We start from the raw sequence: 67,755 nt of genomic DNA, 5'->3' as shown, positions 1-67,755 counted from the left end.
CCGAGCTCCATCTTCTGCCTCGCCGACCTTGAGGTGCTTAATTGGGCACACAACCAGCTTGTCTACGATCTTCCGGAGCTGGTTTGTGGGCTCAGTGCGGAGCTAGGATCTTGGTTTAGTATAGACAATAATATAATTAATAAAATAAAAAATTATAATCATAAACCTCTGTAAAAAAATACTTTACAATTATTATTTTTAGTAAATCTTTGTAAATAATTTTATTACCAACTATTAAGGAATATATGTTTCTCTACATTGAGAATAAAATTATTATTCATCTAAACATCACTCATTTAATTGTTCAACATTTTTCATAATTCTCATGGTAAAAAATTAGGTTGGGATCTCCGCTTGCGATTGTTGTGTTCTCATAGTAGGTCGTGCAAAAGAGGCCAATGAACCTGTTGAGAGAGCCCTAGGTGTCATGAGTGGAGCAACTGTAGGGGCTTGACGACCGGAGGAGGCCAAAGTGGGTTCACTCGACTACGCACACCTTCCTCTTCTTGAACTCTAAGTACGTGAGGAACTCCACCACATAGGCGCCACACTCAACCTTTGTGCTATATAAACTAGATTTTATGCATGGGCCTCTATTCGACCCGTAAATGAAGGCACAATCTAAATTATCATATCTATGTGTTCATTTTAGTTTTTACAGATTTAATTTTAAATAAAATTTATAATTAATTGATTGATATTGAATGATCTTATTCTACTTTGTATTTATTAGTATAGGATTCCATTTACTAGAGCATTTTATTGGTAAAGAAAAGAAATGGTGTCTAAGGGATTAGTAAATATTTAAGGTTTAAATTTTAATTATGGTATATCATATTTTAGGATCGACTCTTTTTTAAATAACTAGAATATAACATAGGACTCTTTTCTAATTTTTACGAGGATGTCCAAATAATATCATATTTTATAAGTCAATTATATTTTTTCTTATTTATTTTTATATTTAATTTTTAAAAATTATTTATTCCAAATTAATGATTAATTATATTTTTAAAATAATATATATCAATTAAACACCTCATATTTATTTTCTAACCAGTCAGCCAGATTCTAACTATTAAGATTTAATAATTTTTTTTCTGAGATGATAAATTTAAAAACGCCCACAGCATATAGACAGTAATTTTCGATTATTTTCATTTTCGGTGTAAATTTTGTATGGAATAAATCGATCGTATTCAAAATTAATCACCGTATACTCGATTAAAAAAATAAACTGATGTGTTTAATATCATCATTTTTAAATAGTTGAAGTCCATCTAAATTAAGAATCTAAAAAATAGATCATGTTTTGATCCATAATTTATAATCTCTCGTGGGCAAAACATTGGAAAATTTAACAATAAAAAATAAAAAATCTGGGCCAGTGGCCATGTAAGCTCCGCCACAGTGTGGGTTCTGCTCGACGTCACGGTGTCGTTGAACTTCTTCTCGTGGCTGCTGAGCATGGAGTGCATCAGGATTATTTTAGATTTCTTCATATATTTTATTTTTTTAATCGTATGAAATTATTTTCGGCAAATTTCATTATTTTCAGAAGACACACCAAATTATAATTTTACCATTTTAAATCTTTCTTTTCGTTTTTTTTCTCATGCAACTTCTGTTTCATCATTTTTCTTTCCTCCTAAATTAAACTTAAATTAATTTAGACATCATTTAAATTTTAATAAATAATCCTCTAAATTTATTTATTTTTATTTTAAATTTTAATTTCAAAACTTTAATAATAAAAAATTAAAAATATAAACAAATTAATAAACCATTAAAAATATTTTTTCCTATTTTTTAATATGAAATTATAAAAATAAATAATAAATAATAAATAATAATAATAATAATAAGAGTTAATTTTATTAATAAAAATAATAAAAAATGTAAAATCATTTTGGTGCTGATTTAACCAATATCATAGTGGTGCTGGTTTTTGAAGACCAGCGCGATAATATTCACCTAATAAAGTTGAATGAGTTCAAGCGAAATTCTCTAATCCATCCATGGATTTCGATCTAAACGTATAGATGACTTGTATTTTTGAAATGTTATAATGAGATTGAAGTGTGGGATCTGAAAAAGTAGATATAGTGAGAAGTCTACATTAACGACCCTCTAGTGTCAGTCTCATGGATATAGAGGGAGGTACATGTAGGTACATAAGCGTCAGGTGCATGGTGGAGTAAACTTCAGGTCGTCAGTTCCTGAGAATCGATCCTTGACCATTATGCCAGAAATGTCATGCGCCTACCGTCTGTACTACGCCTTGGGGGTAGATATAGTGAGAAATCTAGATTCTAAGTCTTGAAGTTATAGGCTCGTGCCAATTTGCACAAAGTTTAAAAATTTCTAAACCTTTTAAACAGTGCTGGAAATCTTTTACGATGATAATAGAGGACACATTTGAACTCCTAGATACTACATAAACCTACATAAGTTGGAATGAATCTTATCAGAGTTCTTTAAATCCATTAATGTATTTTTGACCGAAACCTATTGATAGACCTAGATGACTTAGATTTCTAAAATTATACAATAAGATGGAAGTGTGAAGTGCGTAGAAGTTAGATATGGTGAGAAATCTTGATCCTGAATCTCCTACATGAAGTTGTAAGCATATGTCAATTTACACAGTCTGAAACTTTCTAAACCTTTTGAGCAATGTTGGAAATCCTTTACGAAGATAACGAAGGCACATTTGGACTCCTGGGCACTACAGAAACTTACAAAAGTTGGAATGAGCCCAATCAAATCTCTTTAGTTCATCAATGGGTTTTTACTGAAACCCATCGATGGATCTAGGGCATTTAGATTTTTAAAATTTTGCCATGAGATGAGAGAGGTTAGTGTTAGGACCAAAAGTAGCTAGAGGGGGGGTGAATAGCTCGTCGCTCGCTCGTTGCTCGGCGTTGCTTGTTTCTTCTAAGATGTGCAGCGGAAAATACAGAAACAAATCACACAACGCTAACACGGTTGGTTTACTTGGTATCCACCTCACAAGAGGTGACTAATCCAAGGATCCACACCACGCACGCACCCTCCACTATGAAAACACTCCTTTTCGGTAACTACCGAGGGCGGAGAAGCCCTACAAGACTCTCAGTACAAGAAGAAAGGAAAGGGAAACAAAATACAAGCGCAAAGCTTACAATGAGTACAGAAAACCCTAACCCTAGCTTCTCTTCTTGCCTTTGATCCGCCTCTTGACTTGGAAAGCTTCCAAGATCCTTCAAGAACTGGCGATCTGATCTTTGAGAGCGCTGTGGAGGAGTTGGCGAGAGATCTGGAGTGAATCGGTGAAGTTCTGCTGAAGAAATCGCACGCCAACAGCTATAAACGACGCCAACGGTCGAATCCCAATCGATTGGATTGCTCCCAATCGATTGGGGAGGCTTTGGATCGATCCACGGATCGATCCAGAGTGCCTCTGTGCTCTGGAAAAACTTCTGGATCGATCCACGGATCGATCCAGCACTTATCGCGCGAAGCAGCAGCGTCCCAATCGATCCACTGATCGATTGGGACCTCTGGATCGATCCACGGATCGATCCAGAGAGGTTCTGTTCGTGGGGACTCACCGGATCGATCGGTGGATCGATCCAGATCTTCTGGATCGATCCACGGATCGATCCAAACCTGCTGGATCAATCCACGGATCAATCCAAACCTGCTGGATCAATCCACGGATCAATCCAAACCTGCTGGATCAATCCACGGATCAATCCAAACCTTGGTTTTTGCCCAAAACCAAGCCCAAAGCCCCCTAAACCAACATCTAGTCAACCATGACTTGTTGGTACATAAGACCTAGCATCCGGTCACCCTTGGCCAGCTAGGACTCTCTCACCAAGTGTCTGGTCAATCCCTTTGACCCACTTGGACTTTCTCTTCTTGCCAAGTATCCGGTCACTCCCTAAGACCTACTTGGACTTTTCCTTCTCGTGCCAAGTATCCGATCAATCCCTTTGACCTACTTGGACTCTCACCGGATGTCTGGTCAACCTTGACCCATCTGGATTTCTCTTCTACCTTCACCGGGACTTTCCCAATTGCCTAGATTCACTCACTAGGTCTTTCACCTGGCTTCACTCACCAGGATTTTTCTCTTGCCTAGCTTCACTCACTAGGACTTCCCAATTGCCTAGATTCACTCACTAGGTCTTTCACCTGGCTTCACTCACCAGGATTTTTCTCCTGCCTAGCTTTACTCACTAGGACTTCCCAATTGCCTAGCTTCACTCACTAGGTTTTTCTTCCTGACTTCACTCACCAGGATTTTCTTCCTGCCTAACATCCCAGTTAGGACTTCCCAGTCAAGTATCCGGTCATCCTTGACCTACTTGACTCTTCTTCAATCAATATCTTATTGTCAAACATCTAAACCCAAACCAAGACTCAGCTTGGTCAACCAGGTCAACCTTGACCTGAGGGATGTTGCACCAACAATCTCCCCCTTTTTGATGTTTGACAATACCACAATAACACTTACAATACCACATGTAAGTTAGGCTAATCACATAGCCTCATTCTTCATGCCACTAGGTAATGAAAGCATAAGTTAAGCTCTTCATTCTCCCCCTAAGAGGGCAACCTCCCTCTTAGATAATGAAAGCCTAACTTACTCCCTTTCACACGTCCTTTCATTCTCCCCCTATTGGCACACATCAACCTATGCCCCCCTCTTTGGGCACACTTCAACAAATCCATTTGTTGAAAACTCTCCCCCTGAAGAGTTGCTCATCATTGGTTACAACTTCACTCGTTGAACCAACACGATAATAAAGGTCCCATACCCTTCATTTATCCTTAACTTCTTCCTCAATGTAGACAAATACCCAACCTTGAGCATTTTCTAACCTCTTGAGTTCCCACTTGAAATAATGAGGATATCCACTCCCCATTTCAAGTTCAAAAGCTCATCCATGAGCATTTTCTTTAAAGAAGGTTAACCACCTTCCAAGGTTCATGAAAAATAATTTTCATGCCTTTAAAGAGTCCCTCCCCCTAAAGACATGGTGGTAACTTCTGTCATTGCACCAACAATGACTTGGAATCCCTAAACCTTTAGGAAACCAAAATTTAGAAGTTTTGAGGTTCAAATATTCAAAATTTGAAACAAACCTCAACCTAAACTTCAACTTAGCCTTCCTTAACCAATCCATCCTTGTTTTCCACACGAAAACACCCGTTTTATGTATACAAATGTATTTTTAGGGGTTTGGAATGGTTACCTAGACTAAAATAGGTTTAGAGTGCTGAAATCGGACCTTACCAGCAACATCGATCGATTCGAGTTGGGTTCCAATCGATTCAACCTATTTGAATCGATCCACGGATCGATTCAATGTGTGGATCGATCGGCTGATCGATCCAGAGCTTCTCTGCGCAGAGTTGCCTTCAATCGATCCACGGATCGATTCAGAACTCAATCGATCCATGGATCGATCGGAGCTCGATAGTTGCTGAATTTCAAATTCAGCCAAAGAAAACCCTAGAAAATTCTACAAAAATCCAAAAATCATGAAATTTCGTGTAGACATTATTTAGGCATACTTAATCATGGGAAAATAGTTTTCTATGAAAATACTTCATATTTTCAAAGATTGACACAAACTTGAAAACTTGCAAAAACTTTAGCGTTTTCTTCAAGTTTGTGTCTAACTATTCAATGGTGATTACTATCAAAAGATAGTCTTCACCAAGGTTTTCCAAAAACATTTTAAAAACATTTTCAAAACCAATATCCCATCATGTTCCTTGGGCATAATGCACATGACTTGTACATTAGCTTTCCCAATGATGGGAAAATACATAACTATGTGTTTTGATGAACCTAAAACTCAAAAGAATGCACTAAATCAACATCTTGAGTTTTGTTCATCATCATAACATCTCACTTGTATCTAATGTGTACTAAAAACACATACAAGTCATCTTATAGGTCTTTGTGAGATGTAGAATTTGGTTTTGCCCTAATCTAGGGATCATGCATATCTATCTAGGCATTTTGGAGATATTAGACACCCACCTAGGATGTCACTTGTTAATAAGTGTTGTTAAATGCCTTTTGTCCTTAATTACAAGGAATTAAACTTAATGCATGATAATGTTATGGCATACATCAAAAAGAAATAATTTTCAAAAGAAAATATCCTATAATTACATGATGTATGAATGTCATGACATGGTATTTTTGGATTTTTCATAATAAAACATGAACGCAAAAATAGACACGATGTCATGACATATGATGGGCAAACAATCATGGCAAGATTTAGCATAAATAAAATATACCTAGATTAACTATCTAAGTATCCTTAAAACCTTAGCTAAACTTACAACTTAAACCTAGATTGCCCTAAAGTGCCTCAAGAAAATGCCAAAGCCTAAATTGGCATTTCTAATTCCCTTGATTAATTTATGCCAGTCGAAATTAAGCATATCCTCAAATGTTGGCATATTTCATTTTTCCACAAGAGTAGCACTTCAACATAAGGCTTCAATTTCCTTTAATTTTCTAAGAACATACCAAAATCCCAACTTGGTAGTTCTTATGATTTCTCAATATGTGCCATTTTAAGATAAAATCAATTTTTCAACCATTAGGCACATTTAACTTTTTCCAATTTGTGTCACTTAAAATATCATCCAATTTATCAAATTGTGACACATTTTACTCTTCCCAAGAGTAAACATAAATCCACTTCATTTTCAAAGGTTAAGAATAACCTTGAAAATGCTCCTTGAGTGTCAATTTCTTCAAAGTTGGGTTAACTACCCTTCTTCTTAGAGTTGACACTCTCTAACCCATCTATGGGGTAGAGAAGATGCTCCTAGGAACCCAAAACCTATTGGTGCTCCTTGGATGCTCTAAGTATTCACTAGGGATAACTTCCCTAGATACCTTTCTAGTGACCTCGTTTGGCTTCTTAGAAGCCTTGGTCACTTTTTCTAGGTCAACTCTAGGGATAGCCTCCCTTGTGACCTTGTTAGTGACTTTCTTAGACTTCTTAGAAGTCTTAGTCACATTTGTTGTTGCAAAGATACTTCTAGGGATGACTTCCCTTGTATCCTTGACTTGACTTCTAGACTTAGGGTTGGTTCCATAGCTATATGGAACCCTATGGTAAGTAAGTACATCCTTTTTGATTTTAGGTTTGTATCCCAAACCTCTATGGCCCTTGGATGACCCTTGTTGTCCTAAACCTAGATTTTGCTCATTTTGCCCTTTAAGGATATTCTCCATCCTTTTTAGGGTCTTTTCTAATTTGTCAAGTCTTGACCTCAAGACTTGATTTTCTATCATTAAATCCTTAGATTTTGATTTTTCATTACACCCATGAGCATTTTTGTTTCTAGGCTTGTATCTATTATCCTTAGTGTTCTTGCCCAAATCTCTATCTACCTTTCTAGCCTTAGGGGTAGTAGATTTGGCATGTAGGGCCACATGCTTTTCCTTAATGCCCTCATGCTTCCTATTCTTATGATAAATCGCATTAAAATGATAAAAATTAGAACTATCATGCTTTTTACCATAATGCGAGGGAATAGGCTCAATAAAGGATACCTTCCTTTTTACCTTGGAGGCTCCCCCTTGACTAATGCCTCCTTGAGCCTTGACCATCTTCTTCCCCTTGAGGCATTGACTCCGGTAATGCCCCTTTTGTTTGCAAGAGAAGCATATGATATGCTCCTTGCTCTTCTTTGTTCCGGGAGTGGTCTCGTTTGGCTTAACCTTGCCCTTTTGTGCCACTTGGCCCTTCTTCTTGGCCAATTTAGGGCATTTACTTTTGTAATGCCCATGTTCCCTACATTCAAAGCATATGATATGATTTTTATTATTAATTGAAATGTTTATACCTTCTTGTGTAGGGATGGCACTTGCTCCTCCATTTGATATTTCTTGAATTTCGGAGGTGGCACCATCTTCTTCTTCTTCACTTGGCCCGGATGTAGAAGCTTCTCCTTCTTCTTGATCCGGCGTCACCAAGGATTGCTCCCCCTCAATCCTAGAGGTGGAGGCTTCATCATCTTGAACATGAAACAAGGAGTATGCTCCCTCCTTGTTCCCTTCGTTGCATTCCCTTGAGGATGAAGCTTCTTGGATTTCCTCTTCTTCGGAGGTTGAGCATCTCTCAACCTCGGAGTCCTCCTCTTGGTCTTGCTCCAAAGAGTCACCCTCTCTGGATTCTTCATAATCTTGTACAGTGGAGGGGATCTCTTCATGAAGCTTGGCCAATTTGCTCCATAGCTCCTTTGCATCTTCAAACTCTCCAATTGCAAAGGATGGTGCTTGGCAATAAATTGACCAAAAGCTTGGTCACTTTGTCATTTGCCTCGCACCTTTGGACTTGCTCCGGGCTCCATTTGCTTTTCTTTAGAACTTTTCCCTTTGAATTTCTTGGAGCCTTGAAGCCTTCCATTAGAGCAAACCATTGCTCTATCTCCATCATAAGAAAATTTTCGATTCTTGATTTCCAAGAATCGAAACTCGTAGAAGTGTATGGTGGAGCCACCCTTGTGTCAAATCCAAGCCCATCTTGGAATTGCATCTTGAAGTTGAGCTTGATAAAGTCTTGAACTTGAAAAATTTGCTCCAACTTCTTCACCCTCTAGCTTTTCTTATTTATGCTTGACCCTTCCGGCGATGATTCCGGTGAAGAGCGGCCTCGCTCTGATACCACTTGTTAGGACCAAAAGTAGCTAGAGGGGGGGTGAATAGCTCGTCGCTCGCTCGTTGCTCGGCGTTGCTTGTTTCTTCTAAGATGTGCAGCGGAAAATACAGAAACAAATCACACAACGCTAACACGGTTGGTTTACTTGGTATCCACCTCACAAGAGGTGACTAATCCAAGGATCCACACCACGCACGCACCCTCCACTATGAAAACACTCCTTTTCGGTAACTACCGAGGGCGGAGAAGCCCTACAAGACTCTCAGTACAAGAAGAAAGGAAAGGGAAACAAAATACAAGCGCAAAGCTTACAATGAGTACAGAAAACCCTAACCCTAGCTTCTCTTCTTGCCTTTGATCCGCCTCTTGACTTGGAAAGCTTCCAAGATCCTTCAAGAAGGCGATCTGATCTTTGAGCGCTGAGGAGTTGGCGAGATCCGGAGAATCGGTGAAGTTCTTGAAGAAATCGCACGCCAACAACTATAAACGACGCGGTCGAATCCCAATCGATTGGATTGCTCCCATCGATTGGGGGCTGGATCGATCCACGGATCGATCCAGCGCTCATCGACTCACCGGATCGATCCACGGATCGATCCAAGGCTCTGAGCGTCCCAATCGATCCACCGATCGATTGGGACCTGAATCGATCCACGGATCGATCCCAGACCCGCGAACAGAACCCCTCGGATCGATCGGTGGATCGATCCAGATCTTCGGATCGATCCACCGATCGATCCAGCCGGATCAATCCACGGATCAATCCAAACTGGATCAATCCACGGATCAATCCAAACCTTGATTTTTGCCCAAAACCAAGCCCAAAGCCCCCTAAACCAACATCTAGTCAACCATGACTTGTTGGTACATAAGACCTAGCATCCGGTCACCCTTGACCAGCTAGGACTCTCTCACCAAGTGTCTGGTCAATCCCTTTGACCCACTTGGACTTTTCTCTTCTTGCCAAGTATCCGGTCACTCCCTAAGACCTACTTGGACTTTTCTTCCTCGTGCCAAGTATCCGATCAATCCCTTTGACCTACTTGGACTCTCACCAGATGTCTGGTCAACCTTGACCCATCTGGATTTCTCTTGCCTGGCTTCACTCACCAGGACTTTCCCAATTGCCTAGATTCACTCACTAGGTCTTTCACCTGGCTTCACTCACCAGGATTTTTCTCTTGCCTAGCTTCACTCACTAGGACTTCCCAATTGCCTAGATTCACTCACTAGGTCTTTCACCTGGCTTCACTCACCAGGATTTTTCTCCTGCCTAGCTTTACTCACTAGGACTTCCCAATTGCCTAGCTTCACTCACTAGGTTTTTCTTCCTGACTTCACTCACCAGGATTTTCTTCCTGCCTAACATCCCAGTTAGGACTTCCCAGTCAAGTATCCGGTCATCCTTGACCTACTTGACTCTTCTTCAATCAATATCTTATTGTCAAACATCTAAACCCAAACCAAGACTCAGCTTGGTCAACCAGGTCAACCTTGACCTGAGGGATGTTGCACCAACAGTTAGTGTGTAGAAGGTATATATGACGCCCAATTTTGGTCCTAATACACGTAAGTGAAGTTATGATCACATGACAACTAGCACAAACTTTGGTGCTAGTTTTTGAAGATTAGCACCACAGTGTTGGTTTTGACCACACATTGTGGTGTTGGTTTCCGAAGATCAGCACCACTATGGTGCTAGTTTTCGGAAACCAACACCAAAGTATGTGTTAGTTGGCAAGCGATCATAACTTTGCCTACATGTATCAGGAGTAGGATTGGGCATTATATATACCTTCTGTACAATTCACACTTTCATCTCATTATAAAATTTTAGAAATTCAAGTCGTCTAGGTCCATCAATAGATTTTGGTCAAAACTCATTGATAGACTTAAAGAGTTATGATCGGACTCATTCGAACTCCTACAAATTTCTATAGTTTCCTGGAGTCTAAGGGTGCCCTCTGTTATCATTGTAAAAGATTCTCAGCATTACTCAAAAAGTTTAGAAAGTTTTAGACTTGTGTCAATTGACATAGGCCTATAACTTCATGTAAGAGACTCAAAATCAAGATTTCTCACCATATGTACCTTCTACATACTTCACACTTTTATCTCATTACAAAAATTCAGACATCCAAGTCATCTAGGTCTATCAAGGAGTTTTAGTCAAAACTCATTGATAGACCTAGAGAGCTCTGATCGAATTCATTCCAACTATTGTAAATTTCTACAGTGCCCTAGAGTCCAAGGGTGTCCTTTATTATCATCGTAAAAAATTTCCAGCACTACTAAGAAGGTTTAGAAAATTTCAGACTTTGTACCAATTGGCAAGGATATATAACTTTATGTAGGAGACTTAGGACTAGTATTTTTTTTTACCATATCTTTCTTCTAGACACTCTACACTTTCATCCAATTATAAAATTTTAGAAATGTAAGTCGTCGAGGTCCATCATGAGTTTCGATCAAAACTCATTGATAGACTTAGAGAGCTATAATTAGGAGTATAAATGAACCGAATTGAGCCGAATATGTAGAAAAATCTAAGGCTTGAATTTGGCTCCAAATAGGTATGTTCGAGTTTGAGCTCGATTCGAAGCTCTAAAAATTCTAATTTTTTTGTTCGAGTTCAGTTCGAATTAGGGCTTAGGTTCGAGTTCGGCTCGAAAGGTTTGAACATGTTCGCTAACTATTCGAATTATTGCTTGAAAATAGATACTCAAAAGGCTCAAAATTTATTTATTTAATATATATTTAACTTATATTAATAAAATATTAAGGCTCGCGAGCGGCTCACAAACTATTGAACAATATAATTTGAACTTGAGTTTGGTTCGAAAAAAGTTCGAACATATTCGAGTTCGGCTCAAATTCGATAAATTCGAATATGAGTCAAATATTTTTCGAGTCGGCTCCAAAAGTTCACGTGCCGACTCGATTCGTTTACACCCCTAACTATGATTAGACTCATTCTAACTCATGTATGTTCTATAGTGCCCAGGAGTCCAAATGTCCCATCTGTTGACTGTTATCATCGTAAAAAATTTCTAGAATTTCTCGAAAAGTTTAGAAAATTTTAGATTTTGTGCAAATTAGCATAGGCCTATAACTTCGTGTAAGAGACTCAAAATTAAGATTTTTCATCATATATACCTTCTACAGATTCTACACTTCCACTTCATTATAAAATTTTAGAAATCTAAGTCGTCTAGTTCTATCAATGAGTTTCAATCGAAATTTATTGATGAATCTAAGAGCTTCAATCAAGCTTATTCCAACTTCATTGGATTTATCAGGTGAACATGAGTCCAAATAACCTCTCTTTTATTATTTTAAAGTTTTAAAGTCGTCCCAATATTACTTAAAATGATTTTAAATTTTTAGAACACTATGGTCATGGTCAACAAGGTATTGAATGGCTTACAAAATTATTTAACATGATATTGAAAACGAAAAAAATACCTGATCAATGGAGGATAAGTACTCTAGTTCCCTTATATAAGAATAAGGGAGACGTACAAAATTGTGCAAACTATAGGGGTATTAAACTAATGAGTCATACTATGAAACTTTGGGAAAAAGTAATAGAAAAAAGATTAAGGAAGGAGACCATAGTGACAGAAAATCAATTTGGGTTCATGCCTGGAAGGTCGACAATAGAAGCTATACATCTTCTTAGACAATTAATTGAAAAATATCGGGAGCAAAAACAAGATCTACACATGGTATTCATTGACTTAGAAAAGACATATGATAGAGTCCCAAGAGAAATTATATGGAGAATTTTAGAAAAAAGAGGTGTTATTAAAATAATTAAGGATATGTATGAGGATGTAACGACAATAGTAAAGACTCTGTGGAAGTAACCAAGCATTTCCAATAAAGATAGGGTTACATCAAGGATCTCTAAGTCCCTATCTTTTTAATTATGGATGAACTCACTTAACATCCAAGACACGTTACTAAGGTGCATGTTGTTTGCAGATGATATTATTTTGGTAGATGAGACACGTGAAGGAGTAAATGCTAAGCTAGAATCTTGGAGGGAAACACTAGAAGGAAAGATTTTAAGCTTAGTAGATTAAAGACGGAATATATGGAATTTAAGTTTAGCAATATTAGAAGTAATGAAACAATTGTTAAGATAGGAGAGGACGAGTTCTCGATGAGAGATTTAAATATTTAGGATCATTTTATAAAATGATGGAGGGATTGAGAGAGATGTCTTACATGAATACAAGCAGGATGGGTGAAATGGAGGGAGCGTGTTTTATGTGACCGTAAAGTACCTCTTAAACTTAAAGGTAAGTTCTATAAAACCGCAGTTAGACCTGCTATGTTATATGGAGCTGAATGTTGGACTATGACTCGAGCACATGAGCAGAAGATGAGAGTTGCAGAGATGAGGATGTTAAGGTGGATGTGTGGACATACGAGGATGGACAAAATAAGAAATGAGAGCATTAGAGAGAAAGTAGGAGTTGCATCTATTGAGGAAAAACTCAGAGAGACACGTTTAAGATGGTACGGACATGTACTTAGACGACTAATAAATGCTCCAGTTAGGCGATGTGAAACTATGATAAACATGCATATAAAACGAGGAAGAGGAAGACCAAAAAAGACTTGGTTAGCAACAATAAAACAAGATAAAATTTATTTAAATATAGATGATGATATAATAGGAGATAGAGCTCAATGGCGTAAAAGGATTCATACAGTCGACCCCACCTAGTGGGAAAAGGCTTGGTTGTTGTTGTTGTTGTATGGTCATAGTCAAATTAATACCAAAGTATATTTTTATTATTTATTATTTTTATTAATAAAATCAACTCGTCATTGATTTTATTTTTATTTTTTTTACTCTTTTATAATTACAAATTGAAGATATTTAAAAACATGACAAAATATTTTTAATATTTTATTAACCTTCTTTTTAATATTTTATTAACCTTCTTTTTATATTCTCTTATTTTTTTTAAGATTTAAAAATAAAAATAAATTAATTTAGAGAAGTATTTATTAAAATTTAAATGATGTTTAAATTGATTTAATTTAATTTAGGAGAAAAGAGACGCCGAGAGAAACAAGAAAAATATGTAAAATTATAATTTGGTATGCCTTTTTGAATAATGAAATATTAATGTCTTTTGGAATTCTGAATTTTGATGCGCCTTTTGAAAATTTGTCCAATTATTTTTCATATATATATATATATTTTTTATAGTATATAAACTCAAGCCTTTACTTTCGCCTGATACGGCTGTCAGCTATCAACGCTGCCGGAAGAGTGTTAGGATGCGTTTAGTTCAAGTCATCATGTATAATCTTGGTTATGTGATTACCAGGTAATCACATAACCAAGGTTATAGGGAATAAAACATAACCAAATATTGTTTAGTACAACTTAGGTAATGCAATAAAAACTTGTTTGTTTGAAGGTTTTAATGAATACCCTAGTTTAATATTTTACCGTATTACCCTCAGTTACAAAATCAACTATATATAATAATAATATTATTTATTTATTATTATTATTATTATTTATTTATTTTTTTATTCTTTAATATTTTTTTACTTTTCCTTTTCTGGTATATTTTTTTATTTTTTTATGTGTTTTTTTATTTTTTAATGTTTTTATATTTTTATATTTTTATATTATTTATATTTATATATTTTTTTTACATTTTTTAAATTTTAATTTTTATTTATTTATTTTATTTTTAATTTTATTTTTAAATTTTTTATAATTTTTTTTAATTTTTAGAATTTTTAAAAAAATTTAAATTTTTATAATTTTTTTTAAATTTTTAAATTTTTAAAATTTTTTAACATTTTTAAAATTTTTATTTTATTTTTTATTTTTTTAAATTATTTATTTTAAAAAAAATTAAATTTTTAAATTTTTTAAAACATTTTTATAATTTTTTACATTTTTTAATATTTTTTTACATTTTTTTCTCTTTTTTTCATATTTTTTCTTATCGAAGGGTATTTTTGAGATGTAAGGAATTTCGCTTATTCCCGAGCATACAAGGAGAAACTTTACCTTCTCTCCCCTTCCCCTTCATAGCTCACTCTCGGATAAAATTTTATCCATATTTATCTTTCCCTCCCCTTTACTCACCTCCTCGTTGTGAGGGTTACATGGCGATATCGGATCAGGAGGGGTGGCGCAGCCTTCTGGCCGGCGAAACAATGAGGTGCTACAACCAAGACGAGCCGTTTCGCATCCCGTGTGGCTGCTGACCTAGCGCCGCTCAAATAGGGTAAAAGTTCGTTTTATTTTCCTTCCTTTTTTTTTGGGTTTTTGTTTCGATAAGACTGTTGTTATCTTCTTGTATTTCCAATTATAGGCAATCATGCTGTTTTCTGTTTCGGACAGGATGGAAATGGAGGAAGAAGATGAAGCGGATGAAACATCTTCCGGTCCTCCATTTGCACCCCCTGTTGCTGCTTATTTCGAGTTAGAACGAGGAGGAAGTGGATAGTTGCATCCTTTGGCATTGATTTTGCTCCGTTTGAGGTAAATCTCATGGTTATTTTACTGAGTTTTCCCCCTTCTTTGTTGTGTGATTCAACTTAATAGTACAGTTGCATTGCTTCTGAGATTACAAACTAGCTACATGTTTGTCTAAGTTAACCCGAAAGTCAAAACTTTGGCTTGATCACAGAATTCTTCTCATTTTCCCTGAGCTTCCAAGGTCTATTGCATGTTCCAAATTGGGTTAAAAATAAGCATGAGCCCTATTGTTTGAAGATTTTATGGTAACAAGAAAGTAATATAGCTGAGAAAAGATGATATTGTGTTATTAAATGATAATAACTCCTTCACTTCTGCAAAATTATGCAACTCAGCCATCGGCTCATTTTCCTAAGTGGTTAGGCTCCTAAACAGAATCCGTTGTATCAAGGGATCATTCCCTCATATAAGACCGAAGAAAAACATGGAACTCAGTGATCTCAACTTTATGCAAGGCATTTAACTATGGTAGTTGGTTTTCATTTTTTTTCTGAGTGACTGATGGAATCATAAGAATTTGCTTGAGATTTATAGGCTGATCTTATATTCCATGTACATACTTGTCATGTTCGTATATTCTCTAGTTTTATAATCTTTGCAATTGGAGTATTCTAATTGAAGGGGAGCCTTGGCGCAACGGTAAAGTTGTTATTTTGTGACCAAAAAGTCACGGGTTCGAATCCTGAAAACAACCTCTTGCAAAAAGTAGGATAAGACTGCGTACAATGGATCCTTTCCCGGGACCCCTCATAGCGGGAGCTTCGTGCACCGGGCTGCCCTTTAATTGGAGTATTCTAATTGTACTTGTCATGTCCCGAGGGAGTCCATGCTCGGCAACATCTCTTCCCTTATGACAACATATAGAACCTGGATACATGACCACAAGGCAATACAAGATAATATCTACGACTCACATGGCTGAAAACAAACACAACCGCGTAAAATAAGAAATTAGACTGCGTACCGGTACGACTTACCTCAACAAATACATAACAGACAAAAATGACATCACAAGTCCAGAAATCCACACACAAGTTATATAATACATGAACTAGTCGGAAAGCCAAAATACGAGTAAGAGTAATAGCTGAAATAAAAACTCTCAATGCGACGTGGGATTGACAGCCAAGACCTTTGAGCGACATGATATGTCATCTACCTGCTAACCTAAAAACAAAAGAGAAAGCAAGAGGTAGTGAGTATAATATACTCCGCAGGTACAAGAAGATAGTGCATGATAATAAGGGGATCAAAGGGGGCGGTCTCAGAAAAATACTTACTACAAAAGTAAAAGTATCATTGTAATCGTTTGTTAACTAAAAGCATAACAATAATAATAATACTCCACTAACCTGCTTAACACCAATACATATTGTACCTCTAAACTTGTTTGAACATATGCATAACTAGCATACAAGAAGCATATAACAAGTTCTGTCTAGCTTAAATTGCTACCATGAATGGATCTCGTGGTCAGTCAAGATATATAACTAGTCACTGTCCGTAGGAGAACGCTCTACCACGGATGGTCCCGTGGGCAGATAGGATGAGGTAGCTATCTAACTTCCCAGCCATTGACTGCAGGAGAATGCTTTACCATGGATGGACCCGTGGGCAGTCAGGTATGTAAACATTCACTGTTTGCAAGAGAACACTCTACCATGAATGGTCCCGTGGGCAGACAGGATAAATAAACAACCACTGTTTGCGGGAGAACACTCTACCACGGATGATCTCGTAGGCAAACAGGATATATAAGTATACAAATTAGAAATGATAAGTACTAACAATCACATTTAAAAGTGAATTCTGCTGGTATGGTCACACTAACATATACCAAGTATAACAATGGTTGCTAATGACTCTCTCAATCACGAAGGGGAGACAATGATCGACATCGAGTATAACAATGTATTGATAGAAGGGTCTAACCTCACTAGCATTTAGGCATTAGCCTAAATAACAAGTAAGGCCTCGTAGAATACTTGATATCCTATACTACAGTATGACCTTACTAACGTATAGATCTGAACTGAAATAACGAACAAGGATTAGGTAAGATACTCGATATCCTATACTACGGTGTGGTCCTACTAATACTTAGGCATGAATAAATATCAAGCGGGTATCTTAGTTCAATATTCTACATCAATGCCACGGTATAACATTGCTAGCATGATAGTCCGAGCATAAATGGCCACAAATACCGTGGACAACAATAAGACTGCATGAATCTCAAAATAGACTAAAATATAAGATCAAACAATGAAAGGTCCAACTCAGGAAGTAACATAGGGTGGATATCAAGGTAAAATACTACGCAATGCATACAAATAATAGAATCATGCACTAAGGTCAATGAACTATGAAAGCAAGTACCTGCCTTTAATATGTAGCTCGTGTCAAATAAATCCTACGTCGAAATGCTCGTCCTGAATCAAAGTCTTAAAATCACATGTACAATTTAGTTAATTTCATCATATATCAATTAGCTAACTTAAATCCTCAAATCCAATTAGGAATAACCTAATCGAAACAATCATTGGCTAACCCTAATTATTGGTTAACTACGATTAACCCAATTTAATAACCAATTTTGAGTTAGCTATATCGTTGGCCCTAATAAATCCATTCTATTGATTAGATTAATTTTAGCCAAAACTCATCCCTATTACTCACCAAATGCGATAGTAGCTGTTGGTGGCTCATATTGAAGGTGGCCCACGGCCGGAAGAGATGCTTAGAGTTGTGCATCGTCGGCGAATAGCACTGGCCGAAGCTGTAATGACAAGCCAAAGTAATCTCACAATTTAGCTCTCAAACTAAAGTCAAGAGGAGAACTGGTAAAACCATAACTCATCCCTAACACTCACCCAATTCAGATGTGGTTGTTGGTGGCTCACAACCAGAGCTACAATGAACAGAACAACTATGGTGAAGCGGTGACACTGGGGATCACCGAAATGTATCTTTTCAGCCGGCAAGGGGATGAGAGGTCGAGAGATCAAGCAACAGAAGAAGCACACGACCTCAACCCGCGTGGACTACAGTGGTCGTCAAGATAGAGGATCGGCGCCATCTGATGGATCGGAGCGGCACTGATTGGAATAGGGCATAGGCGGGGCTGTTAGCGCAGCGGGGGCCGACAAGAGGGGGTGAATTGATTGTATAAGATAAAATAGGAAAACCCTTCTCGTTCTTTCAACGTATAATAACAATAAATAAACAACTAATAAAATAAAGAATAGGTAAAAGGCCAGAGGTTTACTTGGTTACAACCTAGGTGGTTGTTAATCCAAGGCGTTGAAAAGCACTAGCAGATCTCCTTCGTTGAAGGCGGAGAAGCTTTTTACACACTTTAAACGCTCAGAAAGTTGTTAGGAAACGAATACAGAAGTTGTTGTCTATTTCTTAGCTCTAGGGATCTTTTTATAGCCCTTGGAAAATCTTATCCGAAGGTGGAAGGCAGCAAGACGCCTCCAGCGAGGCAGGCGAAGATAATGTTTTATCTTCGCCAACGGTCGCTTTTGCCATTATTTTCGCCAACGGTCACTTTTGCCCTGTCTAAGGCGCCTTGAAGTAGTTGAAGGCGTCTTCCATAAAGGCTCGAAGGCGCCTTCCATCAGAAAGGCGCGACAGCGTCTTCAGCAGCGTTGGAGGCGCCTTCAGCAGCTTTAGCAGTTCCGTTTGCTCTTTCGCTGCTCTGATCGTCTGAATGATTTTGTTCATCCGGAATTGGGCTCACCCGGACCCATCTTTCGGCCTTCTCCTCGGGCAGGCTTCCTCCTCGGCTTCTCGTCCCTTGAACGCTATGCACGTTCTTCTCGTCCACCAGTGTACTTTTTCGCAGTATTTCATTCCTCGGATGCACCGAACCTGTCGGCTACTTTCCCGTGCCACCCTTCTCGCTAGCTGCATTTTCCGCTCGACTTCTTATGTTCCTTACCTCCTACGCACTTAGACACAAGAATCAAATACAACAGGACCTAACTGAACTTGGTTGACTACATCAAAACCACCCTGGGGTTATAACAATCTCCCCTTTTTTGATATGTATCAACTAAGTTCAAGTTAAGGTTAAAAAAATGCAATAACATAAGTAAATTGCAAATAACAATTGCAATATAATGAATTAAAGAATTTAGTAAAAGAAACTTACTTATGCAAATATCCAAACTCCCCCTGAACTTGTACTAATTTCTCTCCCTTTGATCACATCAAAAATAAAGTGAGAAAAACAAAGTTGGATAAAGAATTAAATTTTCTAAGGGTTAAGGAAAATTTTTCTTAAGGGTCAACATAATTTAAAATTTTTCAAAAATAAGTTTCAAGATGTTTCAGATTTAGAAATGAAGTTTTCGACAAATAATCCATGGAAAATTCATTATATAATAGTTATAAAATTTTGCACAAAGGAGTTAACTTAAGCATAAAATAAATTAAAAAAATTTAATTTAAAAACTACCTTTTTAACAAATATTTTTTATGATTTGGAAAAATATATAACAGTTAACTATTTAACAGTTAGTCTATTAAATATTTATTTCAATAATTGACTTCCAGGCTGTGACAAGGCACTAGGACTTCTTGGATATTGGAACAATAATCACTTCTAGACAAAGCCTTTTAAAGAAATTAAACATTTAATTTTCTTTCTGTAAATTGTAACTTTAAAAAAAAATTAATTTATTCTAAGCAGGATTTGGGAACCCAATATAGGTTTCTTTCCACTGGATTGATTAAGTATCTTTTAGGAACATATTTTGTGATAACTTTTTAATTTGACCCTTATGGTATCTAAAATACCAATTTAGATTTCTATCAGTTTTCTAGACAGTTTGATTAAGACATGCAGAATTTCTAGAGTTTTCAATTTAGTCCTTCAATTTTTATTTTCTTCTTTTAACTTATCATACATTTCTAAAGGGCAGATTTTTGATAAGATTATTTTTAATTCAGCATTTTCTCTTTCTAGTTTTACTAAATCCTTGGAAAGTACTTTAATAAATTGAAATTACTTTTTAGCAGTTAAGGCACGTACCTTACTTACCTTGTATTCTGATATTTCCTCTTCATCGCAACTTTCTTATGATGATCCTCCTCCATCGATGCTCATTTCTGAGCTGCTTTCATCTTTTCCTTGGTGGTCGGCCAGTAGGGTCTGGTGTAGGTCTCAATCACGGATTCGGAGGATGAAGATTCATCCCATGTTGCCTTTAAATTCTTGAGTTTTGCTCTTGTTCGTCTTTTGCCCTTGTCTTTCTTCAATTTAGGGTAGTCGTCCTTGATGTGCCATTCTTCTTAGCAATTGTAGCATCAAATCTTTCTTTTGCTTCCGAAGTCCTTTTTCGTTTGCAACTTGAATTTGTTAGATTAAATAAATCTATTAAATTTTCTTACCAATACTACTGCTTCATCTGTGTCGATGGATGCTTTGGAGTCTGGGTCTAGTTCGAGACTCGTGTAATTCGAAAGTGGAAAAGAGGCTTTCTAATGTACTTACCTCGAGGTCTTTAGAGATATAATAGGAGTCTACTATAGCTGTCTATTCCGGTGTCCTCGGGAATGCATTTAAAGCATATCTATGCGCGTCCTGATTACTTACCGTTTCTTCGAGGTTTGTTAATCCGATGATTAACTCTTTGATTCTTCCGTGTAGATGAGCAACTGATTCGCCTTCTTCCATCCGAAGGTTACTGATTTGGTTCCGTAGCAAATTCCGTCTCGTGAGTTTGGCTTCAGACATACCTTCATGTAGTTCCAGGAACTTCTTCCAAAGTTCCTTTGTTGATTCGTAGGCGCCGATTCTGTTGACTTCTTGCGGAAGTAGCACGCTCAGTAGATGGAATTCAGCTCGTCCATTTGCCACAAAATCTGCTTGCTCCTTCTTGGTCCATTGATACTCTTCTTTATCTTTCGGTGCTACAAATCCATATTTTAATATTAATAATAAATTAAAATCGATTTTAAAAAATAACTCTATTTTTCTTTTCCATATCACGAATTCCCCCTTGAACTTAGGCGGGAAGATGCCCCGGCCATCGTCTTGGTGCTTCAGTCGGCGGTTAGCCCTTCTGAGGCGTTTTGATACCAATTGTTGGCGCAGCGGGGGCCGGCAAGAGGGGTGGGAGGGAATTGCCTGTATAAGATAAAATAGAAAAACCCTTCTCATTTTTCAACGTAGATTAGCAGCACGATAGCACAATTATAATAACAATAAATAAGCAACTAATAAAATAAAAAATAGGTAAAAGGCTAGAGTTTTATTTGGTTACAACCTAGGTGGTTGTTAATCTAAAGCATTGAAAAGTACTAGCAGATCTCCTTCGTTGAAGGCGGAGAAACCTTTTATATACTTTAAACGCTCAGAAAGTTGCTAGGAAACGAATACAGAAGTTGTTGTCTATTTCTTAGGTCCAGGAGACTTTTTATAACCCCTAGAAAATATTATCCGAAGCTGGAAGGCGGCTCCAACAAGGTGGAAGGCGCCTCCAGCAAGGCAAGTGAAGATAATATTTTATCTTCGCCAACGGTCGCTTTTGCCATATTTTCGCCAATGGTCACTTTTGCCCTGTCTAAGTCGCCTTCACGGGTGATATGAAACTTTACTACATCATCCAGATACCTCGACCAACACGACCGGAACAATATATATAAATATAAGCAATCACCACACAGTTTAATAGTAAAACTAAACAAATGCAACGATAAGGAAAACTAAGTTAAAAATCCTAATCAACTACATCCATAAAGCTCAAAACCGATATTCTACTCCACTACACCCATAAAACACAAATCACAACGATCTCACCTCTTCTGCCATCCAGGCAGGCAAGTGGCAAAAACATATCCAATAAAACACTCATCGACAATAAAGATAACATGATATCTAAGTGTCAAAACTAAAACAAGTCTAAAAAGTACAATAAGAAAACAAAAGATAAAACACATTCTCGCAATCTGCAGGGGACTAGCAACTGGAACTCCTCCGGACAGCCTCAATCTAAAAATAGTAAATATCCCTGGGGTGAGTCAACTCTCAGCGGGTAACTACTGATACGCATAATAAAGAAAATAACAACTAACACTAATCATGCGTACAGTCTCCTGATATAAAAATGATAAATGCAACTGAAATAAACAGGAGAAGACTGTACTAACCAGGACCTGACGTATGGATAATAAAACCGAGAGGTATAGGAATCCTGTATGCATGACAAACAAATGCATCCATCCAATATGCAACATACAAGTACAGCAAACACAAACAATAAATGCATCAATGCGTATGATGCTATTGACATGTCCTGGTCACCCTTACTGTCAGTCAACCATTTCACACACGATGGTGAGACCGAGTGGGTAGGGCTGTGATAACCGTGCATTTTGCCGTCACTGCTCCTGATGAGTGACCGAGTGGACGGGATGCTGTCGGAGTACACCTATCCTCCTACCCCAAATCATAAGTGGGGGAGCGCAATGCTCTCATCTCCCTGAGACAATCCAGAGGAGGGATCCCTGATGTGCTACCACGCTGCGTCACGCTACCCATGAGTGGACCAGCGGAGCACTGACAGAGCAAACTGCCACACACCCTGCCTGATATACCACTAACCCATGAGTGGTTGTGTGTGCAGATCCATGAAACTGGCGATGAGCTCAACAATAATGGAGCTACCAATCGTACAACATGCAATCATGCAAGATGGTGCATGATACTAAGTATGGGAATATCCTGAACTTATCCATCTCTACATAATGTGTACCATAGGACAAAGAATCAAATCAAAGGTGTAGGTACACAGATCAGATAAGGTTTAAAAACCTAGGTCCTGAACATAATGAAGCATGGTTATGTCACTACCCCTATAAGCTTGTATAATCAGGTAGATACTAACATGAAGTGCATAACAAGTAAATAAAACAAGCATGTAACATGTATCGGGTAGTGACCCACCGATGCAGATAAGAAACATAATCATTACTATTTGTTAAAAACATTACTATGTATATCAAATGACAAATCTAAAAAGATAAGTCAAAGTACTCGCCTCTAATTGAAAAGTCCAATCCGATCCAAATCCAACGTCGAGATACTCATCTCGCGTCAAAGTCCTGTGATATCAAACATAATGTATTTAGCTATATAGCTAAATAAAATCTCCAAACTTCACCTTTTCTAAATAACCAAACTACTACATACCAACATGTTCATACACTAATTCCAATACCTTCATTGATCGAATTAAACCCAACTCGCCCACATCAGTAATCCAACCGCCAATGTACCAAAATCAGTTGCTAAAGTTAGTGTTTACCTCTAATTAGCAACAGGGCAGCAAAGCACTCCCCTATGATCTGTGTAGAAAGAGCTCACTGTTCCTTCATCATCTCAACACCAACATCCAGTCTGTTCTTCACGTAAATAGCTTGTTTGATAGAAGCAACCAGCCGGTTTTGAGGATATAGTGAACCTGTGTAAACCGGCCAGTTTTCCTTCCACTATTGAAAGCGGATGGGTGGATTGCTATGTGGAGAACCAGCCTTATCCAGTGTCCTCACATTAGAAAAGGTCAAACCGGACTAACGCCTGGTAATATACTCCGATTCACTATCAACATGGAACGGGCAAGCCGACGATACTTTGCCGGAAGAGAGGAAAAGATGGGGAACAGATGCTTGGCCGAAGGGATAGGATCGGGTGGCAATCAGAGGAGAAGAAACTCCGTGATGCTCGGGACGACCACCGGCTGAACTTCAAGGGGTGTTTCGACCATCGGCGTTGGAGGAATCAGTGCCAAATGTGGGAGGGATTTGGCTAGGGCACACGAGTTCGGCGGCGCTGGGTCGGCACTACTCTGTGCGGCGTTGGCTGTGGTGGTGGCGGCGCGAAGGAAAAGGAGGAGAGGCGAGGGGGAATCGGGTTCGGCGAGGGAGAAGACGAGAAGAGGGGAGAAGAAACCGCTGCGTGCAGTTAGGGCACGACGTCGGGCGCATGGGTTCGCGGGGAAGAAAGAAAAACAAAGAAAAGAAAATAGTAAAAGAAGAAAAAAAAAGAATTAAGAAAATAAATATTTCCTCGTTTAAATGGGTAGCATAAACAGGTTTTCCCGGGGCCCAATTTTTATCCCCATAAACTCGTCCATAAGGTCTCCAAAAAATTCCCAGAAATTTTTTAAAAATTCTGGAAAATTCCCTTATGGTTATTCGCCATTTTTCGGTATTTTACATTCACCCCCACTAATAAAAATTTAGTCCCCAAATTTTATTATCTACCATCAGCAAATACTAACAACAGGTAAAGAATATAAATGTTGTACGGTAAATTGAACCATATACCTCAAGTGAAAAAGTGGGGGTATCGAGCTCGGATCGTATCCTCGAGCTCCCAGGTAGCCTCCTCGTCTGAATGATGCCGCCATTCGACTTTAACCAGTCGGATAGTCTTGTTCCGCAACTGACGCTCTTTTCGGTCCAGGATCCGTACCGGAACCTCCTCGTAGATGACGTCAGGCTGAACGGGAACTGAGATATCTGTCAGCACATGTATCGGGTCGGGTATGTATCTCCTCAGCATAGATACGTGGAATACGTCGTGGACGTGCCAGGGACGGTGGTAGTGCCAGACGATAAGCTACTGCTCCAATCCTCTCCAGGATCTGGAAAGAGCCAATGTACCGTGGAGCTAGCTTACCTCTGAGACCAAATCTTTTCACCCCTTTCTTGGGTGAAACTCGCAGAAATACATGGTCGCCCGTAGAGAACTCCAGGAGTCTGCGTCTCCGATCAGCATAACTCTTCTGGCGGTCCTGCGCCTCTGACATCCTCCATCTGATAGTACAGACCAACTCTGCCTCATGCTGATCTCTATGAGGTCCCAACAGCTGGGTCTCCCCAACCTCATCCCAGAGGATGGGTGTCCGACAAGGCTTACCATACAACGGCCTTGAGCGGTGCCGTCCGGATGGCGAGCGAAAATTGTTGTTGGGCGAACTCTGAATTGAGATGTGAACCGTGGGTCTCTATCAGAAATAATAGTCGAAGGGACACCATGTAATCGATGATCTTCGCGATCAGATCGCGATCGATCCAGGGAATCGGTCTTGGGATCGCCATGAAATCTTGCGATTTGGTTAATTGATCGACGATTACCCAATTGCGTCGTAGCCTCGGCGTGTCTAAGCGAACCCACATGAAAGTCCGTGGTAATGTGTTACCATTTCCACTCGAGAATAGGAATCATGAAGTAATCCGGACGGTCTCTCTTCACCTTCACACATGCGAATATCAGTCTTCGGAATCTTCGTGCTCCACTAGGTCAGGTTACCAATACGGATCTTGTCGATGCGCGGTGGTCTGGCCGGCGTGTTGCGAATTAGATGGCCCAAGTGCGGCCAGGTCTTTACTTCGGGCCTTGTTTACTTGGAAGAGGGGGATAAATAGAAAAACAAAGGACAGAAGAAGAGGAGGGAGAAAGGGAGAAAAAGGGATATCAGATATTTTCACAATTTACACGTCAGATTATGTTTGAAATCCTGTCCAAATTAGTTAGAATGTTTCTGTTTTCATCTTTTATCTAAGTTATAATTTAGATCGAGTCATGTGATTGAAGATCGTCGATGGGCTATCTCCGGTCAATGTCATACAATTCGTCCAATCGTTGACGGCCTCCGGTCAATACCATACAATTCGTCCAACCGGAGAGGTCATCCGGTGAAACATTTGAGACTCTTATGATCCAAATAATAATCTCATCTGAGACGATGCCGCCAAATCTAACAAAGCACCAGCATTGTATACCGTACCCTTGACTCTAAGCGCATAAACTGCCGTGCTACATCAGAACAGCGTCCAAACCCTGAAGAGACGTGTCGGTGTAGAGCACGAATCTGTCCTATCCGGAGGGTAAAACCAAAATCGGAGCCGACACTAATCTCTGCTTCAGCTTCTGGAAGCTGATCTCGCAGTCTTCGGTCCAAGTAAACTTCACGCCTTTCCTGGTCAGGCGTGTCAGCGACATAGCAATCCGGGAGAAACCCTCGACGAACTGTTTGTAATATCCTGCTAGTCGCAGAAAATTACGAATCTCCTGAACTGATTTCGGCTGCTCCCAACTGGTGACAGCTTCGAACTTCTGAGGGTCTACTGAAATACCTCTGCTCGAGATCACGTGTTCCAGAAAATCGACTGAAGATAGCCAGAATGCAGACTTGCTGAACTTCGCATACAACTGATGTTGAAGAGTCTTCAGGACTGTGTGAAGATGCTGTGCATGCTCCTCCTCGGAACACGAATAGATCAATATGTCATCTATGAAAACGATAACAAACTGATCAAGATACTCCAAGAAGACGCTGGAGCATTGGTAATAAACACTGCTGGAGCATTGGTAAGCCCAAATGACATTACCAAAAACTCATAATGGCCGTATCTAGTACGGAATGTAGTCTTCTGAATATCAGATTCTCTGACTCTCAGCTGATGATATCCGGATCGCAGATCAATCTTAGAATACACTGATGTACCTCTGAGCTGGTCTAGGGATGATAATGAGTCGGGTTTGGGTCGGATTCTATATCCTCCGTACCCATACCCATCGGGTATAGGATGTCTAATGGGTATACTCATACCCATTAAAGGATCGGATATCTTTTATACGTATAATTTTTCTTCTTTCTATCGAACTATTATCATTCAACAAAAACATATTAAAATTAACATCCTATTAAAATATATATATATATATATATATATATATATATATATAATTAAAAAATAGATTAAATATCTATATAGTCTCCTACTAATATCCACAAAAAATAGTAAGTTGATTTTAGAAAAAGAAAATTTTCTTTAATATGTATATATATTATTTAATCGGGTATTCGGGTCGGGTATCGGGTATTGATAGTCCCTCCATACCCTCCTCCATTCGGGTCGAATGTCGGATCCTCCATCGGGTTCGGGTGAAATTGTCATATCTAAGCTGATCAAACAAATCCTCGATCCGTGGTAAGGGGTACTTATTTCTGACGGTCGCTGTATTCAGCTGTATGTAGTCAATACACAACCTCAGAGTACCATCCTTTTTCTTGACAAATAATATCGGAGAACCCCATGGAGAAGCACTAGGGCGTATAAATCCCCTGTCTAAAAGCTCCTGGAGTTGAACCTTCAATTCGTTCAACTCTTTTGGTGCCATATGATAAGGAGCTTTTGATGTTGGCGCGGTTCCCGGAATCAACTCAATAGCAAACTCCACTTGTCTTCTGGGAGGCAAACCTGATAGCTCCTCTGGAAATACATCCGGATACTCTCGGACTACTGGAATGTCGGAGAGTTGAGAACTACTGTCATCTTCAGTATGAATCAAAGATAACAAAAAACTCTGACAGCCATGTGACATTAGTTTCTGAGCTTGAATCGCCGAAATGATCGATATGCCATCGTCTCTGATGCCAGTGAAATCTCACGAGGGTTGGGCGGAATGTGACCACCCTCGTTTGGCAATCAACAGTGACATGATATGCTGACAAACAGTCCATGCCAAGAATAATATCAAAGTCGACCATTTCCAGTACTAAAAGATCTACTGTATCATATTGCCAAAGTCTAACGGGCAACCTCTGACCTCCTGGGTGACGTCCAAAATATCACCAGACGGTAGAGAGACGGTCAATCGCTGCAGTCTGAAAGTGGGTAATCTACCAATCTCCCGCATAAAGGTACAGGATATAAAAGAATGCGAGCTACCGGTATATATCAGCATATCAGCAGATAAGGCATAAATAGAAATCGTACCGCGGAAAACAGATTCGTCGGCCCGTTGTTCATCCTCTCTGGTCACCGCATGAATACGTCCAGTCTCTGGCGGTGGAGGAGGTGGTAGTGCTACCAAAGGCTGCTGCGCCTGAGTCTGAGCCTGCCACTGTGACGGTGCCGGGTACTGAGCCAGAGACTGATAGGTAGGCTGAGACTGATACTGGACCGGCGGCTGGGGCGATGACTAGTACTGAACTAGTGGTTGTGGTTGATACTGCCCCTGAGTCAGATACTGTGATCCCAGAATAGAGCTCTGTGGTACTATGAGGACACTGGGGTGTTCCTGTCCATACATGCCATATGCAGCAGCTGCAGGGGGGGGGTAGACATTTGCTGACGACGCGAAGATTAGGCTCTCTGCCCTCCTCGCCGAGTCCCTGACTGACTGTGCTTTCCTCCCTGAACAGTAACTCCTGAGGCAATATGCTGAGCTTTCAGCGGGCAATCTCTGCTCTGGTGCCCAGGCAGTTTGCAATAATAACAAACTGACTGTCCCAGAGAGCATGCTGAGGTGATGTGGTCTTTGGACCCACATTGTAAACAGTGAATGTCGCTGGCGGGTTGTTTCTGATTCTGCTGAGGAGATCGGAAACGTCCTGAGGAAGACTGCTCCTGACTTCTGAGGCCGACCAGATGCCCCAGAAGTACCCTGACCTGGCCGACTGCGACTACTCTGCTGCTGTGTAGCCTGTGTCGGCTGGATCTGTCTTGATGTCCGATCTGTCTGTTTCCTTTTCTTGTCCGGATATGCTCTCTCCTGCGCTGATTCAATTATAAGAGCTCTGTCCAACGTCTCCAGGTATGACAAATTCCCAAAGTTGGCAAGCTTTACTTGCAGATGGACATCCAGTCCCTGAATAAACTGCTGCATACGGGAACTGTCCTCAGCAACCAGTTCTGGACAAAATCTGGCCAACCAATTAAACTTGGCATTGTACTCTGTCACCGAGCGGTTGTTCTGCCGTAGACTCAAAAAATCCTGACGGCGAGTCGTCTGATAGGCCCGTGGAAAGTAACGGCTCTCAAAAGCCTCTCTGACTCTGGCCCAAGTGATGTTCTGCTCGCCTATGATGGAACGCTGCGTAACCCACTAGGTGTCAGCTTCATCCCGTAGATGGAAAGCAACCAACTCTGCTTTCTCCCACTCGGAGTAAGCCATGTAGAAGAAAGTCCACTCCATGGTCTCTATCCAGGATTGGGCCACGCTCGGATCAAGCTCTCCTCGGAAGAGTGTGAATCGACTCTTCATCGACTTTGCCAATGCTGAGATCCGGGCTCGTGCCGCGATAATATCCGTGAGGTGTGTAGGGACGGCTGTAGGAACTGGCGGAACCACTGGAGCTGGTGCTACAGGTAGTACCGCTAGATAGACCGGGGGAGGTACTTCCGGTGCTGCTGCATAAGCTGGAGCATATACCGCTGGTGGTACTGCAAGGTCGATATGGGTGGTCGCAGCTGGAGGTACGGTAGGTAGTGGTACCGGAAATGGAGCAACCGGTACCGCTGGTGCGGGCGCTAGGTACACTGTAGGCAATTGGGGCACGGGTGCCGCTGGTGCCGGGTACACGGTAGGCTCGACCGGAGCAGGTGCTGGGTATGCCGGTGGTACCCCTGGTGGTACCGTAAATATGGTAGGGGTGGGTGTAGTGGGTGCAGCCGAGGTAGGTATCTCTAAAGGAGCCATCGGGATCTGAGAGCCTGACGCACCCGCAGTATCCTGAGTCTGTCCCTGACCAACAGGCTCAACCCTAGTAGGGATCTCTGGCGAGTCTGTGCCAAAGATTCCAAGGTCCTCTTACGTGGTCGTCCAGCACCACGTCTCGCAGCTACTCGTGTAGATCTCCTCATATCTGTTAAGTTATAACACAGATATTACTACATGTATAACAATTATAAAATTACCTTTATACCTATTTGCCGTTTGGAGATGTTCCGTCGCTATCCAGTCCCCATTTTATAACCTTGGAATTTCCGAAACGAGAAAATCGACGGAAACCCGTACAAATTCGAAAATAAATACCCAAGTTAACTAGCAAACTTGGGCTAACCCTAAAAATCCAGAACACCAAAAGTAGGTATCGTAACCCGCTCTGATACCAATAAATTGGTATCAGATTAAATTTCAAAAATCCATAACACGAAAAACAAACAAGTATCGCCAACCTGACTCTGATACCAAATAAATTGGTATCAGATTATTTCGAAAATCCAACACACAAAACTCGACTCGCCACAACAAAATACGAAAAACCAAGCATCAGAAAACTTAGCTCTGATACCAAATAAATTGTCACGCCCCGGGAAAGTCCCTGCTAGAAGAAATTTCGGCAGCATCTCCCCTGTACGGGTGACAATATGAAACTTTACTACATCATCCAGATACCTCGGCCAACACGGCCAGAACAATATATATAAATATAAGCAATCACCACGCAGTTTAATAGTAAAACTAAACAAATGCAACGATAAAAAAAACCAAGTCAAAAATCCTAATCAACTACACCCATAAAGCTCAAAACCGATATCCTACTCCACTACACCCATAAAACACAAATCACAACGATCTCACCTCTTCTGCCATCCAGGCAGGCAAGTAGCAAAAACATATCCAATAAAATACTCATCAACAATAAAGATAACACGATATCCAAGTGTCCAAACTAGAACAAGTCTAAAAAGTACAATAAGAAAACAAAAGATAAAACACATCCTCGCGATCTGCAGGGGACTAGCGACTGGAACTCCTCCGGACAGCCTCAACCTGAAAATAGTAAATATCCACGGGGTGAGTCAACTCCTTAGCGGGTAACTACTGATATGCAAATAAAGAAAATAACAACTGGCACTAATCATACGTACAATCTCCTGATATAAGAATGATAAATGCAACTGAAATAAACAGGAGAAGACTGTACTAACCAGGACCTGGTGTATGGATAATAAAACCGAGAGGTATAGAATCCTGTATGCATGACAAACAAATGCATCCATCCAATATGCAGCATACAAGTGCAGCAAACACAAGCAATAAATGCATCAATGCGTATGATGCCAATGACATGTCCTGGTCACCCATACTGCCAGTCAACTATCTCACACACGATGGTGAGACCGAGTGGGTAGGGCTGTGACAACCGTGCACTCTGCCGTCACTGCTCTTGATGAGTGACTGTGTAAGATATCGAACAATGACCTATAATGATAAGTGAATTTCTCGAAATATTTGGAATCTCCTCGAGAATTCTGTGGAGCTCGTATGGACGAGTTAACGGGATACAACGAGGCCCGGGAAAAGCCACGCCACACACATATACCACTAACCCATAAGTGGTTGTGTGTGCAGATCCATGAAACTGGCGATGAGCTCAACAATAATGGGGCTACCAATCGCACAACATGCAATCATACAAGATGGTGCATGATACTAAGCATGGGAATATCCTGAACTTATCCATCTCTACATAATGTGTACCATAGGACAAAAAATCAAATCAAAGGTCTAGGTACACATATCAGATAAGGTATAAAAACCTAGGTCCTGAACATAATGAAGCATGGTTATGTCACTACCCCTATAAGCATGTATAATCAGGTAGGTACTAACATGAAGTGCATAACAAGTAAACAAAACAAGCATGTAACAGTTATCGGGTAGTGACCAACTGATACAGATAAGAAACATAATCATTACTATTTGTTAAAAATATTACTATGCATATCAAATGACAAATCTAAAAAGATAAGTCAAAGTACCCGCTTCCAATCGAAAAGTCCAATCCGGTCCAAATCCGACGTCGAGATACTCATCTCGCGTCAAAGTCTTGTGATATCAAACATAATGTATTTAGCTATATAGCTAAATAAAATCTCCAAACTTATTTCACCTTTTCTAAATAACCAAACTACTACATACCAACATGTTCACACACTAATTCCAATACCTTCATTGATCGAATTAAACCCAACTCGCCCACATCAGTAATCCAACAGCCAATGTACCAAAATCAGTTGCTAAAGTTAGTGTTTACCTCTAATTAGCAGTAGGGCAGCAAAGCACTCTCCTATGATCCTATGATCTGTGAAGAAAGAGCTCACTGTTCCTTCATCATCTCAACACCAACATCCAGTCTGTTCTTCACGTAAATAGCTTGTTTGATAGAAGCAGCCAGCTGGTTTTGAGGATGTAGTGGACCTGTGGTTACCGGCCAGTTTTCCTTCCACTATTGAAAGCGGATGGGTGGATTGCTCTGTGGAGAACCAGCCTCATCCAGTGCCCTCACATTAGAAAAGGTCAAACCGGGCTAACGCCGGGTAATATACTTCGATTCACTATCAACTTGGAATGGGCAGGCCGGTGATACTCTGCCAGAAGAGAGGAAAAGATGGGGAACAGAAGCTTGGCCGAAGGGATAGGATCGGGTGGCAATCAGAGGAGAAGAAACTCCGTGATACTCGGGACGGCCACCGGCTGAACTTCAAGAGGTGCTTCGACCATCGGCGCTGGAGGAATTGGTGCTGGCAATGTGAGGGATTCGGCTAGGGCACGCGAGTTCGGCGGCGCTGGGTCGACACTACTCCGTGCGACGTCGGCAGTGGTGGCGGCGACGCGAAGGAAAAGGAGGAGAGGCGAGGGGGAATCGGGTTCGATGAGGGAGAAGACGAGAAGAGGGGAGAAGAAATCGCCGCGTGCGGTTAGGGCACGACGTCGGGTGCGTGGATTCGCGGGGAAGAAAGAAAAACAAAGAAAAGAAAATAGAAAAAGAAGGAAAAAAAAGAATTTAGAAAATAAACATTTCCTCGCTTAAATGGGTAGCCTAAACAGGTTTTCCCAGGATCCAATTTTTATCCCCGTAAACTCGTCTATACGGTGTCCGAAAAATTCCCAGAAAATTTCTAAAAATTCCGGAAAATTTCCTTATGGTTATTCGTCATTTTTTGGTATTTTACAAAGGTGCCTTCAAGTAGTTGTTGAAGGCGCCTTCCATAAAGGCTCGAAGGTGCCTTCCACCAGAAAGGCACGACGGCGCCTCCAACAGCGTTGGAGGCACCTTCAACAGCTCCGTTTGCTCTTTCGCTGCTCTGATCGTCTGGGTGATTTTGTTTATCCGGAATTAGGCTCATCCAGACTCATCTTTCGACCTTCTCCTCGAGGAGGCTTCTTTCTCGGTTTCTCGTCCCCCGAACGCCACACATGTTCTTCTCGTCCACCGGTGTACTCTTTCGCAATATTTCGTCTCTCTGATACACCGAGCCCGTCGGCTCCTTTCTCGTGCCACCCTTCTCACTAGCTACGTTTTCCACTCGACTTCTTGTATTCCTAAGCTTATGCGCGCTTAGACACAAGGATCAAATAAATAAGACCTAACTGAACTTGGTTGACCACATCAAAATCACCCTGGTTCTAACAGGGGCAACGTTGGTGTGATAGTTGACTGTCACACGGTTGGCGGCTAGGTCATGGGAAGGTCCGACAGCGATGATCCATGCAGCGGAGGAACGGATCGACACCAACAACAAAGAGGCAGCGATCGGGAGATGGGGCAGCATCACCGGGACTGTCTCACGCTCGGCGGCTAGGTCGTGGATGGCCTGACAATGATAATCCGTGCAACGGAGGAGCGCATCAACACCAATGACAAAGAGGTAGCGATCGAGAGATGAGGCAGCATCACCGAGGTCACAGTGTCGCCTCCTGCGATGGCAACACGCCTCCTGTGATGGCGACGATTGCTATGTCGCCGGCTGGTCTTGCGCGGATGGCCGGCGACAGTGGCGTTGGCGTTCAGCGAGGCAGCGTGACGAGGTTGTGAGGGAGGAGGGCGGCGGTGAGATTGGGAGTGAAAGGTATCGGGCAAAAATAACGAGAAGATGAATATATAAAACTTAGGTTTATATTTAAAACTTTAGGTTAATTAATGCAATCAACTCTCAACTAAATGGATATTCCAAACCGGCTTTCTATAAGCCTAATCGATTCATCCCCGTAAACGTGTCAAACGGACTCCATTTAAATTTCAAAAAAAAATCTTAAAAATTTTAAAAAATCCTGTAAGGTTATTTATCAAATAATCTTTATTATTTAATTGTCGTATCTCACAGTGTTAGTTAATATATAGTAAATATTATAATAGTTCAGTCAGTAATGCTCGACTTCATGCAGACACTGGGTGTATATGGCTTCTGAACACGAAAAAACTAGTGCTGAAAATGGCAATGCAAGTCTTCACCAAGAAAAGGTAGATACAAATGCAACTGTTGTTTTACACAAGCCTGATGTTCCCAAGCTAGGAGTTGTGCCTAAAACCCCAGAGCAAACGTCATCATGCTCAACTCCATCTTCTTCAGGCACATCATCTGAGGATGATTTCTTCCTGATAGATACGAGTCAGCCCAGAAAGCCAATTGCAGTGCTTGATGAGATACCAAGAAACAATTCACAACTGCCACTGCCGATTGAAAATGTACTATCAAATGCAAATTTGAGCGTTTCTGGTGAACAAGAATTGAAGGATTTGGGGATGGTTCAGGGTATGATTTCTGGATCAACTTCCCCAGGTATATCATCAACAGCAATATCATTCTCATATGATGCTTCGGGTACCCCTGGATCAGTTAATTTTGGCTTTGTTGAAGGGAATCATTCTCTAATTGAAATGCCATATGGACCAAATGTCCCTGATCCAAAGAGGATACCCTCTTCAGTATTTGCTAGGACGAAATCCACTGCTATGATGGAATGGAGTGTTGCCTCTAACGAATCATTGTTCAGTATTCAAGTGGGTAAATCTGGAGATCTGAGCAGCTTGTACAATACCCAATTGGATGGATATCCTCCGCTTTCTCCCCATATTAGCAGCACTTCTCCATTAAAAGATGCTGAAGCAGGACCTAGTTTACAACAAACAGTCGATGCTGACACTGCAAATGCTGAAGCCATGGAAGATGTTCTCAAGGCAACCACAGAGAAGCATGCTGAAAAGGACAAACCTCTAACTGTTCATCGCACTAGTAATTCTGATAGCGCATCTCAGTTATCTGATGGGGGCAGTGTGAAGAGCTACCGTTCCTTTGCATTTCCAATGTACATGAGCACATTGTATTTATGCAGCAATTTGACTTTTCTCCTTACTCATATGAATTGAAATACACATGTTGAAAACTTTGTTGTTACAGATTGACAGCCGATAGCAGAAGTGGATCTGTTAATGGTGAATTGGTGGATCTTTCTCGTGAGGAAGGTCAGATGCAACCACCTGTGCCTCAACCACCTCCTGAAATGACCGAAGCACCAAGAGCAGAACCTGTTAAAGCACGAAAATCACCGCTATGTTGTTTTTCTTGCTGCTCATCCTGTTGCTGAGTTAGTGAATCATATTGTTTCTCCATTCAGCTTCAACGTATTTGTTTCGATCCACTTGTTGACAGTAACCTCTAAATCAGTATAACTGAACTGTCACAGATGACTTTGCTACAAGTATTCTCTCAGTTTCTGTATCTCATTCAAGGTGAAAGGATTACAGTGGAGTTGCAATGACAAACCTTTTCTCCAATGTCAATGAAGCGAAAGGCTCGCAATGCTTGTGTTGATTTAGAATCTTTCTTGTTTTTAGTACTGAATCTTGCTGGTTGTGTTTTACGTGTTACTGAATCTTGCATATGCATTTTAGATTCTCATGTGCAACCATTTTGTGGATTGTGTATATCATTCTCTCTCAAATTCATGTTATTGACCCAAACAAAAATTGATTTACTTTTAGATCAAATGAAGAAACAAAGTCTACAAACACATCTCAGAGCCAAAGAGTATTGAAGTCCCAAATAAACACAAAATACTACACAAAACAATCACAAATACAAGAACATCACAAGACAATACAATTGCAAATTGACCTTCCAATTTTTATTCCTATTCTTATTTTACTACTCAATCGATTTGGACTCTACAATTTGCGCCCTCATAATTCCATGGCTCATCGAGATATGTTCTTGACCAAAATCTAAGTGCTTCTCCATGCTCACTCATGCTCCCAGTTGATGATGTACTTCTTAGCTTTTGCCAGAACTGCCTGTTCTTGCTTGCTATTAATGGACCAGAGCTTGACTGCCTTCGAAACAAATCAGAATCTTCACTATTGAAACTTATAGGTGAACTGAGAAGACAGGACTCCAAGAGCACTCTCTCAGCTTCGATGCTTAATCCGTTGCTAATCCCTGCCACTGCATTTTGGGTAGACAGATTCTCATGCCCGTAAGTTCTTGTTCCATTGTTCCCGTCGCATTCTTGGCAAACTAAGTTTAAGGCTTGAACGATCTCCCCCATAAATGGACGGTGAGAGACTTCAGGCTGAATGCACATTGAAGCAATGGCTGCAACTTTTGCCACACTGTCAAGTGGTATGTCTGTGCCAAGAGCTGGATCAATTATTGTCACCAAGTTATCCATGTTTGTTAGAAGAGGGCGAGCCCATACAACTAAGTTTTCTTGGCCAGGGGGTTGTAACATGTCAACGGGCTTCCTTCCAGTAAGAAGTTCAAGCAGCACAACGCCATAGCTATAGACATCACTCTTGACAAGGAGATGCCCGGTCATTGCATATTCGGGAGCCACATAACTAAGAGAGAACACACAAACAATTAAAGTTAAGGTGCAGCGAACCTCAAGCATATGTGAATTCACCCGATGCTATAGAACAATATTAGGTAATTACCCAAAAGTTCCCATTACTCTAGTTGAAATGTGTAAACTTCCCTCATCAAATGCTGCTCGAGCCAGGCCAAAATCAGACACTTTGGGGGTGTAATCATGCTCTAATAGGATGTTGCTGGACTTGAAATCTCGATGTATGACCCGTGGGCTTGAATCTTCGTGCAAATAAGCAAGGCCTCGAGCAGCACCAAGTGCGATCCTCAAACGAGCACCCCAATCCAGCGGAGAGGTTTCCTTGTCGAACCCTGCCAAGAAAGTACAGTGAGTGAACAAAAAGAAATGTTTAAACACAGTATTCAATTCAATCAATTGCCAGTCACTTGTAGCATAGCTAATTGCAAAGTGGAGCAGACTCGGCTCATCTTATAATGGATTCAAGATCATCCTACTGTTTACCATGCAAGTGTGACTCCAGACTTCCATTCGGTATTAGTTCATAGACAAGGCATCGTATGTGCTCCTCTACACATATACCAATCAACTTGACTAAGTTCCTGTGGTGCAAACGGCTAAGCATCTCAATCTCCGCAAAGAACTCACGACCACTTTGTTGGTCATCTCTCTTAAGAACCTTCACAGCAATCCTGGTTCCATCTTCAAGTGTACCTTGGTAGACTAGCCCAAAACCACCTTCTCCAATAATACTACTTTCCTCGAATCTCTTTGTAGCTCTTTCAATCTCAGCTAAAGTAAATGTCTTTGCTTGTCCAGTATATGTTGCAACATTAGAGTTTATTGATGCCGATTCTGAACTAAGCCTTCCAAGTCTCATGTGTCTGGTCCCTGCAGGTTATCATCACAAACGTATAAATTAACAAGCGCAAGGAAAATCACGATTCCTACTGATGTAATAAACCCATGTATCCACAAAGAGATGCTTTGAGAACAAAAAGTTCATATGAAAACAAAACATAGTTATCAATCTTTATAAGACCATACCTGACGGAGCGACAAATAATGGAAACATTTTCTGTATACTTGTAGCAGCAAGATGATTGCGATCACTTTGTTTTAACTGAAGCAGCCACACAGCCCCCACCCCCATGCCCAAAAGTAAGGTTACAAAACACGATAGAACAATAACAGCAATTAGTGTTCCACTAGCTCTCTTCTTTGGTTTCCCCACATCAACACCAAGAGGCTTCATTGTCCTTAAATTATTGTTATTCGCAAATGCCTTATCACCGTCCTTGCTATCAGCAGGAACTCTAGGTGGAGATTGAGGAAGTCCTGGAAAGATAAACATTTGTAAAATTCCATTCGAAGACTGTTAGCTCAAGAGAAATGAAGCCGCCATTAACAATAAAATGACTAAAAACAAGTGTATATTAACCTGGATAAAGAACATAGAGAACAGTGTAATCACCAAATAAGGATGTGTTTATGGCTATATCCTTGTGCCAAAATTTCTCAAATGTGAACAATGCTGTTGAATTGTCGAACATCTCCTTAACAGGAATTAAATCAATAAGGACAACTGTGCTCTCAGACTGTTCGGTGGCAACATTTGCTCCCATAATGCGCACTTGACTCTGGTTCATATAGATCCCGAAAGCCACTTCTTCGGCAAACTCAGGAACCAAGGGGAAGAATGTATATAGTGTGACATTTAGACGAAGTCCAACTCGAATTGGCAATACACAGACACATGACGATCCTGGAGGGGGATTTTCTAAAGGATCCTCACACACTAATGATGTACAATCTGCATGATGACAACATACATATTAAGAAAGGAACCAACTTTAGCTGACCAAATGTGCAGAGGATCTGTATACCCAAGTTTGGAGGTGGTGGTGGTAGGAACAACATAGGTGGTGCCTCCACTGAGCTTGAGGATTCAGGATATGAGGCAGGAGGAGTGAGCATGGGGGAAAGATTTGACCCTGTAGCAAAAAAATTATAAAAAAAAAAAAACAGTGTTTGATTCATTTTAAGGAATATGGGAAGAACTAAGTCGAGTTTTACAATCATTTGATGCATAAGGGGTAGTTAACGAGGAAGGAGCCGGAGTGTGAGTCACGGAAACAGAGGAGCCTGCAGCAAAAAGGAAAATTAAATACAGGAAGCAGACTTATAAATTTACACCTTTCCCTTTGTTGCTTTAACTTTTATCTCTCAATACCTTTATGAGAGGGTGGAGAAGCATGATGCATTCTGTTGTACTTGGGGAAGATCTCAGGAGGTGGAGTAACAATAGAAACTTCATAAACCAAATAAAAAAGAACTTTTTAACCATGGATTCTCTACAAAACACTTTGTTTTCAAATACAGTATCCACCTGAAATGTGTGGTGGTGGTGAAAATGGAGAAGCTGATGCAGATGAATGTTTTCCTCTTTTTCTAGCTCTTCGCTGTTGGACTGGAGATGCAGGTATTTCTGGAGGTTGAGCATGTGATACTGATGAACCATGTAATGAATTTGAGGGCTTAGCTTTATCTGGCACAGGGCTTAACATAGGGGAAGATCCTGAAGGGAAGGGAAGGGAAGGGCAATTATAAAAAAAATCACACAGTTTGCATTTTTTTTAACACTGAATTACTCAAACAAATTACCTTGTGAGGGTGAAGTATCTATCAGAGGCAAATGCTTATAAGCTCCAACTGGGGGTGAAGCAATTGGCTTTTCAGATCTCTTCCTGTTAGCGACAGGGGAAGCCACTGCCGCAGGTGGCATTGAAGGTCCTGCATATTAGATAATTTAAATAACAAAGCATGTCGATCTAGAGCTCCAACAAGCAAATGCCAGTTTCTCTTTGCTCACCATAGAAATAGACAGCATGTGGAGCAAATGCAGCTTTTGGATCCATCCTTGGCATGATTGGTGTTTTGTTGGATGGACTAGGCTGAGATTTTCTTGGGGACGATATAATGGATCCTGCAAAGTAAATGAAACATTTATAACTTGGAACACACATAATCAACCAAGATCATGTGACAATGTATTAATATAAGACATCGTTCAATTCTCTATGACAAGCATCAGTGACGGTGGAGGTGTGTATGTAAGGGATTATCCCCATTCTGCAAGGTAAAGAAATAAAACATTGATTACCCGATGAAACAGGAGTGCTCGGTTGACTTCTTGTTGCTGGAGCTATATCTCTTGGCCATTTATCTCCATTAGCATCATTAGTAGAGGGAGAAGAAGGTAGCACGGAAGGAATTACAGGGCGAATGCTAGGTGGCACGGCATCATATGTAGGCAATGACACTGATGAGAAAGAAAAACAGACACTTGGATTTAAGTATGCTAACCTTTTTTACCTGAGTTTAGTAATCAAAGCATTCTTACCGTTCAGGGAAGCAACTGATCTAGGTGCAAATGCACTTTGATTTTCCGGAGATTGTGCAGGACTGCTCACTTTCTGTGATGGATAGTCTAATGAAGCAGGCAAAGGAGCTACGCTGAACCCTGCAATAAAATGCACACAGAAGATAAGTTAGAAGTTAGGACACAAAGCATAAGTTTTGTTTACACCTTGCAATTATACTTTCAGAAGAAAGTAATCTAGAAAATGCCAATAAATAAGTGCAGTATGAGAACTGTAGGTAATGAAATATGTACACTCAGTGGGTATATATGAAGTGTATTTAATTGCCAAAGTAAGCTTTAGGTAAGAGCCATAAGAAAAGAAAATAGATAAAATGATGTGTTTGTGATGCTGGAATATTGACAAAGCATAGGAAGTTCTTCGCAACCAAAAATTCAGCATAAACTCAGACATGAGTTTTATCCAAAATAATTCCTGCCAAAACATTGTTGTAATACAATGCAATTTGCAATAATACCTGAAGTAAAATCCGTCAAACCCATGTTGGAAAACAACATAAATGGCTGAATAACAATTGTTAAATCACTAAAAACAACAAGGTCTTGACAATCGTAATCGAATTGGTAAACGAGAGAACGAGGATTGCATCAAATGTGCGATATATCACACTCCATTCACGCACGCAAGAATCTGGAAAGAAGATAAACAAAAGGAACGTTTTTCCACAGTAAAATGTGTTACCTTCCAGTCGAAATATAGCAGAAGTAACCACCACAACTAAAGCACAAGAAAGCTCCCATCGCCAACCTATCCTCATTAATGGAAAAACAGCTGAACAAACTTTAAGCTCGAATAGGCTTCATACAGCACGAAAATATCTCCTTTTTAGCCGCTTCCGCCGATAATGCATCAGGCAGTGGCACAGAGCCCGCGATTTGGAATGGGGGTCGAGTGGAACGAAAGCTTATAGCCAAATGCGGCAAAGAGGGAGCTCAGAAAGAGCACGCTTTAGCTATCAAAGAAAACAAAATGTGAGCAAGAAGGAATCTGACTTGGAGAAGGCAGCGCAAGAGATCTACTACCGCATTAAAGTTGCTGAACGAGTTGGTGGATTCGAGGAGAGCATTGAGTGCTCGCGAAGGAAGAGATCGCGGGAGGAGAGCCAAAGTCTTAGATCATCTTTCTCCCTTTGCCAGGCAGTGTGACTGCTTCACTGAGCCCGGCGTTTTGTAGCTTCGTCGCCATGTGTTCGGTTAGTGAACCGAGGAAAGGTAGGTCTGAGAATTCCCAAAGTGGGAGGACCAATCTAAAAAATTCGAACCGTGGTCTAATTTTGAGTACGTTTTTATACATAAGTCCTTGAAATATCAGATATTAGTTAATCTAGTTAGCCCCTGGATTATGATAATTTTACTTTTGGGAGAAACATATTTCTTTTCTTAATAAGGTCGAAAGTGAATTAATTGAGTTAAAGGGGGGCATATGAAATTACATGTCATGGGGACACAGATAAGGCAATATTTTTACAGCTCAAAAGAACCTCCAAACTGAAATAATGTTATAATATTTAGCTTCAATCTAGGAAGATTATTTGTTTATTTGAATTTATTAATAATAATGAAAATATTTGATTGGTAGGAAATTATTTTTGGATCTTGTGAATAACAATAATAATTGGAAGAGTCCAATGATATTGCTTTTGGGAATCAATCATACAATTCCAAGGGACCCATAGATTTTTCTTTCCAAATGCTTTTAACTTTGTTTTTAATGTTAATTTGATCTTTTTTTTAAATAGATTTGGGGTGAGAAGAAACAGAAGAAGAATTTTTGTTTTTCATAAATAATATTTTATATGTAAAAATAAACTCAAAATTTCAAATATACAACATAGAAGACATAAAGCCATTGGTCCTTTGATATGGCCCTCTCCACTAATATGACAGAGCAAAAGGCACAGATTTCTCTTGGATCTTGTTCCACATGAGTCTTCATTGACTACTAAAAGGTTCATGCTTTTCACTTATCTTTGCCTACTCACACTGGTTGAAGAACTAAAAAACATAAGTGTTTTAACGTCTCAACTCCTTCCGTGTGCCGATCGGCGGGTGGAATGGGGTGCGACACAAAGAACTTGTTAATGCAACCCGGTGATCGAATTCTGATGAAGAGCGCCAAGCAAGCAAAGCTCAACTCTTAATCAAAATTAAGAGTAACTTGTAGCGTTTACATGATTGGAAGAATCCTTTTTTTTTCCTTTCTCCTCTGAAAGAACAGACAAAAGCTGAACAAGTCTTTTACTGTCCAGTGCTGCATAAGAGGAATTCCAATTGCATGTGGCAGGAGAGAAGCTTTATTGTTCAGTAACAAATTGTCATTTTCATCACATATAAATCTCCTTGGTATGACTTGCAACCACATGAAACATATACTTTGGCTCATGGTTTCATTCCATTGGAACAATTAAAGGCTGTGGCAGGAGGCTGCAAGAACAAGGTATTCTTTGCTTGTGCTGTAAAGATCAAAAGGTAACATGGTGGTGTGCATATATAATATATTCCCCCCTCAAGTTACTATCACATGGAATTTTGGCAGGTTCTAATTGATTTAAGCTACTGAGGTGGTCTTAGATTCATAATATGGTTTAAACAATAATTTCCAGTACATGATCTTTACTGAGATTTACAGGTAGAGCAAAAGTAATAGCAGAGAGAGCAATAGGAAAGAACAAGTGAATTAATTAGGTTATGGTTCCCTGTTTATACATTAGATAAGTTTTTTCAATGTGGCATGGTATGGAGTTAGACACATACCTTGGCTGAGCAAAAATAAATCTTCAGTAGAGTATCTGGAGTAGTAATCGAGTCCCCTTTTAACCTTCAAGGTGTGCATCAAAGAGATTATCTCATAATCTCACTGGTAGACATTATTTTACAATTTTTGTACCAGATTAGCACTAAGACTTTTCAAATAAGAAATAAAAACATAAAACAATGTTTCAATTTTTCTTCTCCAGGCTTGCATAATCATATAAACCTTAAATAAATTTTGCACTTGGACAGAACTAGGAGATAAATTGAAACTTCCAATTTGAATCCAACAATTCAACATATTCCATGTTAAACTAATAAGCATTCATTTATATTTTGGCTTTGATAATATTCAAGGATCATTCCTATCTTTGACACTAGAGGGATACAGTTGTACGACTATAAAAATATATCTTGTTCAAGTAAGACCACAGCATTATTTTATTTTGGTATTTGTAATTTCTGAAGTTTTAGCTGTTAAAACACAGAATTATACGGCAATTTGCCACTAACCCAGTGAAAAAAACAAGATCACTGAGAAAAATATAATAACAAATATGGTTCTAAAGGAACCTATGCAACAAAAAACAGGAAGATCATGAGGAAGACCATAAGCACAAAGAATATCTTGATCATCAGCCATCTGTTGGAAGATACACTGGTGAGGTACTTTAGAAGTTGACTTTGAGCTCCTTCCACATTAGCCAATGTGTCATCCATGTTTTCATCAATCCTTCCATGGTCAATAGCAAACTAGTTAATGAACTGAAAAATCAGATGCTTAGCAAGTAGATAGTATCAACCTATATGCTTCATTGCAAAATGGACAAGTTTGAGCATAAATTTAAAAATCTTTTTCAAAGTTCAAGAATTGTTGACAAAGTATTAAATCAATTTGGTTATTAGAGTAGTTATTCTATCCCATGCGAATGTCCATAAAATAAGTTTATATTTGAATATAAAAAAATTTCAGAATATTAATTTTCAAAGAATTGTAGTTCTCTAATCATAAGAATAGCAATTCTTTGATCTATTCTCGGAAGTCATTCTTTAACTACTCCATTCTTTAAAGAATATATCTCCTTAATAAGAAGATGTTGAGCTAGCTGAGTGAATTGAGCAGGTTGATAATGGTAATCATTCTGATGGATCAATTAGACCAGACATAGCAGATTGAGAGTGACAGACCATTTAGGTTGGATGGTCGACATGCCTACCAGACTAGTCAAAGCAATTGGATTGAGCAGATCAATAGGTTATTGGGTAGACCAAGCAAGCATATTGATCAAGCCTATCGAGCAAAGCGGATCAAGTGAGTTGAAAGGGTTGATCGAGCTAGAGGGTCAATTTGACTTGATGGGCCAATTAGACTGGGAGAGTAGACCAATGGGTTAATTAGGCGAATTGGGCTTAAATGTCTCTGTCGCACAGGAATAAGAAGATCGTGCAAACTAGAGGAGTCGTATAGAATATCTCATACAAAGAATTTATCATCACGAAGATTATTATTTATCTATTCCTTATAACATTTCTATAACCTAAACATAACACTGCTTATTTTATATTTATTTCATTCCATGAATATAACTATGCAATCCTTTTTCCTATTCCGTTCCTTGTTTATTATATTCCACAAACCAAATGCACCATCAACTTCTATTAAACCAAGGAATATGAGGAATATGGATCACTTTAATCCTTGATTGAAGGAAAAACATGCATAAAATTTCTACCAGATTATCCTTTAACAAATGCCACAGAATCAAGTACAACTAAGAATATAAACAAAAAAAACACTCAAGACGATAAGAAGAGGAACCTGAGTGCAAGCTCTCCCTGTTGCGAGACCATTGTAGCAAGTTGCGTAAAAATATTGCTCAGTTCATGAATTGTTGATTCAACACCCTGAAGTGCTTCTGATCTACTGTTCATGTAGCTGTCCTGCACTGCAGCCATTTGTTGTTGCTGCTGTTGTACCAAAGGTTGAGTTGATGAGGAAGGATCTGCATTTGTCCTCCTATAAATCAAGAAGTATCAGAATTTGCACAGCAGCAACAAAAATAAGTATCAGAATTCACAAACAATGGATGATCACAGAGAAATATTCGATTGACTACAATTAGTTTAGGCATGTGGAATAGTTAAGGAATCACCAGAAATGTAATCCATTCTAGGTGGTGAAATATCCAATGATGAACTTTGACAATTGGTGAGGAGAAACACAAAATGGAAAAGGTTCACTTTTTAGCAAAACCTTGGTAAAAGAACTAGATCAGAACCTAGCGACACTAATTTTGCAAGCATATTCATCAAATGGTGAGGGAACAAGCACGACTTCATGATGATGATGGTAGTTGTCAAATGATGAGGATACAACAATGGAATGTGAGACATGCAAAAATACTAATTTAGATCCAGACAGTAAAATGTAAGAAGATGTTTGTGTTTCAGCAAATTACCCAAGAAACAAGGAAGAAGAATTATTTGTGTCACTTTCCCATGGTGCTGGGGTGGAAGAGTCATGATGTCCTCTGGAGGCCAGGGGTCGTTGTCGAAGGAACGGATTGCTCGAATCCTTTGAGGATGATGAGGAAAACAATTGTCTTCTGTTTTCATGAACCTTGAAGTTCTGTAGTCATAATTAAAGTCCTAGTTAATGGTTTCAACGACTTTTCAGGACATAAAAAAGTACCACATGCACCTCTGTACGCATTGTTAGAACTTTTTTAAACTCCTTTGTTGCATTCATCAAACGATTCTTTAAATTATCAACCACAGTGGTTGAGTGACTGGAAGTATCCCTGGACGTATTCCCACTTTCATTTTGTGAGTTACAGAGGAGTTGCAGATCTACAACTGCAGAATTTAAACCGGTAATGTCCAGTTTGATGACTGTTGTAAGTTCTTGAATCTCAACACTGGGGTCGTCAAATACTGATGTTCTTTTTGCCACTGCAAACGAAGTGTCTTGGCATATGAATATTTGAAGCCTTAAACAATGTATCTATAATTCATAAAACAATCAATGGACATTAGATCTAAAAGACCAACAGTAAAAATACAGCATCCTATCAGTCACAGAGTAACCCATCCAATATGTGTTCCATGTAAAACTGAGATCAATAACATCTGCCATGAGGGTCATACCCAGTAACTCTTCAATCATTCAAGAAATTTTCATGATTTCATCTGTGCAAATCTATATCAAATTTGCAAATTAATTGCTAGCTTCAGCTCCTATGTCACTGAAACCAATATCAATGTGTTAAAATATTACCCTGTTTTTGAAATTTGATTGTGGTATGCCCTAATTCACACATTTCACAAAAGGAGATACGTGGCTATGAAAATATCCATTGTTTTCATGATCTTGCAATTCAATGAGCATAGCTCTTGATTTGAAGTCTGCAAATCTCATTGTGTGCTGCTAGAAGATGGCTTAACTCACAATGATGTTAAAACAAAAAATTGTCAACTTATTGTCTGTTCTCCATCATTCAATTTGATCATGATTCACGACACACCCTAATTTAAAAGAAAATACATGACTGAAAAAAGTTATGCAAATAACAAATTTTCATGGTCTTGCAATCTAACAATCATAATTACACTATTCAAACATAAATGGACTCAAAGAAACCTAATTTGGTTCATATAAAAGAGACCCATAATTTCAACCTCTGTTACTCAATTGCATCAGAGAAAATAATTGTTATTCTTTGATTTGTGCTAGTTCTAAGGCACGAATGACATATGTTTTATCACATTAGTAAAAATTGAGGGCATCTTTAGCTCATGTTTATGCTTCTACTCGCAAGGAGATACATGTAAATTGATAGCAATAGTTAACATAACAATTAATAATGACTACCGACCATCAGCTATTGTATTTGTTCATTCTCAGGAAACAATAGCTTTCAGCCTTCCTTGGGATGTCACATGACATCTTACTGAAAAGAAGTGGAAGCAGATAAAATGCATTCAACTTTGACCATGGTATACCAATAAAGACTTTGTTTCTGAAGGAACAAACAATACTTAAGATTTTGGATATTATTAACTGCTATGAAATTTCTACACCATTGTAGTAGTGGCACTCAAACAGTTCAATTCAACAGGCATTAGTGTCAGATGGAAATAATTTTTGTGAAATTCAGCACAAACCTATGAAGCAATGCAATTTAACGAACGATGATATGCACTCACATTTTGCGAGCTTAGCAAGCTTCTGGGATGTCTGGTGAATTCCCAGCCCAATTTTGGAAGCTCTCTTGTTGAACTCCGACTGGGTCGAGACAGCCGCTTTGGAACCATCCAAGCTTAATGCATCAATTCCGCTTGGTACTTCTGGTGCGAGTGAAACTGTCTTCTTCAAACTCTCGACAGCCTTGACGAATTCCAGAGTCCGGTCCCGATAAGTCGCTTGTCCGACTCGTGAATTCATCTTGAGCTCTGCAGCACCAAATCTGATCCGAGGGTTTCCGATTTAATAATCTGGATAAATTGATAATTATAAGTAAAAATCAGATACACTTGGCAGATCTGAAATCGTCAGCCAAAATAAGATTTTTACGACTCGAATCAGCGAAAAAAACATCCAAAAGTCGGAAATCGCAAATTAAGAGATTTAGATCAGATAATAACCCCTAGAATGCCGCGTCGCATTCGAGGAGTTGAAGATCCAATAGCATCGATCGCGGCGAGGATTCTGCGATCGACGAAGTTCGATGGAGATACTATAGCCGCGAGGATAACGAGAATCGAATCACGCCTTGCGCATGAAAAGTAATCGAGGAGGGTGAGCAAGAAACGCCGGTGAGTGATCGGTTGCCGCCGTCGACGGGTAACCGAGGATACCGGTGATGTGCTTTGTTTCGGAGATAAAAAAACCAGAAACGCTTCGTTTTCACCGGGCCGTAATGGGCCGAAAAGTATCAGGCTTCCAGCCCAATAAGCCACAATGAAAAAAAAACTATCTTAAAATTATTTTCAAAACAAATGATCGATTTGGTCTTGCTTATTCTTCTCTACGGCATTACGTCAAACGTCTATCTGAGGAATAAGAAATGTGGAAGGCGAAGCAACGAGCGAAGCCCTTCGGATGCGAGTGACAATCGTGTCCACAGCAACAGGATGAGGAATTAGGGCGTTTGATCTCCACAAACGTATCCTTCCGCCCTACTAACCACGAGCATCGCCGTCGTCTTAGCCTGCTTCCCGTTCCCTTTATCCGGCCCGACTTCATTCAAGTAGGATACTGGGTTTCAACCTAAATCGATCGCTTTTACCGCCCCTCTCACGAGCATCCCTGCAGGAGATAATATGCAGCAAAGTGCTGAGGCGAGTCGACGAATCGCCGCGCTCTCTGCGCACCTCCACCCACCCGGCCTCCAGGTCCGCTTCTAGGGATAAATCTCTGCGTTTATATTGTTGATGGTCGTTGCGTCAAACGTGTGGATTGGAAAGTTAAGTCTTTTCCAAGATTAGCTTGCAGTAGGAGAGACAAATCTGAGCGATTGAGGAAAAAAAAGTGTTGTTGTTTTGCATAGTTCGTCAAAATAAATAAATAAATAAAGTAGCATCAACTTTTTGCTTAGCTATTGCAATGGTTGGAGTCTGATTTGATTCGATTTCTCTCTATGGTTTCGATTGACTCTTCAGTTCTTGGCTTTGGGTTGTGCAGTTATGACAGTTGAACTTCATGTTGGTCTCTCGATTTACTGTGTGTATAGAAGTTTGTAACTTCAATTACGGAGTTCAGTAGAGTTGTCTAAATCTTACTTAATGTTATTTGTCTTGCTAAAAGATGCAGGGAATTCCACCATTGAGACTAGAAAACTGTCGCGCAAAAGGAGGAGCGCCAGGATTCAAAGTAGCAATATTAGGTGCTGCAGGAGGAATTGGACAGCCCCTTTCATTGCTGATGAAGATGAACCCCCTGGTGTCTGTTCTCCACCTTTATGATGTTGTGAATTCACCTGGTGTCACAGCTGATGTTAGTCACATGGATACTGGTGCTGTGGTAAATTTCTTCTCTTTCTTTGCTTGGCCATCGACAGAAATTGTTGTCTTATGAGATGCTATGTTAAAGTCTTAGTGAGTTTGTTGCAATATCAAAGTACAGAAATTCTATCCTGCTCGCTGTTCATTTTATTCCTGCTGGAACTCTGGGGGTCGATTACTTAGATGGAAGATATGAGTGTGAGGAGGGAAATTGACAAAAAGATGTACATAAATGATGGAGCTAGATATGTAATTTTATGATCCATTTCCTCCTCTCCCTTGTATTTTTCCACCTTAGTAATTGAACCCTAGTTGTGAACGTAAATTCATGTTAAAATAAGTAAATGAAGGTTTCTATAGGCTTTGTAAAATATAATTCTTCACATTCTTTATAATCAGTATAGTTGAAGTGTGAAATATATTAATTGTATTATTTTACTGCATAAGAAATCTACCTTTGAAGGAGAGCCTTGGCGCAACGGTAAAGTTGTTGCTTTATGACCAAAAGGTCACGGGTTCGAATCTTGGAAACAACCTCTTGCAAAAAGCATGGTAAGACTGCATACAATAGATCCTTCCCCGAGACCCCGCATAACGGGAGTTTCATGCACCGGGCTGCCCTTTTTATAAGAAGTCTACCTTTCCTTGCAACTTAAACATAAACTTTGTCAACTAGCATGAGAACATCTTTATTCTATTGGTCGTTGTAATAATGTAGTTAAATTCCTGAGTTCTTACTGTATTGATGCAGGTGCGGGGATTCTTAGGTGCACCTCAATTGGAGAATGCACTTACCGGAATGGATATTGTAATAATTCCAGCTGGTGTGCCCAGAAAGCCAGGAATGACTAGGGATGATTTATTCAAAATCAATGCTGGAATTGTTAGGACACTTTGTGAAGGGGTTGCTAAATGTTGTCCTAATGCAATCGTAAATTTAATCAGTAATCCAGTGAATTCTACTGTTCCTATTGCAGCGGAGGTTTTCAAGAAAGCTGGGACATATGATCCAAAACGATTGTTAGGAGTGACAACCCTTGATGTTGTGAGAGCTAATACTTTTGTGGTATGCTCCATATTGTCCTTTGCTTTATTTGTTTTCTATTAATTCTAGAAATAACAAACAATATAACTTTTTTTCTTGTATTACAATTTCTAAACTCCTAGTAGTATCTTTCTATCGAATAGTTTCCTTACGCATGGTGTACTTACAGGCTGAAGTTTTGGGCATTGATCCAAGGGAGGTCGATGTACCTGTTATTGGTGGTCACTCCGGCATTACTATATTACCTCTTCTGTCGCAAGTGCGATAGCCTCTACTTTTTGGTTCATTGAATCATTCTGAGATTATTACAGTCTGAAATTCACACTTTTAAGCTATTGGTTTATATAGGTCAAACCTGCATCCTCTTTCACCTCAGAAGAGATTGATTACCTCACTAACCGAATTCAGAATGGTGGAACTGAAGTAGTTGAGGTAAAGGGCATTATTCTACTTCCTGAGTATATTTCTATATGGGTTCCTTGAACTTTCAAGGTTCCCCTTGGCTGTTCTTTTTAAATGTTTAGGTTGTTAAATGTCTATGTTAATTCAAGCGGTGAAGTTTTGATATAGAATATGTGGTCTAATCCATTAATCTTGGATTTGCGTGTGAGGGGTAATAGTTCAAAGTTATTTTAGCTGAATAGTAAATTTCATCTAATAAGTTAGACTAATTGATATCATTATGCCATAAATGGTTCAGACTTCTCATTTTATTCAGAGTTTATCATGTATAAACTCTTTTTAATTACTAGGGTGGTATGATTTTTCTTCTTGTCCTTATGTTTGGAGCATTATTGCTATATTTCAAGATCCTATAAATTTACCCCCAAAATCACAAGAGATTCTGTGATATATTGTATTAAATAGATTCTTGGCAATGTCAAAGATATATAGACATAATTCTTGCTCATCTATGTCATATTCAACTTATGGTTTCATCGTCGTTGTCAGGCCAAAGCAGGGACTGGTTCTGCAACACTTTCCATGGTTTGTCTAGTTTTTGTTATTTATCCTTCTTTTCACACTACTACTTGCTTTTTTATACTTCTAAATCTTAACGCCAGAAGAACATGTGATAAATTGCAGGCATATGCTGCTGCTAAATTTGCAAATTCCTGTCTGACGGGTTTGAAAGGCGATGCGGGCGTCGTGGAATGTGCATTTGTTGCCTCACAGGTAGAATTATACTATCTATTCACTGATATTGTTTTAGACTCTTTGATGAGTAGGGGGGGAAATGCTGCAGGTGACAGAACTCCCATTTTTCGCAACAAAAGTACGATTAGGCAGAGGTGGAGCAGAAGAAATCTTCCCTATCGGACCACTTAACGAATACGAAAGGTTTGCAAACCTCATTTTGATGTTGTTTGTTCGTGATTTATCTTACTAAATTGGTGATAGCAAGATTTTGGAATTATAGAAGTTAGCAAGTATGCCAAGAAGCTCATCATAAGTTAGCATTATGGATAAGATTACCTACTAATAGCATTGACCGATCGGTAAAATTACCTATTAATAGCATCCTCCCATAAAAGGGAGACGAAACTAGGTGGAAAGGGATTCTGAGAAAGAGAAAGATTGACCAGACAAACAATCAAGAGATCTGACTCCATCGTCGACAAATTTAACTCACTTCGATGATACGAACCCCACCGTAGGCGACACCAGACCCCCACCTTAACCTAGCTCTCAACCATTGCCCCACCTATTCTACTTTGAGCAAGTTGTATTTGATTTTACTAGGCCACTCAAGCTTTCAGTTGAAATTTTTACTAGTTCAGACTAATTAGGCTCCAATTCTATTCACCTCAAGCGAATCCAAATTCCTTGAAACTGTCTGTGCTAGGTTTGATTTTTCCTATAACAGCAACAAACTGATTAAGTCGTAGCTGTGCGCTACTTGGTTTGTGCTATTTATTGCAGAAACTCCCTCCAGAGCCTTTGAACACTTCCTAGTTTCTTTACGAGTAACCCAAACTAACATGGGCATCAATATTACAGAACAATTATGAGGATTAGTCTGATGAATGTGCAAGCTGTATAGAGTTTATCTTTGTTTGTAACTGTTGTGATGGGTTATCATGCGATGCCTGAACCTTTGAGTTGATATTTACACAGGGTTGGCTTGGAGAAGGCGAAAAAAGAGTTGGCAGGGAGCATCGAGAAGGGAGTTTCTTTCATTAGGAAGTGAAAGCTTGAGAAAGTATTCAATAAAGTTAATATCTCCTGCTTCAGTTGCTTGTATAAATTGGTCAAGTGTCGTCGATGAATGATCGCGAACATGCTGCGATATGTATACGATCTATGTTTCGGTATACGGTGCAACTTGTTAAGGAAGTATTTTTGTTTCTTTATTACCCTCTTCCGCGTTAGTCCTGAGATAAATTAGTGGGATGAACATATTCTACTTTTTTACCACCATGTTTAGTGAGTAAAGAATGAGACAAACTAATAGTTTGTTTGTTGTGTGTAAATTAACTTAAATTTCATTTACTTTGTCTAACTCAGGTATGTTGTGCTTTTTGAATTCATTTGATTTGTTCATTCAAAATATATATTTATTGGAGAATTAAATAAAATAAAAAATAATATTATTTGAAAATGTAAGTTTCAAAGTTTAAGTATTTTTCAATAAATTTTCAAATCAACTCACTTCATCTTCCATTCTTTTTTCAGTTTTAGAAAAAAAAATTATTATAATTTAAATAAAATGTTTTACTATTTTTTTTGTTTTTTCAAACCCATCAAATTATCATACAAGTTGATTTAAAATTAGTTAAAGAATTTATGTAAAATATTAAATTAATAAACTGCTAAATTTACTACAAAAGTTGTAGATACGTATGAATCTATTAAAATAAAATTATAATTAGATTCATTAAAAATAAAAAATTTGTGTGAAGTTTAAAGGATTAATGAAACGAACAAAATTTATTTTGAATAAATATAACAAATGAAATTTAACAAATCAGGCGTGCTCCGCAAGCAAACAAGTGGTGGTGGTGGCAAGTTACCCTCCGCCGCTTTATATATTCGTTGCAGGTGCTACACCGCTTACGATTGACCGGAGGAAGAGAGAGAAGGTGGGAGTTGACTGACAAATTGATGGCGCTCGACAAGGCGAAGGAGATTGTTGCTGCAAACCCCGTCGTCGTCTTCAGGTGAGATCGGTCCCGATTCATCTTCCACTCATTTGGTTTGATCGCGAAGATCGGCAATTGTAAAATTAGGTTTCAGGCGTGTTCCTTTTCTGATGGTTTAAAATGGGCCACCAACTCCAGGAATATTCTTCATTTCAGTACTCTTTTTGGTCTCTTTGTTCGATTCGGTCTCTTTGTTCGATTCGGTCTCTTTTTTGGTGGATTTCTCTCTCGATCGTTAAAATGGATGTGTTAGAATCGTTATGATACCGTAAAATTTGTTGCCTCTACGTATTTTGGTCAGTTTAGGTCTTGACGAAAAATTTCTGATCGATGACATTCTTATTGATTGGGATGGAAAATGATGAACTGAAAAGATGACCGTGACAGAGGACCGACACTTAAGTTTGATCTTATTAATAGCTTCTATGTTACGGGAGTAGAAGGATATTATTTTTGCATGTCATTCTTTTCCGATTCACTGCTTTGTTCTTGTCTTTTGATCAGTTTGGGTCTTGAGTAACAATTTTCTGTGCTTTCTGATTGACGACACCTTTGTTGATTGGAATGAGAAATTATGAATTGAAGAAATGATCATCTCAGATGGCACGCTTAAATCTGATCTCATGAAAAACTCCTATACTAGTGGGACTAGAAAAGTGTCGTTTTTTGCTTGCTATTATTTTCTAATTCACTGCTTTTGACCAAATCTTTTGATCAGTTTCGGTCTTGACAATTTGTTGTGCTTTCTAATTGACAACATTTTTCTTGGTTGGAATGATAAGTGATGAATTGAAGTGACAATAACAGATGACCCATACTTAAATTTGATCTCATGAATAACTCCTATACTATTGCGGCTAGAAAGATAGGTATCATTTATGCTTGTCATTCTTTTTTAATTCACTCTTTTGCTCTGAGTCTTTCAATCAGTTTGCCTCTTGAGTAACAATTGTTCTGCTTTCTGATTGGTGGTACTCTTGTTGATTGGAATGAAAAATGAACTGAAGAAATGATTATCACAGATGACCTCATGAATAATTCCAGTGGGACCTGATGATAAATTTTTTTGCATGACATTCTTTTTTAATTCCTATCCAGTGGAAAATTGGTTATGGTAGTCTATCTGATGCCTTTTGTCCTTGTACCTTTGTTATACTAAGTTTTCATCTGTTGTTGCTTTAATCTTGTTTTCTGTTTCATTTTTTTTCTTTGTAATTTCTTGTTGTTAGCTGATTGTGGCTTCTCTTATAATTTATCTTGGCCTCCAATGTTTGCAGCAAGACACACTGTCCATTCTGTGTAAAGGTGAAACAATTGCTTGATCAGTTGGGTGCCAAGTACAAGGCAGTCGAGTTGGATGTTGAGAGTGAGTACATATAATTGAACTATAGACTTCGGCAAACCTTATACTTTAACATGCCCTTTTGTGGATATTTGCAAAGTTTTTGCCACTGATGAAGTGGATGACAACTTGTTTCTCCTTTTCATTAGGTTGTGGTTTCCCTTTATCATATGCAAAGTTATAAATTTGACTACCTTTCATATCATGATCCACCTATGTGAGAGAATTTACACATTAATTTGTTATCTTTACCATATAGGACAATTTGATTATCACAAATCGTCTTGTCATAATCCAAAGTCTAAATTATAACATAAAATCATTCCTAGTTGGCAATATGTGAGATCCAATGGTGGTATCGAATTAGGTCTGCTTTGATACCTAATCTCACTACTCACTTAGATGAGATAACTGATATATTAACTTGTGACATTCAACCACTGACTTAAAATGTTTAAGCCCAACTTATTTGTGGCTCACTCATCTAAGCTTTTAAGGCTTTTTAATGGTGAGAACTAAATTGGGTTTCATACTTCATGTAAACCTAAGTTAATTCAATTGAAGCAGTGATTTTACTCTACAAGAATTGTTTCTTATTAATTCGAGTATCCTGTTGACCTTTTTCAATCATCATTTCCAAATTTTACTTGATAATATTCAAGTGGTTTAGTGATGAATGGTGCAAGTTGCTTTTCTTTTTTATGAAAGAACATCTTCCAACTATATGCATTCAACAACTTGTCTCCTACACATGAGATGACCTTTGTCTACTAGGCCGAAATGGCTTCCCTCCCAATCTTTGATCTGGTTAGTGTGCTCACTTTTGTGCCTTCTGGATCAGTGTTTTCAAGTGTTGTTTCTTATTAATCCAACCAGTGTCAGTCAACCTTGGATCATCATTTTCAGATTTTAGTTAAAGTGATTTAATCCAACCCATAAGATGACCTTTATCTAAATGTAAATAGATAAGAGCCCCACCATTGCTGACTCTCTTTCACAAATTTTGATCTGGTTAGTGTGCTCATACTTTTATGCCTTTTTGAGCAGTGTTTGTTGCTCCGCATGGAAGCTTCTTGATGTCCCATTTTCTGAAATGTGAAATTTCTCCAACTTCTGACAGACTTTTAATTGAATGATAATTTGGACCATTAGAGTATGGACAGTAGGCTCTTGTTAAATGGCAGTAGGCCATCTAGTCGTCGTCTTCACCCAATTAGTTGGCAACATGACAACATAAAATAATGAGCAATAACTATTTGGGATCGGGTACTTGGATCTTCGTGCGCCAACATTTAGTTTTATGTAAGGTCATATTGATAATAATATCTAGGTATTTTGAATAACTTTTAATTATGTTCAGTTAAGTTGTCGTAGTCTTACATTTTCAACTCCTAACTGATTATAATTTATCACACTAATAAAATCTATCGGTGGTTCATGAATATGCCCATACTGCATGCTGTCTTAATCTATGTTCTCTTATAATTCGCCAGTTTAACCAAAGGATTAGCGGAAGAATCTAAACTAAACCAAATATTAGTGTGATTCAATCAGTGCTTGCACTATGGGTTTGTCTTATGCCTGTCTGATGAAAGTGATTGCCTTATGAAATACTCTCCCACCATAGTTCTTTTCCATTGAAATATCCCACCAAGCTTAGAGTAGCAGCTCCTGCTGAAAATGTTTTATCTCAATTAAACTATAAACTCATTTATAAACTCCCTCAGTTAGCCTGCAAGTTTTAAAGTTGCATGAAAAATAAAAGTAAAACATCTAGGCTCAGTAATAATAATTGGTAACAAATTGGTATTATAGGTATGATTACTACTAATATTACTAGCCCATAAGGTTCAAAATGAGGAGTCAGTTTTTGCTCTAATACATAATTAGCATTTGTGTGGTAACAACTACTTTGTTCATCCTTTAACATTTGAAAAGTTTGAGAGGAATTAATTCATGTAATCTGGCCTCCTCGCCTGCTACGACTAGGTGATGGACCTGAAATACAAGCAGCGCTGGCAGCATGGACTGGACAGAGGACTGTGCCCAATGTGTTTATTGGTGGGAAACATATCGGTGGCTGTGACAGTACGTTCTTTATTTCTTTCATCTTGCCCTATTTTCCGAAACTAAAATTCGGTTTTGTTGTCTTATGGAATTAAAAAATTTAGGATAATGATAAATATTTGCTCTTAGTTCAATGCATTGATTTATCCCAATCTAATCACACTTAAATAAGTTAAAATTTTGGAATGTTGGCCATAGAGAAAATTTTTGACCTGTATTTGGGGTGTGATATCTACAGCTTGCGTAGCAAAGCACAAGGAAGGCAACCTGGTTCCGTTGCTGGTTGAAGCTGGTGTAGTTTCTGCTCCTGCGTAGCCCATCAAATTGTGATGGCAATAAATAAATTGTGTTTCCAGATAAATGGTTAAACCCCTCGATATGTTTTCGATGCATGTGGTAACTGCTTTAGTGTCTGAAACTATATAATGTTGGATACAATGGCTCTATGCAATGTTCTAATGCTCCATCGTTCGACCGATGAGGTCCTAATATCCTTTTTACTTACCCTCGTGGCATCCACTGGGTGGAATCGTAACAGCGTTTTCGAACGAAAACAAGAGAAAACAAGATGCTCCATCAGTCTATCGATATTCAACCTTTGAAATGATCTTAAGAAACTTTAATTACATTGTCTAAAGTAAAAGTTAGCAACAAGGTTATCAACAAAAAAACAAAAAAACAAAAAAAAAAAGGTTAACAAGATTTTGGTACAAGTGATATTTGTCTCGGACTGGTGCTTGGATGATAGATTATTGAATTTTTTTGGAAGAGGTTTGGTTATGGTAATTTATTTTCTTCGTTTTGCTGTGGGATTACGGTGAGGAATGTTTGAGGTGAGGGAGTTTTTGGTTTTTTTTTTCATGATACAAGTGATACTTCAAAATAGTAGCTTAATATATCAATGATATTAATTTTATTATTATTATTATCTAGGCCTTCGGCCTATAATGGAAATGAAGAAAAAATGGAACAAACTTTACAAAATCTACAGGGATCTCTCTTGAACTAATCTGATGAATGTAGAACTGACTGTCAGTTCTCTTCGCCTAAGCAACTAAATCAGCAAGCATCATCACCTACAAGACTAAATTTAAGATCCATAATATTGGTGACTAATAAAATGGACCGTTTGAAAATTGAAATGTGACTATATGAAGGCGTTAAGTACGCATGCATATTTGTACCAGAAAGTAGTTGCATGAGATTTCTATTTTGTCCCCTTGGATGGGTCTAGTGGCTAGCGTATGAAATATTATCATCATGAGGTCTGGAGTTCGAATTTTGATAAAATCGAGATAAATACCTCCCTTATGTGCTAGTCACTATTCCAAAGGTTAGTAGTGCTTTTTGCCATCATGAGGCTCCCATTGTAAAACTCCAAAGGGAGGCTAGGTATACATTATGATAATAAATTTTAATTGAAATGTTAATGATAATATGAATAATTACTGAATTAATGATATTTGATATAGATATTAGAATGAATATTATTTTTTAAATTAAGATAAGTTAAATTTTTTATAGTGACTGGGTTCATCGTTTCACAATCCCATACCGCATAAATCCTCAAAGGGATTTTTTGGGGAGCCTCAGTACCACTTGGCTTATAAGAGCATCCTACCACCGAAGTGGTGACCTCAGTCAACAGGCCCTAAATTGGGAACTTTTAATTGATAAGAGCCTGCGCAGGTGGGGGCTCGAACCTGACACCTCAATTAATGGGTAACAACGTCATAACCAGAGCACCCCTAGCTCAGTTGTTACCCAGGCACCCGCGGGATTATGGTGCAGCAACAGGGCATCTAGGTTGTCACCCAAACACCCGCAGTTCGAGCCCTAGCTATGGTGAATTTGCAGAAATTTTTCCTCCAAATGGGACACGCAACTAAAGGATACTGGCTCCTGAGCTGTCCGCTGCGAGCGCTTCCCGATTTATTTTGGTAGCCAGTGGGAAACTTCTGTGGGATTGGATCAATCATCCGAGACTCGACGCTATCCCGTCTGGTTAATCATTTTTAGAATGAATATTATTCCTATTAATACTGATTAATGATGTTTGATTTAATTTAAATTATGAAATGAAAATATCAAAAATTATTATTTTATCCTAAAATAAAAAATAATTATAAAATCATGGTCAGAATCATTTTATTAGAAAAACTTAATATGGTGGGTATTTTGTCTTTCATCCTAATATACCAAAGATATAATAAAGCACAATAATTATCTCCAAAATAAATCATCGTAACATATTAACTTATACAAATAATTTTATTAATAATCTTGTATAATTAAAATATCTACCACAATATCAAAAGTGAGAAGCAAAAATTGTATTCATCAAATCCAACATTACAAGCATACTATTTCAAGCAGTTGAGCACAAAATCTTCAACTTCAGAGAAATCTAAATTGAATAATAACTCAACCTTCACAGAATCTTTATAAAATACTTAAGCAACCTTGTACTTGTTCTTACCAACGAACCCATGCTTATTCAACATCTCAAGAACTTATGACATTTTTGAGGATTTACCTTGAACCCAAGATAACATTAACTCAAGGTGTGAACTAACAGTTTACATAAATCTCTCAACCCGATCATTGAGTAGCTTGAAGTCAGAATCAATATTTTGCACAACTGAAATTTATGTCCTCTTCAAAACTTTTTGAATTTTGTCACCAGATGATTTCTTTTTCTCCTTAGAGTGAGATGCCCTTAATGTAACAAAAGGTTGTTGATTTGGCATTGAATCAACTTCAACTCCTTTTTAACAAGTGAATGTCATCTGATATGGTCAACCCTGTATCTACATAAATGATATTTTGTGCAGCCATCATAGGTTCTTCCGCAACAAGGCATGTCGCTCTGTCTTTGCCATATACCATCTCTAACTTTGAAAAATAAGGAAATCATACATTATAGAGACCTTTAGCGTCATTGTGATTCTGTCAAAAAAAAAACATAACAAATCAATTTAACGAAGTCAAGAAACTTATAACCATAAATACCTATGCCAAGAGCATAACATATCCATAAACGACATTATAATTTGATAAAAAATAATAATGACTAATACACATACCTTAATCCATTAGAGATACTATGTTTCTTCACAAGTTATCTTCTTTCCGACATCATTCCAAGTATAACCACTTTGCCTGTACATTTCATTGATAGCGTAGAATTTCCTATTTAACGTTTTGATCCTAGATTCAATGTGTCTAACATATTTTATGAAAGTTAGCAACTTTTGAATCATAATCCTTCTTATCTTGACCATGTAGTTGTTCTTAAACCCTCCATTTATTTTCCAAAGAGGATCGATTGTCATATCTTACAAACATCTTATTAATGTCCAACTCTGTTCTTCTGTCCAGAAATCTTTGTTTTTACCTCTTTCTCGTGCTACATTCTTTCCCACTGATTCCTTATGATTATGCTCCATCCTACTATTCAAGTCATATCTGTTGATACAGTCTGACCTGGATGTTGTTTTGCTGTTGACACTGATTTAAGTTTGTATCAGATATTTAACTCAGATTGATTACTAATCTAGGTTGACTTGGTTGACCTGATTGAGAAAGTCCTAACTGGGATGTTAGGCAATTGGAAAGTCCTGGTGAGTGAAGCCAGGCAGATTGGAAGTCCTGGTGAGTAAAGCCAGGCAAGGGAAAATCCAGATGGATCAAGGGTGATCGGACATCTGATGTTGAAAAGTCCAAGAAGGAAGCTTGGCATGCGAAGTCAGAGAGGGCTCGGTAGCTCGTTCTCTAGGACCAGATGAAGTCGGAGAGGGCTAGGGAGCTCGTTTCTCCGGACTAGGTCAGAGAGGGCTCGACCCGGACTGAGTCAAGAAGCTGGATCGGTCGGCAGACCGATCCAGTGAAACCTTGGACACCTGATCGGTCTGTCGACCGATCAGGAATCGATCAGTGGCTACTGAGCGATTACTGATCGGTCTGCAGACCGATCAGAAATCGATCAGTAGCCTACTGTGAGTTTACTGATCGGTCTGGAGACCGATCAGATTAGTGCCTGATCGGTCCGCAGACCGATCAGAAGCTGTGCGCAACGACATCTGATCGGTCTGGAGACCGATCAGCGATGATTCAGAAAGCATGGATCGGTCTGCAGACCGACCCACGGTATTGTTTGTTTTGCATGCACTTTTTCTGATTGCCGTATTTGTTTTCATCCGTCTGTTTTTAACCATCTGCTGTGAGTCTTTTTAGCTTGCAGGTTGCAGGTCACACTCTCATGGTTGAATTCAAATTAAGCTTCATTAAGAGAAGAAGACAAGTGCTCTTTACACTGTGATTTGCTGCAACAGATGCATTTAAGGCATCAACGTTCACTGGGTTTCTGATTGCGATTGGGCTGCGCTCAGTTTGACCTCTACTCATTGGTTCGTATCCAGAGATGCCAGAGATTTCCATTGGCATGGGTTCAGAGAACCAGATGAGGAGGAGAGGTGATTGGCTACGCCTTGTTGGCAGCAGCGATTCTGCAGGCAGCGGTGATTCGAGCCAGTAGAGACATAAGAAGGAAGAAGAGAGGTTCAGAAAAAAAACCGATTCTCTGTTTCCTTGCGATCAATCCTTGAGAAAGCAAGTTGGTGAAGCTGTGAGCTCCTTGCTAAGAAGGTTGTTGTGCGCTCTCTGCTCTGTTTCTTCTCCGCGTGGCTGTAAGCTCATCTGATTATTCTTCTCAGCCACTGTAAGTCTTGTGCTTAATTCTATAATCAACTGAGACTCTGTTGAGAGGTTGCTCCACCGAGAAGGAGACATCTTTAGCCGGATTTTGTCCGGGGTTTGATCTACCGAAAGATCAAGGAGTCGTCCTCCTTACGGACACGCCGAGGAGTAGGGGCAAGTTATCCCCGAACCTCGTATATCCTTGTGTCTGCTGTGTGTGCTTTTCTTCTTTCGTTTTCGTTTTAGTTTTCAACTTCCGCTGTGCTAACAAGTTTTTCCTTGAGAAAGATTTTGTTTAAGTTTTCATAGAGGCTATTCACCCCCCCTCTAGCCATCTAAGATCCCAACAAGTGGTATCAGAGCAAGGGGCTCTTTGTTTCGGATTAACACCCAAAAGAGCAAACAAGGATGGCTATGAAGGAAGGCTTTAGCACAAATCGACCACCCTACTTCGAAGGAGCAGATTTTCAATATTGGAAGGGCCGCATGGAGTATTACCTCAAGACCGACATTGTCATGTGGTTCTCAGTCAAGGAAGGTTTCACACCACCAAAGGATGAAGAAGGTAAGGAACTCGATTCGTCAAGGTGGTCTACCGAACAACTCCGCAAAGCACAAGCCGATGCCAAGGCTATGGTCACCTTGCAATGTGGAATCGCCAAGGATCAACTCGTCAAGGTAGGTCCGTTCTCGATTGCAAGAGACCTATGGAACAAACTCATCGAGCTCCAAGAGGGAACTCGAGATTCTCGGATTGCCAAGAGGGATCTATTCTTGAATCAACTCCAAAATCTAACCATGAAGGACAATGAAACGGTAAGTGAGCTTCATGGGAGATTCAAGGAGATCATCAACGGTCTACACTCTGTGGACGAACGAGTGGAGAATCGCGATCTAGTAAGGTACGCTCTTAAATCTTTTCCTAGGAATGCCTTGTGGTCATCTATGGTAGATGCCTACAAGGTATCCAAGGATCTTTCCATTGTTAAACTAGATGAATTTTTCTGTGAGATGGAACTTCATGAGCTTGCTAACAAAGGTCAAAAAGAGAAGGGTATTGCTTTATTTGCAGGACCAAAGAGCAAGGATGGAAGAAGGAAGAAGGAAAAGAAGAAGGAAAAGGAGATTTCCTCATCCACCTCTTCCTCCGAATCCGATGATGAAAGTGGATCATCATCAAGTGAGATGGCGAACTTCGTAAGAAGGATTATGAGAAGAAGCCGAAGATACAAAGGAAAAGGTAAAACTAATGATCAAAATTTTGATAAATCTAATGTTATATGTTATGAGTGTAGCAAGAAAGGACACATTCGGAGCGAGTGTCCGAAATTAAAGAGGAAGAAGGAACAAGCCAAAAAGAAGGAGGAAAGAGTCAAGAAGAAGAAGGCTCTCAAGGCCACTTGGGATGAGTCCTCATCAAGCTCATCGGAGGAAGAAGAGAAGATGGAAAAGAGCACACGACAATTAGCACTCATGGCAAGGGAGGTTTCGGACTCCGGAAGTGAGGGAGATTCGAGCGACGCTTCAACCGCGGCTTCATCATCGTCGGATGATGAAGAGGTAACCTCTTCTCATATAGAAAAGTGTTATAAGACTATCACTCACTTATCTACATTGCTTAAAAAGTCAAAAACAGAAAATAAATTGTTAAAAGAAGAAGTAAAAACCTTAAGGACCCTTAGGGAAGATGAGGTCGATGATCTACATCTAGAAGTCCTTGAGGATGAGAACAAGGCTTTAAAGGGTGAGGTTGAGAAATTCAAGAAAATGCTTGAGAAGTTCTCAACTAGCTCTAAGACTCTAGATATGATTCTAAATGCCCAAAGGGTAGTCTACAACAAGGCCGGGCTAGGGTATCAACCCAAGGAGTCGAGTTTCATTTCTCTAATGTCTAGAACTCAAAATAGTAGATCACATGTTTCTAGGGCTCATGGAACTAGGAAAGGTATGACCAAGGCATGGGTTCCTAGGTCTTTCGTTGTAGAAGCATTAGGTCCCAAGATTTGGGTACCTAAAACCTCTATCTTCCGTGTCTTGTAGGCATTGGTTGAGGGGGAGCTGTTGGAGTGTATACTGAAAGCCTAAGCTTTGTAAACATTCATTATGAATAAAGAATCACATTTGGTCTAATTGTCTACATTTGTTTGTAGTTGTTCATTTAATTTATATTGTAGATAACATAGTATGTGGTGTCACATACAGAAGATGATGTTATGAGTACCTTATAAATTATAAACAGTAGCTCACGACTAAAATGGAAAGGAACAAACCATTAGAAGGTCGTAGTGTAATTAGGTATTAGTTTATCTTGACTATACAATTACACTAGTACACTCAGAGTGTATTGAGTAGGACCATTAGAGGTCGTTTCTTTTATACTGACTTTATAAAGGAACAAAGACCTCATTTATTATGGAAGTGTGTGCTCTTAATCCTAATATAATAACAAGCACATATGTTTGATATTTATTTCTTTAATTTATCAATGGGTGAGATTTAGTTCGATGAATCAATAAACTCGATAAGTTGGGAAATGGTATCACTTATAGTGTGTGTTGTTGATTATAGAAGGAAACTGTGTCCTAGAGATACTAGGTTGATAATGTCCTCAAGAGGAGCTCATAAAGATTGTCATGTTAAACCCTGCAGGTGGACTTAGTCCGACATGATAATAAGGTTGAGTGGTACTACTCTTGGACTTAGATATTAATTAAATGAGTTGTCAGTAACTCACTTAATTAGTGGACATTCGATATCTTAAACACAGGGAGACTAACACACTCATAATAAGTAGGAGCCCAAAAATGTAATTTGGGATTGGTGCGGTAGTTCAATGATAGTTCTCTAGTGGAATGAATTATCATTGATAAAATTAAGTTGTGTGTTCGGGGCGAACACGGGATGCTTAATTTTATCGGGAGACCAAAACCAATTCCTCCTCTCGGTCCCTATCGTAGCCTCTTATTTATAGAGTTCTATACCCACCTTCTATACCCACCCAATAGGGGCCGGCCAAGCTAGCTTGGGATCAAGCTAGGGCCGGCCTAGGTATGATTTTGGGTGGCCGGCCCTAGCTTGAACCCAAGCTAGTGGGGGCCGGCCAAATTAAATTAAAAAAGAAATTTAATTTTAATTTTTATTATTATGTGGAAGATATAATTTAAAGAGAATTAAAATTAAAATATCTCTCTTGTAAAAGATCTACAAAAGATTAAAGAAAGAGATTAGATCTCTTTCCTTATTTGTAGATTGGAGAGATGTTTTATTTTCTCTTTAAAATTATTCACATGTTAATAAAATTAAAGTTATAGAAATTTCCTTTTATTAACCATGAAGAGATTTTAAAGAGAAATTTTATTTTTTAAAATTTCCGGAAACAAATTAGGAAGTTTTAATTTGTTGATTGAAACTCTCCTAATTTGCTCCTTTTGATTGTGGCCGGCCATTACAAGTTGATTGGGAAATTTTATTTTATTTTTCTCAATTAATTCATGTCAAGGAAAATTAAGGAAATTTTATTGTAATTAAATTTCCTAATTTGCCTAGGCCAAGGAATATAAAAGAAGGGGTGAGGGTGCCTTCATGAGACACAACATCTATTATTTCTCTCCCTCTTTTGTTCCTTGGTGTGGCCGGCCATCATCTCCTTCTCTTCCTCTTGTGGTGGCCGAACCTCTCCCTCTCCCTTGGAGCTCTTGTGGTGGCCGGATACTACTAGGAGAAGAAGAAGAAGAAGGAGAGGAAGCTAGCATCTCTTGGAGCTTGGTTAGTATTTTGGTTTTTCTCCTTGGTGAAGTTTTTCCTTTGTGACCGAACCTTGCTTGGAGGAGAAGAAGGTGATTGGTGGTTTCTCATCTTGGTAGATCGTTGCCCACACAACGTCCGAGGTTAGAAGAGGAATACGGTAGAAGATCAAGAGGTCTTTCTAGAAGGTATAACTAGTAGTTTTTCCTTTTCCGCATCATGCTAGTTATTTATGGAAATAATACCAAATACAAGAGGCTTACGTTCTAGAATTTCAAATATGCTTTTCGAAGTTGTGTTCTTTTGTTTCTTTCTTTTCCTTGTGATTTGATTGATCTTTTTGGTTAACCTAAAGTTATTTTAGGAAATTAAATATTAGCTTTCTATTAAAGGTTTTGTCTAGTCGGTGGTGGTTGCTCCCATATCCAAGAAGGCCATGTGCCTCGCCACGTCAGTACTGGGAACCTTTTATGGAAATTAATATTTAATGGAATTAATAACTTAAGGAGACTTGGGTCGAACGTGTTAAGTTCCGCAGGAGATCCAAGTCAAAACCTAAAAGAACAAATAGATTAAGTTTTGGATCAAACGTGTTAAGTTCCGCAGGCGATCCAAAATTTAATTTAAAAGAACACATGGTAGCTAGGAAAAGGTTCAGACTTTTGTACAAAATTTTTGTACAGTGGAACCTATAGGTTTTCCGAGTAGCAACCAACAATTGGTATCAGAGCAAGGGTTTTGCCTCTGTGTATTTGGTATTTAGTTTAATTATGCACATGTCATACATAATTTAGGCAGGTTAATAGTAGGATGTGCTAACTCTATGGATGCAAGATCCAACTATTATGGCTTTTAGTTTATTATGTGTGTGATTGGACCCTTGGACATGTCAAGGGCATTTATATGTGTGTGCATGATTGTATTAAAATACAGCAGGAGCTGTATTTAGTTTTATTAGGATTTTATTTTTGATCTAGATACATGTACATTCTTTTTATGGAATATAGGATCAAAAATGTAAAATTCTATTTATGTCATGGATTGAATCTTGCAAAGCGTGGAACCTTCTAAGGACCGGAGGCGCAGCTGAACTAGGAGCAAGATGGATGCGACAGTTAGACCATGGCGGTGGCCAAATATGGCACTAGCTTGGGAACACACGGAAGACAATTAAAGATAAAAGCCATAATAGTTGAAAATTAGATTTTCTATTTATTACTTTTATATTGTCTTTGTGTGCATGTTAGTTTACAAGTTTAGTAGGCTAGCATAGTTAAAATTCCTCATTTTAAATAACTAAGTGGGAGAGGGATTTTTAAGTAAATCCCATGGTCTCCATTACTGGTTTGTAAGTGATGCAAACAAGCTTGCGCGTTGGCTTTGAGTGCCTTCCTCCATAACGGATGAGCTTGTTTGCGGATCACTAGAACAGACTTCCAATTTTGGATGACTATAGGAAGTTAATCAAGAGCGTGTGATCTTCCCCAACGGAAGGGGCATAATCTTATTAATGGACTTAGTGTCAAGTAATGGTGTACACTTAGACACATCTAATAGTATCCTCCCCAACGGAGTCACTGTTATTATTTGTGTGACCAAATAATACCAACTATTAATTTTATTTGTCAAAAAGTTAGGTTGACAAGATAATAAAATTAATGGGTTAAAACCCTCCTTTTACAAATGTTGAAATTGTATACGTCCACACTAACGTGGCATACAAAATTCATGGTGTTATGAGGTGTTGATTAATTTAAAATAGTATTGTTTGAGGAATCAATATTATTCTAAATTTAGAGTTCTGACCAAAAGTTATTTGTGATTCTTAGGATGACTTTCAACCCACTGTCCATCATACTTCAACAAAATAGACTTACTGGACCAAATTACATAGATTGGAAAAGAAACCTGGATATTGTTCTGACAGCTGAAAGCTATAAATTTGTACTGACTGAATCTTGTCCTGATGCACCCACTGGTGAATCTACCCAAGAGGAGATTGAATATCATAAGAGATGGGTAAAGGCAGATGAGATGTCGCGGTGTTACATTTTGGCTTCAATGTCAAATGTATTGCAACATCAGCATAAAGATTTACCAACAGCTTATGATATTATGAACAATCTCAAGGAACTCTTTGGTCATCAGGATAGAGCTTCTAGACAAGAAGCTATGAGAAAGATAATGACGACCACCATGCAAGAGGGTACTCCAAGGGATCATATCCTAAACATGATGGCTTATCCGAACGAGATACTGATCCTTGGAGGAGAAATTGATGGGAAACCCAGATCGATATGATCCTCCAAACGCTACCTAGAAGTTTTGAGCAGTTCCGCCTGAACTATAATATGAATAAGAGGATTTATTCATTAGGGGAACTACTGACAGAACTTCAAGCGGCAGAAGGATTATTTCGTCACAATTCTCAAATTCACTATGCTGAAAATGGTTCTACTTCTAAACCGAGAGGAAAGAAGAAGAAGAAACAAGCTGGTTCAGCAAAGAAAGTGAATAAATCTCAGAGTACGGGATTTAAAGCTGGAGTGAAGAAGCCGAAGGGCAAGTGCTTCATCTGCAAGCAGGCAGGACATTGGAAGGCGGACTGTCCTCGTAAGAACCAAAACAAAGGTATATCTCATGCTCTAGTTGTTGAAACATGTTTAGCGGTGTTATCTACCAGCACCTGGTGTGTAGATACGGGAGCCACTGATCATGTCTGCAATTCCTTGCAGGGGTTCCAGGAAACCCGACGACTATCTGAAGGAGAGATTACCGTCTACATGGGCAATGCTACTAAGGTGGCAGTTGCAATGGGAGACGTCTACTTATCTTTTAGTAGAAATAAAATTTGGTTTTAAGAAATTGTCTTTATGTACCCGC

At 39.0% G+C, this 67,755-nt stretch overlaps 5 protein-coding genes across 9 annotated transcripts; 3 read left to right on the top strand and 2 right to left on the bottom strand.

Moving 5' to 3' along the window:
* The first annotated feature begins 14,816 nt into the window (after window positions 1-14,816).
* LOC121993167 lies at window positions 14,817-35,706 on the top strand. 2 transcript variants are annotated; one of them, XM_042547853.1, is made up of 4 exons: window positions 14,817-14,962; window positions 15,079-15,219; window positions 34,199-35,119; window positions 35,212-35,706. In XM_042547853.1, the coding sequence occupies exons 3-4, from the start codon at window positions 34,212-34,214 to the stop codon at window positions 35,396-35,398; spliced, it is 1,095 nt and encodes a 364-aa protein (XP_042403787.1). In that variant the 5' UTR covers window positions 14,817-14,962; window positions 15,079-15,219; window positions 34,199-34,211; the 3' UTR covers window positions 35,399-35,706. The 2 variants fall into 2 exon arrangements, with proteins under 2 accessions (XP_042403787.1, XP_042403788.1); XM_042547854.1 differs by having other exon boundaries at window positions 15,050-15,219.
* A 58-nt stretch (window positions 35,707-35,764) lies between these two features.
* On the bottom strand, window positions 35,765-41,254 carry LOC121993166 (receptor-like serine/threonine-protein kinase ALE2). 2 transcript variants are annotated; one of them, XM_042547851.1, is made up of 15 exons: window positions 41,103-41,254; window positions 40,762-41,032; window positions 40,041-40,160; window positions 39,801-39,959; window positions 39,510-39,623; window positions 39,302-39,430; window positions 39,027-39,215; window positions 38,871-38,948; window positions 38,714-38,782; window positions 38,524-38,631; window positions 38,079-38,450; window positions 37,685-37,975; window positions 37,142-37,528; window positions 36,747-36,990; window positions 35,765-36,650 (listed from the first exon to the last, which is right to left on the bottom strand). In XM_042547851.1, the coding sequence occupies exons 2-15, from the start codon at window positions 40,835-40,837 to the stop codon at window positions 35,963-35,965; spliced, it is 3,024 nt and encodes a 1,007-aa protein (XP_042403785.1). In that variant the 5' UTR covers window positions 40,838-41,032; window positions 41,103-41,254; the 3' UTR covers window positions 35,765-35,962. The 2 variants fall into 2 exon arrangements, with proteins under 2 accessions (XP_042403785.1, XP_042403786.1); XM_042547852.1 differs by having other exon boundaries at window positions 38,112-38,450.
* Window positions 41,255-43,224: 1,970 nt separating this feature from the next.
* LOC121993165 (syntaxin-32-like) lies at window positions 43,225-47,701 on the bottom strand. Of its 2 annotated transcripts, none has more exons than XM_042547850.1 (6): window positions 47,475-47,701; window positions 47,037-47,296; window positions 45,532-45,782; window positions 45,290-45,459; window positions 44,650-44,847; window positions 43,225-43,563 (listed from the first exon to the last, which is right to left on the bottom strand). In XM_042547850.1, the coding sequence occupies exons 2-6, from the start codon at window positions 47,272-47,274 to the stop codon at window positions 43,404-43,406; spliced, it is 1,017 nt and encodes a 338-aa protein (XP_042403784.1). In that variant the 5' UTR covers window positions 47,275-47,296; window positions 47,475-47,701; the 3' UTR covers window positions 43,225-43,403. The 2 variants fall into 2 exon arrangements, with proteins under 2 accessions (XP_042403784.1, XP_042403783.1); XM_042547849.1 differs by having other exon boundaries at window positions 47,037-47,324; window positions 47,475-47,699.
* Window positions 47,702-47,845: 144 nt separating this feature from the next.
* LOC121993162 (malate dehydrogenase, glyoxysomal-like) lies at window positions 47,846-52,381 on the top strand. 2 transcript variants are annotated; one of them, XM_042547847.1, is made up of 10 exons: window positions 47,846-48,079; window positions 48,145-48,224; window positions 48,643-48,852; window positions 49,585-49,899; window positions 50,048-50,137; window positions 50,227-50,310; window positions 50,830-50,865; window positions 50,965-51,054; window positions 51,125-51,219; window positions 51,997-52,381. In XM_042547847.1, the coding sequence occupies exons 2-10, from the start codon at window positions 48,153-48,155 to the stop codon at window positions 52,067-52,069; spliced, it is 1,065 nt and encodes a 354-aa protein (XP_042403781.1). In that variant the 5' UTR covers window positions 47,846-48,079; window positions 48,145-48,152; the 3' UTR covers window positions 52,070-52,381. The 2 variants fall into 2 exon arrangements, with proteins under 2 accessions (XP_042403781.1, XP_042403780.1); XM_042547846.1 differs by having other exon boundaries at window positions 47,847-48,079; window positions 48,637-48,852.
* A 499-nt stretch (window positions 52,382-52,880) lies between these two features.
* Window positions 52,881-56,934, top strand: LOC121993164 (glutaredoxin-like). Its single transcript, XM_042547848.1, has 4 exons — window positions 52,881-53,039; window positions 54,299-54,387; window positions 56,353-56,451; window positions 56,669-56,934. Exons 1-4 carry the CDS (start codon window positions 52,984-52,986, stop codon window positions 56,743-56,745), a joined length of 321 nt encoding a protein of 106 aa, XP_042403782.1. The 5' UTR covers window positions 52,881-52,983; the 3' UTR covers window positions 56,746-56,934.
* The last annotated feature ends 10,821 nt before the right edge of the window (window positions 56,935-67,755 follow it).

Source organism: Zingiber officinale, chromosome 6B, assembly GCF_018446385.1.
Source record: "Zingiber officinale cultivar Zhangliang chromosome 6B, Zo_v1.1, whole genome shotgun sequence".
NCBI lineage: Eukaryota > Viridiplantae > Streptophyta > Magnoliopsida > Zingiberales > Zingiberaceae > Zingiber > Zingiber officinale.
This window is presented reverse-complemented; position numbering and strand designations above follow the sequence as displayed.

Coding starts and splice junctions, on each gene's coding strand:
- LOC121993162 (XM_042547846.1), top strand. CDS start 48,153: ATGCAGCAAAGTGCTGAGGCGAGTCGACGAATCGCCGCGCTCTCTGCG. Junction 48,225..48,636: donor TCCACCCACCCGGCCTCCAG/GTCCGCTTCTAG, acceptor TCTTGCTAAAAG/ATGCAGGGAATTCCACCATT. Junction 50,138..50,226: donor TATTACCTCTTCTGTCGCAA/GTGCGATAGCCT, acceptor TGGTTTATATAG/GTCAAACCTGCATCCTCTTT.
- LOC121993164 (XM_042547848.1), top strand. CDS start 52,984: ATGGCGCTCGACAAGGCGAAGGAGATTGTTGCTGCAAACCCCGTCGTC. Junction 53,040..54,298: donor AACCCCGTCGTCGTCTTCAG/GTGAGATCGGTC, acceptor CAATGTTTGCAG/CAAGACACACTGTCCATTCT. Junction 54,388..56,352: donor AGTCGAGTTGGATGTTGAGA/GTGAGTACATAT, acceptor TGCTACGACTAG/GTGATGGACCTGAAATACAA.
- LOC121993165 (XM_042547850.1), bottom strand. CDS start 47,274: ATGAATTCACGAGTCGGACAAGCGACTTATCGGGACCGGACTCTGGAA. Junction 44,848..45,289: donor TCTTCTTCCTTGTTTCTTGG/GTAATTTGCTGA, acceptor CTTGATTTATAG/GAGGACAAATGCAGATCCTT. Junction 43,564..44,649: donor CAGGGAGAGCTTGCACTCAG/GTTCCTCTTCTT, acceptor TGACCATGGAAG/GATTGATGAAAACATGGATG.
- LOC121993167 (XM_042547853.1), top strand. CDS start 34,212: ATGGCTTCTGAACACGAAAAAACTAGTGCTGAAAATGGCAATGCAAGT. Junction 35,120..35,211: donor CGTTCCTTTGCATTTCCAAT/GTACATGAGCAC, acceptor TTGTTGTTACAG/ATTGACAGCCGATAGCAGAA.
- LOC121993166 (XM_042547851.1), bottom strand. CDS start 40,837: ATGAGGATAGGTTGGCGATGGGAGCTTTCTTGTGCTTTAGTTGTGGTG. Junction 38,632..38,713: donor CCCTTATGCATCAAATGATT/GTAAAACTCGAC, acceptor TTTTTGCTACAG/GGTCAAATCTTTCCCCCATG. Junction 36,651..36,746: donor AGAGTAATGGGAACTTTTGG/GTAATTACCTAA, acceptor GTTCTCTCTTAG/TTATGTGGCTCCCGAATATG.